General features: G+C 45.4%; 4 protein-coding genes across 33 annotated transcripts; all 4 read left to right on the top strand.

The window, feature by feature from the left end:
• Positions 1-8,565: 8,565 nt before the first annotated feature.
• LOC102960453 (leukocyte immunoglobulin-like receptor subfamily B member 3) lies at positions 8,566-17,980 on the top strand. 26 transcript variants are annotated; one of them, XR_006211711.1, is made up of 14 exons: positions 8,570-9,031; positions 9,188-9,223; positions 9,405-9,689; positions 9,836-10,138; positions 10,363-10,659; positions 10,873-11,175; positions 11,489-11,539; positions 12,452-12,568; positions 12,898-12,940; positions 13,018-13,055; positions 13,237-13,292; positions 13,553-13,666; positions 14,052-14,562; positions 17,821-17,980. XR_006211711.1 is itself a non-coding variant. In XM_042968221.1 (14 exons), the coding sequence occupies exons 1-14, from the start codon at positions 8,998-9,000 to the stop codon at positions 14,439-14,441; spliced, it is 1,869 nt and encodes a 622-aa protein (XP_042824155.1). In that variant the 5' UTR covers positions 8,579-8,997; the 3' UTR covers positions 14,442-14,850. The 26 variants fall into 26 exon arrangements, 24 of the variants coding, with proteins under 24 accessions (XP_042824157.1, XP_042824150.1, XP_042824148.1 ...); XM_042968221.1 differs by lacking the exon at positions 17,821-17,980 and having other exon boundaries at positions 8,579-9,031; positions 14,052-14,096; positions 14,295-14,850; XM_042968222.1 differs by lacking the exon at positions 17,821-17,980 and having other exon boundaries at positions 8,580-9,031; positions 14,055-14,096; positions 14,295-14,850.
• A 7,666-nt stretch (positions 17,981-25,646) lies between these two features.
• Positions 25,647-34,020, top strand: LOC102952455 (leukocyte immunoglobulin-like receptor subfamily A member 6). 5 transcript variants are annotated; one of them, XM_015539806.2, is made up of 9 exons: positions 25,647-26,160; positions 26,352-26,485; positions 26,644-26,679; positions 26,869-27,153; positions 27,304-27,606; positions 27,831-28,127; positions 28,345-28,647; positions 33,310-33,357; positions 33,503-34,020. In XM_015539806.2, exons 1-9 carry the CDS (start codon positions 26,135-26,137, stop codon positions 33,646-33,648), a joined length of 1,578 nt encoding a protein of 525 aa, XP_015395292.2. In that variant the 5' UTR covers positions 25,647-26,134; the 3' UTR covers positions 33,649-34,020. The 5 variants fall into 5 exon arrangements, with proteins under 5 accessions (XP_015395292.2, XP_007087204.3, XP_015395293.2 ...); XM_007087142.3 differs by having other exon boundaries at positions 33,307-33,357; XM_015539807.2 differs by lacking the exon at positions 26,644-26,679 and having other exon boundaries at positions 33,307-33,357.
• A 3,427-nt stretch (positions 34,021-37,447) lies between these two features.
• Positions 37,448-55,790, top strand: KIR3DL3 (killer cell immunoglobulin like receptor, three Ig domains and long cytoplasmic tail 3). Its single transcript, XM_007087167.3, is given in 12 exon segments — positions 37,448-37,623; positions 37,821-37,853; positions 38,635-38,925; positions 40,173-40,436; positions 40,439-40,471; positions 41,879-42,027; positions 42,030-42,186; positions 42,786-42,836; positions 53,955-53,983; positions 53,985-54,060; positions 55,045-55,097; positions 55,195-55,790. Coding segments are annotated over 12 exon segments (1,383 nt in total). The 5' UTR covers positions 37,448-37,532; the 3' UTR covers positions 55,351-55,790.
• Positions 55,791-55,871: 81 nt separating this feature from the next.
• On the top strand, positions 55,872-69,839 carry FCAR (Fc fragment of IgA receptor). The gene is given in 8 exon segments (XM_007087143.2): positions 55,872-55,885; positions 56,590-56,663; positions 59,944-59,991; positions 60,406-60,441; positions 63,348-63,632; positions 65,749-66,036; positions 68,425-68,632; positions 69,525-69,839. Coding segments are annotated over 8 exon segments (1,011 nt in total). The 3' UTR covers positions 69,583-69,839.
• The last annotated feature ends 860 nt before the right edge of the window (positions 69,840-70,699 follow it).

The following is a 70,699-nucleotide window of genomic DNA, read 5'->3' as shown; positions in this document are numbered from 1 at the left end:
CAATGATAAACAGAAAAAAGCAACGTGATATAAAGTTCAGATGTAGACTCCAGGGCATATGGAAATTTAGTATGTGATAGATACTAACGAGATGGTGTATCAACTCACTGGGGCAAAGATGGGATTGGGCAGAAAGGAATGAAATTAGACCCATAGGTCACACGGTACACAGATTAAACTCCAGATAAAACAGATCTAAATGCAAACTAGGCGGCACCTGGGGGTCTCAGTCGATGAAGCATCAGACTCTTGATTTCTGTTCCGGTCATGATTCCAGGGTCGTGTGGGCTGCACACTGACAGCCCAGAGCCTGCTTGGGATTCTCTCTCTCCCTCTCTGCCTCTCCCGTGCTCACGTACTTTCTCTCTCTCTCTCTCTCTCTCTCTCTCTCTCTCTCTCTCTCTCTCTCTCTCCCTCTTTCAAAATAAATAACAAACATAAAAAAAACCCCTAAACATAAAATAGGTGAACAAATGACCCACAAAGGCATGTGAAGTAAACATGACTTTCAAGATGTAATTCAGTTATAGGCCAATTCTCAATAAAGCTGAGAAAAATAAAAAAGAAATATTAAAAAAAAATAAAATATAACTCAAAATGCAGATGTAGTGCCAAAAAAATAATGGAAATAGAACTACATAAAAATAAACATATCTTAGGGCACCTGGGTGGCTCAGTAGGTTAAGTGTCTGACTTCGGCTCAGGTCATGATCTCACGGCTTGTGGGTTCAAGCCCCACATCGGGCTCTGTGCTGACGGCTCAGAGGCTGGAGCCTGCTTCAGATTCTGTGTCTCCCTCTCTCTCTTCCCTTCCCCTGCTTGTGCTCTGTCTCTGTCTCTCTCAAAAATAAGTAAACATTAAAAAAACTTTTTTAATTAAAATAAACTTCTTTTCATGATACAAAAAATAAGAAAAAAATCAAAACATAGGTGGAAAATCAAATATGTATAACATATATCAAAGATTCTGCATATATTTATATGTATATGCATACACATGTATATGAACATTATATATGTAGATGTCAATTATTGAAGAAAAATAGACACATGGCAAACTATGTGAATAGGAAATTAATAAAAAAGATTAAAATGGCACTTACTATGATGAGCACTGGGTAATGTATAGTAGTGTTGAATCACTATATTGTATACCTGAGACTAGTATAACACTGTATGTTAACTATTATGGAATTTTTACAAATACCAAAATAAAAATAAAAATAACTTAAAAAAAAAAATAATAAAAATAAATATTCAGAATATTTCACAACAACAAAAGGAATAATCCAATGCCTGTGCTCTATTCTTTTCCAAATTAATTTTAATATTTTCCATGAAAATGAACACTCTTTTACAGCACAAAAATTAAAAAAAAAAGAAAATGGCACTTTAACACAAAAGTCTGTTCAGATTTACTTCTATAAAAAATGCAAATTTAAACTAAGCCGAAATGTTATTTTTTTCTATTTGGCAAAAAATAGAAACTTGCCAACTTGGTTTTACAAATCTGAGAAGGAACAGAAATGCTTTCATATTGTTGGTAGGAATGCAAAATTGAACCCAGACCCTCAAAGTTCTATATCTTTGGGAAATACCAATTTCCTTAAAATAAAGGGATTGTTGGGGCGCCTGGGTGGCTCAGTCGGTTAAGCGTCCGACTTCAGCTCAGGTCACGATCTCGCGGTCCGTGAGTTTGAGCCCCGCGTCGGGCTCTGGGCTGACGGCTCAGAGCCTGGAGCCTGTTTTGGATTCTGTGTCTCCCTCTCTCTCTGACCCTCCCCCATTCATGCTCTGTCTCTCTCTGTCTCAAAAATAAATAAATGTTAAATTTTTTTTTTTTTTTAAATAAAGGGATTGCTTTTTTGTGGAAAAAGAAATTGGACAGTTCACATTTAGGGGAAATTGTCATTATTTACCAAAACACCATATGCAAATTACGCTTTTGCCCAGGAAATGCCCTCCAAAATATGAGAAGATATATCCCAAGGTTACTAATTGAAGCATTATTTGTACTGGTGAGCTAGTGGGAAATCGAGCTAGATAAACTGTAAAGGTAAAAGACAATAGAAAATTATCTTCTTTTTTTTTTTTAGAGTATAGTTGACCCAGAACGTTATATTAGTGTCAGGTGCACAAGAGAGTGATTCAACTCCTCTGTATGATAGGCTGTGTTCATCACAAGTGTAGCTGCCCTCTGTCACCACATGATGCCATCACAGCATCATTGACCAGATTCCCTACGTTGTACCTTTTATTCTATGACTTACTCGTTCCGCAGCTGGAAGCCTGTGCCTCCCTCTCCCCTTCACCCCTTTTGCCCACCCCCCACCCCCATTCCCTTCCCCTCTGGCAACCACCAGTTTGTTTTCTGTATTTATAGATCTGATTCTGCTTTTTGTCTGTTTGCTTATTCATTTCTTTTGGGTTGTTTTTGTTTTTGTTTTTGTTTTGATTCTGCATATAGGTGAAAGCATATGGCATTTGGCTTTCTCTATCTGACTTATTTTACTTTGCACAATACACTCTAGGTCCAACCATGTTGTGGCAAATGGTAAGATTTCATCCTTTTCATGGCTGAGTAACATCCCATTGTGTGTATCTGTCTATGTACACATCACAGCTTCCTTATCCATGATTGGGTTGCTTCCGTATCTTGGCCTTTGTAGATAATGCTGCAGTAAACATAGGGATAAATATGTCTTTTTAAATTAGTGTTTTTATTTTCTTTGGGCAGATACCCAGGAGCAGAATCACTGGATCATATGGTAATTCTATTTTAACTTTTTGAGGAACCTCCATACTGTTTTTCACGTGACTGCACGAGTTTGCCTTCCCACCAATAGTGCGTGAGGATTCCTTTTTCTCTGCATCGTCGCCAACGTTTGTTGTTTCTTGTGTTGTTGATTTTAGCCATTCTGACAGGTGTGAGGTGGTATCTCATTGTGGTTTGGATCCGTGTTTCCCTGATGATGAGTGACGTGGAGCATTTTTTCATGTGTCAGTTGGCCATCTGGATGTCGTCTTTGGAAAAGTGTCTACCCATGTCTTCTGATCATTTTAATCAGATTATTTGTGTTTTGGTGTTGATTTGTGTAAATTCTTTTTTTCCCCCCAATATATGAAATTTATTGTCAAATTGGTTTCCATACAACACCCAGTGCTCATCCCAAAAGGTGCCCTCCTCAATACCCATCACCCACCCTCCTCTCCCTCCCACCCCCCATCAGCCCTCAGTTTGTTTATATATCTTGGATATTAACCCTTTATCAGAGACATTATTTGCAAATATCTTTTCCCATTCAGTAGGTTGCCTTTTTATTTTGTTGATGGTTTCTTTTGCTATGAGAGCTTGTTACTGTGATGTGGTCCCAACGATTTAATTTTCCTCTTGCCTGAGGAGACATAGCTAGAAAAATGTTGTTATGGCCAATTTTAGAGAAATTACTGCTTGCGTTCTCTTCTAGGATTTTTATGGTTTCAGGTCTCACAATGAGGTCTTTAATCCATTCTGAGTGTATTTTTGTGCATGGTGTTAAGAAAGTGGTCCAACTTCACCCTTTTGCAAGAAAGTTATCTTTACGTAAACTGAATTTTAGGGTGAACTGTTAAATGAAAAGAACATACTAGTAAAGAGAAGAAAAAATGGTGCTGTAAGAACATCAGATATCAATATGAAGATATGGGGGAATCAGAAAGCCCAGATGCCGCTGCTTATTGTGGAATATTAGGAGCGGCCCCTGGGTGGCTCAGTCCATTAAGTGGCCGACTCTTGATTTTGACTCAGGTCATGATCTCATGCATGGTTCATGAGTTCAAGCCCCACATCAGGCTCTGTGCTGACAGTGTGGAGCCTGCTTGGGTTCCTCTCTCTCTCTCTCTCTCTCTTCTCTCTCTCTCTGTCTCTGTCTCTCACTGCCCCTACCCTGCTTGGGCTCTCTCTCAAAAATAAATAAATACACATTTTTAAAAAGAAAGAAATACCAGTAGCTCTAGCTATGTTTCATAGGCATTTAAAAACAGTGAAATCCACAATATTATTTATATAAAAATGAATACCTCTGGGAGAAGAGAAGGCATTTGCTTCAGCATGATGGTCAGTGGCTGACAGAATCAGCTGGTGGAAATTTCATGGGGGAACGTGATACGTACCTAGTCTCAAACTAGCTCCCCACAAATCAGTGACTGATTACAAAGGGCTAATGGCAACTTCACTGTGGACAAACCTGGGGGGTGCCAAAGTTAAGCAAGTTCTGAAAGCAAAAATCCCAAGAAAAAATGAGGACAACGTCGCTGGAGTGGTACTCCACCCCAAAATGTACATCCCGAATCTAAACGTGAGGTGCCGTCGGACAAACTTCTTCTTTCGTGTGCACCATGGTTTCTTCCTCTGCAGAGCCTACCCCTTCTCATCAGCCCTCAGTCTTCTCCATTAACCACGCCAGCCGTGACCAGCAGCTGCGAGGAAAGGTGCTCAACGTCTACCACCAAAGTGCAGGGGGAGCCGGTCACCTGGGCAGGAACCACAAACCTTCTGACTGTCCAGCTCTGAACCTGGCTCCGGGCACTCTTCACTTGATGGCACATTTGGACAGCGCCTGCAATGCACAACTGTGTGCTTATGACAGGTAGAAATGGTTACCTGAGAAAGGAGAAGTCCACATCACATTTGGGACCACTGTAGGGACTGACAAATGGGGAAATAGCTGTTCTGCTTCCTGTAAAATTTCAGTGTCAAAATGTGGACAGAGGCGGAGGGTAATGATGCCTACTCATGCACCCTCTTGCTCAGTGTGGCCTTCCAGGCTCTGTCCCCTGGCCCCTCCACACAGCCCGGGGCCGGCAGGAAAGTCACTGAGGTTGTGAAACTCACTGCTGTACTCTGTGGGGAAGGAAAGTGAGTCATATTTATGATATCACTTTGTACTTTTAGAATGAGCCTTGAATTCCACTTTATTTTTTTTTAACATTTTTATTTATTTTTAAGAGACCCAGAGAGACAGAGCATGAACAGGGGGAGTGCAGACAGAGAGGAAGACATAGAATCCAAAGCAGGCTCCAGGCTCCGAGCTGTCAGCACAGAGCCTGACGTGGGGCTCGAACCCACAAACCGTGAGATCATGACCTGAGCCGAAGTCAGATGCTTAACTGACTGAGCCACCCAGGTGCCGCCTTGAATTCTACTTTAAAATTCCCCTCAAATTTATCTTCTTGGTGGTGTGTTACCAATTTACTATTCATTCACAAATAGTCTAAGCATTGGCGATCACCTAAGCAAATATTATCCAAGCATTAATAATGTGTTTGTTTGCTATATAAACGTTCACGTATTATCTTTCACATGCTGGAGCACAGTGTGAGGTCTGCTGATGATTCAGCACTGAGAAGATGTGGCTTAGAATTCCGTGGCGGGGGTGGGGTGGGGCGCCTGCGTGGCTCAGTCGGTTAAGCATCCGACTTCGGCTCAGGTCACAATCTCACAGTCCACAGTCTGTGGGTTCGAGCCTTGCGTCAGGCTCTGTGCTGACAGCTCGGAGCCTGGACCCTGCTTCGGGTTCTGTGACTCCCTCTCCCTGACTCTCCTCTACTCGTGCTCTGTCTCTCTCTCTCTCAAAAATAAATAAAGATTACCAAAAATTTAAAAACCAAGATTTCCACGGGGCAATTTGTTGCTGAATTCCTTTTGTTTGTCTACAGAGTCATTATAACAAATTCTGAAATGCACCCGCTATGCTGTCAGGGACAATTATTTACGAGGCAGGGATAGACAATCTATGTGTTAATAGCATAAAACACATAAAAAAAATCTATGTGTTAATAGCATGTTAATAGCATGAAGTGCAAAATTAGTCACTTCCACGAAAGTCCTAGACACCAGGTGAGATTATATTGGATCTGTAGGTGAAGGGGAGCCTAGCGGGGAGGGATTCAGGAGACCGTTAGGCCGAGATAGGAGTGGAGAGTCACCAAGAGAGGCAGATTCAGATCTGGTATCTACCCTGAAATGGGAAGTAACAGTAAGAATTTCTGCGTAGGAGAAATGGGGATGAAGAGCTCTTCCCAGGAGAATCTGTTTCTCCAGAGAGGAGGAAGTTAGGACCCGCGCCTCATGCACATTCACGTTTTGGAACGTGTGTTGGAAGTTGAGAGCGGATGGTATCGCCATGCCCTGCGTGCAGGCTTTTCAGTTTCTGAGCATTTTGTCTCCCCTCACTTGAGAACAATGCCATTGCCTTCTTTACTGGTAAAATAGTAACCTCTAGTCTCCTGCGGATTTTTTTTTTTTTTCCTAAAAATGCATTGTTGACCTTACCATTTGGTTATAAATATTCAATTACTTCTGGAGACCCCCAAACTACTGATGTCTGAGTGGGCCAGTGAGAGTAAAGGCATAAAGAGGAGGTGTGATTAGTGGGTCCCTGAACCCACCCTTGTAGTTAGTTTTCTAGTTCTGGAATCTTTTTTTTTTTTTTTTTAATTTTTTTTTTAAACGTTTATTTATTTTTGAGACAGAGAGAGACAGAGCATGAACGGGGGAGGGTCAGAGAGAGAGGGAGACACAGAATCTGAAGCAGGCTCCAGGCTCTGAGCGGTCAGCACAGAGCCCAACGCGGGGCTTGAACTCACATACTGTGAGATCGTGACCTGAGCCGAAGTCGGACGCTTAACCGACTGAGCCACCCAGGCGCCCCTAGTTCTGGAATCTTTAGGCGGCACAGATATCCTCAACAACGGGCAGTGGTTTTCTGACACGTGGAGTAAGAGATTTGGCAAAGGAAAGGCCATGTGGAAGGCTCTGGAAACACGTCTCCCTACCGAAATAGTGGAACGAAGGTAATTCTGCACTCTTTTTTAAAAAATATTTATTTATTTTTGGGGGGAAAGCACAAGCGGGGGGAGGGGCAGAGGATCTGAAGCGGGCTCTGTGCTGACAGGCTGACAGCAGTGAGCCCAACGTGGGGCTCGAACTCATGAACTGCGTGATCATGACCTGAGCTGAAATCAGACGCTCAACCACCTGAGCCACCCAGGGACCCTGGTAATTCTGCACTCTTGAAGAGATTGCACAGAGTTGCACCGCTATCGAGGACTCAAAAAGATACAGAGGTAGGTGTCTCAGACATCCCCACTCAACTTGCCTACTTGGTTTTCACGGAAGGCATAGACGGGCCTTGGAGAAGCAGGCTCTTGTGTGTCAGGTCATTCCAGTTTCCACTTCTACTCCATCTGAAGACCCATAGAAAAAACCCACCAATCCCCTTGGCACCTGCTGTGCAGCTCCTGACTGGTGGGTTTATTTTCTTGGCTCTTTCTGTAAAAGCCATCAGGTTCAGTGTGTGGTTAGCCGTCAGGGCCAGTTGTATGCTGTCACTGTCCACATTCGGGGCCACGTTATGTCTCCAGCCCTGTGTTATCAAGGCTGTGGGGACCGTGACTGCCCCTCCATTACACAAGACATCACACAGGAACGCACCATGCTGATTGGATCTGTGAAACAGGGAGTAGCAACTCTTCTAGGTGCTTTGTAAGAGTTTGGGAAAGAAATCTCCCCAAATCTCAGGTTCCTGCTGCCTCGGTGAAATCTCTAGGAGGACAGCTGCCTGAGGCATGTTGAGAGATACCCCATCCAAGGTGAAGACTCATTGCTCTGTCTCATCCTCCTGCTAATGAGACAAAAATTCACTCCCTAGTGGGCCAACTTGGGAACGTGGAGACCACATACAGCTCCCTGGGCTTGCGACCTCCACCCACTTACTGAGTGTCTTGAGAGGCTGTTGGCTTTGAGTGGTGAGAAACAAGAGAAACCCTTGCAGTGGGCCCTGGCCTGAGTTGCATGACTGAAGACATGCAGTGGGGTTTGGAGCACCTGTGGCAGATGAGGTCAACATCCTTCAGCAGAGAACTATATGGAAGAAGGAGGGCATAGATATTAGAGATTTTGGAACCACACTATGCCATTTCCGTAGAGAACTAGTCTCCTTTGTGAAAGACCTTCTGGGGTGCTCCTGGACTCCAGTAGACACAGAATGTCTGGACATGAGTCATCATAAAGGTCCTAATGAGTGAAAGAAGGAGGCAGGGGGTCAGAGCCAAAGAAGTGACCCCAGAGCAGGTGGAGTGATGTGATGTCCTGAAGATGGCAGGGAAGATGTGAATGGATTCACTCCTGGGGCCTCTAGAAGGAACACGGTCTGGGGCGCCTGGGTGGCACAGTCGGTTGGGCGTCCGACTTTGGCTCAGGTCATGACTCATAGCTCGTGAGTTCAGGCCCCGCGTCGGGTTCTGTGCTGACAGCTCAGAGCCTGGAGCCTGCTTCCGATTCTGTGTCTCCCTCTTTCTCTGCCCCTCCTCTGCGCTCTCTCTCTCTCTCTCTCTCTCTCTCTCTCAAAAATATACATTAAAAAAATAAGGAGCACAGCCTGAGGACCCCCAGATTTTAGCTCAGGGGTGTCCATTTCGGACTTCAACCCTCCAAAACTGTACCATTGTAAATCTTCACAGTTTTACCCACTAGCTTGTAGTGACTGGTTATGGTAACAACACAACAGGAAAATAATACACCAGATACTCCGTTTTAAATTATGTTTCTTTTTTAGTCTGGGGGTTTTGTTTTGGTAGTCTGAGCTCTGCAAACTAGTTTGAATCAGTCCTGTCCAGTGATGTATTTCTGGGCCAGATACATTGCAAATACTTAATAAATACGTGTTGAAGCTTGGGTAACAAGGGGGTGACCAGGAAGACAGGCCAGGAAGACAACAGTTTATGGATCAGGTGAGGCCTCGGATGTGGTCAAAATATCTGCAAAGCCTGCTGCCTTCTCCAGCCTCAGCCCTGGGGAAATGACAGCCAGGCTGTTCCCCTTCCTGCCTGGCTGCTGATGTGACAACCCCATGACCAGGCAGACCAGCCTCCGAGTGGCCACACCCTGTGCTCTGTCTGTCCTCCAAGCACCAAGGTCCCTCCATCTGCACAACAGGGACAGAGGCAGGAGACGCCATGACCCCCAACCTCACGACCCTGCTTCTCCTCGGTGAGATCTCAGGAGGGGAGAGGACGCCCTAGTCTGGGAGGAACCTGCGTCATAGCCAGGCCCTGGGCTGTTAGAGACCCCAAGCACAGGAAGCTCTGGGAAGGAGGGGTTCTGCTCAGGATTTGGGGCAACCCTCTCACAGGAACTCTTTTCCAGGGCTGAGTGTGGGACCCAGGACCCGAGCTCAGGCAGGTGAGTGTGTCCCCAGGTGTTCCATCCCACCTCCTCACTGAGGACAGGGGTCACCCACCAGGCAGCTGGGAATGGAGAACAGCAGTTCTGGGCGGATGGAGAGGGGACGTCTGGGGTTTGGGGCTGAGCTGGGAACTGGGGATGGGGAAGGTCTTGTGACCCAGCCTCTGTTTCCTTCCAGGGACCCTCCCCAAACCCTCCCTCTGGGCTGAGCCAGGCTCTGTGGTCCCTTGGGGTAGCGCTGTGACCATCTGGTGTCAGGGAATCCTGGAGGCCCACGAGTTCCATCTGGATAAAGACGGACACTCAATGCCCTGGGACAGACAGAGGCCACTGGAGCCTGGGAACAAAGCCAAGTTCTCCATCACATACGTGAGAGAGCAGTATGCAGGCCGATATCACTGTTCCTATCAAAGCTCCACTGGCTCCTCAGAGAGCAGTGACCCCCTGGAGCTGGTGGTGACAGGTGCGAGCCCCCTCAGGGTCCCCGCCCCAGGCTCTGCCCTCAGGGAGGGGGTCTGCTCCCAGAGCGTCTCCCTTTCAGAGTCCAGCGCTGGGCATACTATGGGGGGATCTGGGTCCTATTTAACGTGTCCCTTCCTCCTCTCCTAGGTTTCCATGCCGAACCCACTCTCTCAGCCCTGCCCAACCCCATGGTGACTTCAGGAGGGAAGGTGACCCTCCAGTGCACCTCATGGATGGGATTCCATAGGTTCGTCCTGATGAAGGAAGGAGAACCCAGGCCCGTCTGGACCCTGGACTCCCAGCAACCCACCAGTAGACAGTTCCAGGCCCTGTTTCTTGTGGGCCCTGTGACCCCCCGCGCCAGGTGGACATTCAGATGCCATGGCTATTTCAACAACACTCCCCAGTTGTGGTCACAGCCCAGTGACCCCGTAGAACTGCTGGTCTCAGGTGAGGGAGTCTGATTTTTGTTGCATCCATGTTTTGACCACCAGACAGGTTATGGAGGCTCTGCTTCCAGGGGAGCCCCAGATCAGAGGGTGGGGGGAGGAGACACGGGGATCTCACAGGTCAGAGAGACAGAATGTGAGAGACACTGAGACCTGGGGGTCAGGACAGGAGAAGAGAGGTTTGGGGAGAATCTGCTCCTCAATCCACGACTGGTTGTCTCCCAGGTGTGTCCAGGAAGCCCTCCCTCCTGACCCAGCAGAGCCCTGTCGTGACCCCTGGACAGAGGCTGACCCTCCAGTGTCGCTCTGACATCGGCTATGACAGATTCGCTCTATACAAGGAGGCGGCACGTGACCTTCCCCAGCACCTTAGCCTGCAGCCCCAGGCTGGGCTCTCGGGGGCCGACTTCCCCCTGGGCCCAGTGAACAGCTCCCACGGGGGCCGGTACACATGCTATGGTGGACACAACCTCTCCTCCGAGTGGTCGGCCCCCAGTGACCCCCTGGACATCCTGGTCACAGGTGAGGGGACACGGGTTCAGTCAGGGCCCCAGACTCTGCACAGGCCCTGCTGGGGGCGTCCCAGGTGGTGGTGGCTGGGATCGGGGGTGTGGGGTCCCCAGGGAGGGAGAGAGACAGAGAGACAGGGGATGGGGAAGGGGAGAGACTCAGAGGACAGGCAGACTCAGTTCAGAGCAAGGATGGACAGCCCTTCACCCGCCTTCCTCTCTCCAGGACAGCTCCTCTCCACACCCTCCCTCTCGGTGCAGCCAGGACCCATGGTGGCCTCAGGAGAGAATGTGACCCTGCTGTGTCAGTCCTGGAGCTTTGTGGACACTTTCCTTCTGTCCAAGGAGGGGGCAGCTGACCCTCCCCTGCGTCTTAGATCAAAGTACCGAGTTGGACATTACCAGGCCAAATTCTCCATGAGTCCTGTGACCTCAGCCCAGGGGGGGACCTACAGGTGCTACGGCTCATATAGCACCTCCCCCCACCTGTTGTCACACCCCAGTGACCCCCTGGAGCTCCAGGTCTCAGGTGAGGGGCCCCAGCCCTGTCCCCTCTGTGTCCCAATGTTGTCTTCAGGGCCCTGTGCCCAAGAGAGCCCTGGGCTGAGACATAATGGAAGGGGCTCAGGGGAAGTGTCACCCGAGGGGTCCGCCCCTCAGAGCACAGGAGGGAAACACGCCCCTCCCTCCCTGCCCCTTCCCTTGTCCCCGTCACCACAATTCTCCAGGTGGAGGAGGAGGGCCCTGGGGGCCGCAGGGCACATGAGGGAGAAGACTGTAAGCAGAGACAGGGTCTTGAAGGGAAACTCCAGCCCCCTCCTCTACTACTGCCTTTCCCCCAGGATCCTCTGGAGAGCCCGGCCCCCCAGCCACAGATCCCAGCTCAACAGCTGGTGAGTCACGGTGACTTCTGTCCAGGGCTTTCCTTCCTGTGTTTCAGAGATGCCAGGGCGGCCACCAGGCTCCAGGGGCTCTGAGGCCAGGGGGAGGAGGGCTGGGGTGGTCATGGCAGAGGGAGAGGGTGGGGGCCCAGCTGGGGAAGAGGCAGCCCCCTCTGCCCCCCCGCCCCCGACCCCAGGAGCCTCTGCGGGCAAGTGAAGGTCTCTGTCAGGAGGAGGCGGGTGGGTCCATGGGAGCAGGGATTGGTTACACCGTCAGTTCAGGCACCTCTGGAGACGCTGGCTTGGACACGCCCCTCCCCTGCCTGGGCCTCAGTTTCCCCAGGTGTAAAGGAGAGAGTCGTGGCCCAGATTAGATTTCCCCTCAGTTCTGGCCGTGGCTCTGGCCCCCTCCGGGGGGAGAGGAGGGCTCACGGGGAAGCCCCTCCGGGTCGGGATTCTATGGGGACCTGGCCCTCTGCAGCGGTGGGATGACCCTGGAGGGGGAGGGACGGGAGGACAATGGCTGGGGGCCTTCAGGTAGTGAGGGGAATCTGGAAGGACCCTCGGCCCCAGACGAAGATGCTGGGACAGACCCGCCTGCAGATAAGGAGCCCAGAGCCCCAAGCTGGTGTCGGCCTGGGGGGGGGGGGCAGCATGAGGAGAGCGCAGGGAACCCACAGCCCGGGTTCCAGTCCCACCCCTGCCACCTCCACGCTGGGCCACCTGGGACACGTGGTCAGCCTCCCTGTGCCTCACTTTCCTGTCTGTGGAGTGGGGGGGCGGGGGCGGGGCGGCAGTCCCCTGCTGCGTGACCCTTGACAGGGTCAGAGGTGAATGCCCAGAGCCCAGCACGTGCCTGGCACACAGCAGGCGCGCCCAGTTAAATGGCATCACTGGCTCCTTCACGGTGTGGCTCTGTCCAAGGTCCCAACCGGTACCTGTACGTCCTCATCGGGGCCGCGGGGGCCTTCGTCCTGCTGCTCTGCCTCCTCGTCGTCCTCCTCGTCCGTCGCCGGCGTCAGGGCAAAGGCAGGAAGCCGGGTGAGAAGGGACGGGGGTGACCAGCCCCAGGGGGTGGTGGCTCTCCCGTGGGTGGATGGAGAGTGGCTCAGGGCACCAGCCAGAGGGAAACCAGATGTCGGAAAGGCCAGCGTAGAAAGACACTTCTGCGGAGTCTCACGTCGGAGAGGCTAGAAAGAAAACACGTAAGGTCGGCACCCATGTGCCAGTTGAAGGTGTTTTCCTCTTTTCCGTCTCGGGAGATGTTGAAACACGGGCAATATGTGTGAAGGGTTCCTTTCCTCTGGGATTATGTGGCGGGGGTCGTAACCTCCCAGCCCGGGGGGAGGCTGACTTCCAACTTCCTGCAGGGGCCGCAGACCCAGAGCCCCAGGACAGAGGCCTGCAGGACAGGTAACTCGTGCCCGCAGACCCCCGGGCCCCCACCCGCCTGCCCGTCTATGCCCCCTAACACCCCATCTCCTCCCCAGCTCCGGGCCAGCTGCCGCCACCCAGGAGGAGACCCTCTGTGAGAGGAGTGGGGGCGCCCCGGGGGGTGGGGGCTGGGAGGGGCTGGTGGCTGGGAGTGAGGACCGCGTTCCTGCACGTGTGGCCTCGGCCCCTCACCCGCCACTGGGGCCCCTGGACCGCGGGGTGGGGTGTGAGCCCAGGGGACCTTGCCAAGAGACACGCCCCCCTTTCTGCCCCAGCAGATGCCGCCGTGCAAGACGCACAGCCCGAGGAGGGGGTGGAGCTGGACCAGCGGGTGAGACCCCTGCTCCCGTGCAGACCCCGAGGGCCCTCCTGGTGCCAAACGTAAACCAACGGACACTCCTGTGTCCTCACATCACCCGGTCGTGGCGGTGTCCCACGGGTGCCCTCTCCCTCCTTGGGCACCCCGGGGCCTCTTGCCGTGACCTCGTGGGACCTCCCGCATGCCCCCCGTGACTGGTCCTCACCCGCCGTCGGACTTCCGGTTGTTGGGGTGCTCGCTCAGGTCTCAAGAGGGTGCGTGAACACCCGCAGGTCTCTAGGCCCCGTTCGTTCATTTGCCCGGCAAATGTGCACGGAGAGCCCACCGTTTACCAGGCCCCACCTAGTGCTGCAGGCACGACAGTGAGCAAACCTGACCCACGCTCGGTGAGCTCACCTTGTGGGCGACAGACCATATGCGAGGAAGTGGGCAGTGTCCTGGAGTGCAAAGCGTGGCTGGGGAAAATAAGGCAGGAGGTGGGGGTAGCAGGCGCAAAGGTCCTTAGGCAGCAACGTGCGTTTTCAGGAAGGTGGGGGTGACGGCCATGTGGTTGGAGCCAAATGAGCAAGAAACAGTGTCAGGAACAGATTCAGAGCCGTAGGAAGCACCCAGATGCCCCAAGGCTCAGGAAGTCCCTGAGGAGTCCACCAGGAGATTGACCTAAGCTGCCTAAAAGTTCGAAAGCATCACTCTGGCAATAGTGTGGAAAACTCACCGAGGCTGTCGAGTGGGATCAAGGAGACGAATCTCCCCCTCACTGTCTGTCTCCAGCAGGACGCGGAGGATGGAGACCCCCAAGGAACGACGTATGCCCAGGTGAGCCACTCAAGATCAAGACTCAGTCGGGGACCGGCCACTTCTCCTTCCCCCCTGTGGGGGGGATTGCCAGACACAGAAGACAAACAAGCAGAGGAAGACAGGCAGATGGACAGTCAGGTGGGTCCTCTCTTCTCCAGGCTCCCAGGCTCCCCCCACGCTAACCACACACCCCCCCTCTCCCTCCGCCCACTGCAGGCTGCCGCATCTGACGCCCCCCCAGATGTGACCTACGCCCAGCTGAACCGCTTGACGCTCAGACGGGAGACGAGTGCACCCCATTCCTCCCAAGCCGGGGAGCCTCCAGCAGAGCCCAGCGTGTATGCTGCTCTGGCCATCCGCTAGCCCAGGAAGGACCCACACCCCACACTCCAGGGAGGGGACCGCGGGGACCCCAGGAGGCGCGGGAGCTGCCCACAGAGGCCGCCTAATGGCCCCGGCCAGCCTGGACTCCTAACATAGACCAGTAAGAACTCCTGGGACCTTCTGGGAGTGACCGGATTCTGCCATCAAAGATAGCTAGAGCCCCTACATTTTGGAAATAAAGCAACAGACTTCTCGATAATCCGTGAGCGAAATGAGAAACCCAAAATGGAAATGGGAGAATGCTTACGCTGAATGATAATGCAAATGTTACACATCAGACCTATGGCGCAGGAAAATTAACAACCAGGAACGAATATATTAGAAAAGAAAAAGCCTAAAATTAACAACTCAGGCAACAAGAGATGTTGGCAAGGATGCGGAGAAAGAGGATCTCTTTTGCGCTGCTGGTGGGAATGCAAACTGGTGCAGCCACTCTGGAAAACAGTATGGAGGTTCCTTAAAAAACTAAAAATAGAACTAACCTATGACCCAGCGATTGTGCTAGTTAGGTATTTAGCCAAGGGACAGAGGTATGCTGTTTCAAAGGGACACATGCGCCCCAATGTTTACAGCAGCACTATCAACAATAGCCAAAGTATGTAAAGAGCCCAAACGTCCATTGATAGATGAATGGATAAAGAAGATGTGGGGTGTGTGTTTGTGTGTGTGTGTGTATATGTGTGTGTGTGTGTGTGTGTGTGTGTGTGTGTATGTATGTATATGTATATGTATATATATATATATATATATATAATGGAGTATTACTGGGAATTCAAGAAGAATGAAATCTTGCCATTTGCAACTATGTGGATGGAACTGGAGGGTATTATGCTAAGCGACCTAAGTCAGTCAGAAAGACAAATATATTATTTCACTCATGTGGAATTTTAAGATACAAAACAGATGAACATAAAGGAAGGGAAGCAAAAATAATAATAAACAGGGAGGGAGACAAACCATAAGAGACTCTTAAATACAGGGAACAAACTGAGGGTTGCTGGAGGGGAGGAGGTGGGGGGCTAAATGGGCAAGGGACATTAAGGAGGACACTTGTTGGGATGAGCACTGGGTGTTATATGTAAGTGATGAATCACTAAATTCTATTCCTGAAATCATTTTTACACTATATGTTAACTAACTTGGATGTAATTTTTAAAAAAGAAGAAGAAAGGAAAAGAAAAAAGCCTAAAAAGTCAATGATCCAAGTTATCATACCAAGAATTTAGAGGAGGAAAGAAGCAAATTATTCCAAATGAAGATAGAAGGAAGGAAATTATAGTGATAAGAGTAGCTACTAATGAGGACGAACAAAAAATAAAGAAGAATCAATAAAGCCCAAAATGTTCATTTTTTAAAACATTAATCACATTTATAAATCCTAGTCAAAATGGCCAAGAGTGGGGGGCACCCATTATCATTTTCAGGAGGGCATCACATCCTACAGACTTTAAATCAATAATAGAACATGATGATCGATTGTATGCCAATATATTAGAAAATGTAGATGAAATGAACACAATCCCCAAAAATACAAGTTTCCAAAATGATGAAGGATAAGTAGAAAATATGTATCACCTTATGTATACATTAAATGCATTGACTCTGTGATCAAAAATCACCCCCCAACTGAAGTGTGAGGAAACTGACAGAAATGGAGAGCAGAATGGTGGCTGTCAGGTCTGGGGGTGCAGAAATGGTGAAGTGTTGGTCAAGATTATAGGTATAAGATTAAGAGATATATAGTTAGTTCTAAGATTATACATTCTGGGGATCTAATGTACAGCATGGTGACCATAGCTATACTGTATCATCTTGAATGTGGCAAAGAGGGTAGATCTAAGATGTTCTCATCATATAAAAAAGGCAGCTATGTTATGGGATGGAAGTGTTAGCTAATCCCATAGTGATAATCATCTTGTAATATATACATGTGTCTGTTGAGGAGGCTTCATTGGCAATTTCCTCCAAACACTTACAAAACACACACACACACACCAGAATTACACAAGCCTTTCTTGAGAATAATAATAAAAAAAGGAAGTAATATTTTATCAGGCTAGGAAAATATTGACACCAAAGCCTGGAAAGGAATTTATAGAATGGGAAAGGCACGGAACGATGTCTCACATAAACTTAGATGTAAATCTCTAAACAAAACATTCACAAATAAGATTCAGCAGTATATAAAAAGGACAATACATCATGACCATACTGGATTTTGCAGGGGAGAAGAAGAACAGAGTAGCTTAAAGTATTAAAAATCAATCAATATAATCCAATACATTAACAGAATAAGTTAAAAAAAATGACCATCTCACAAACTAGTGGTTGCCAGAGGGGAAGAGGGTGGGGATGGGTGAAGCAAATGAAAGAGCTTAAAAGGCATAAACTTCGAGCTATAAAATAAATGAGCCACAGGGATGAAAAATACAGCATAGGGAATATAGTCAATAATACTGTAATAATTTTGTTCTGACGCTAAATAACTACGCTTCATATAGTGAGCATTTCATAATGCATGTAATTGTTGAATCACTATACTGTTCGCCTGAAACTAATATGTCAACTGTACTTTAGTTAAAAATTAAAAAAATGAAGAAATCTCAACAGGTGCAGACAAAGCTTTTGATAAAATACACCAACAATTCATCATGAAAATAAAAACTCATCAGATATATAAAAGGTTGTTTCTTAGAACTTACAGAGGCATATTTAGCAATCACCACTTAGCCAATCATTTTTAAAGGTGAGAACTTGAAGTCCTCTCTCTGATTGGAAATGATGCAAGTATGTTTCCTATGACCATTTGTATTCAGCATGGCATTGAATTTATTTAATTGGAGGTACTAACCAATTAAATGAAGCAAAACAAAGTGATAAGCACTGAAATGGATAAGAATAATAATTGTATTGCTTCAAGATTATACAGGTGTGTGCACAGAAGATAAAAAATAATATAAAGATGTATTATCCAAATTAAAAAGTTTCCTTGCCATTTGCAGTGACGTGGATGGAGTTAGAATGCATTATGCTAAGTGAAATAAGGCAATCAGAGAAGACAAATATATGATTTCCCTCATATGTGAAATTTAAGAAAGAAAACAGATGAACATATAGGAAGTAGAGGGGGGAGAGAGAAGAGAGGGAAACAAACCATAAAGACTCTTTAGAGAACAAACAGGGTTGATGGAGGGAGGTGGGTGGGGGATGGGCTAGATGGGTGATGGGTATTAAGGAGGACACTTGTTGGGATGACCACTGGGTGTCGTATGTAGGTGATGAATCACTAAATTCTACTCCTGAAAACAAGATTGCACTGTATGTTAACTAAAAAAATTTTTTTTTTTTTAAATTCCAGATTTACTGGATACATGGTCAATATTTAGGCATCAGTTGCATTCAGAGTTCCAGTTCTGGATGAAGATAGAGTAGGTGGATGCCCCCCTATTTCTTTATACCGGTGAGACTGATTATTTACTTCTGACCTCCAGAATTATAATAAATCTATGTTATCTTAAGACACCAAGTTTGTGGTCATTTATGACAACAGCAATTAGAAACTAATACAACCCCTTAAGTTTTCTTTTGATTAATGTTTGCATAGTACATTTTTCATTCTTCTACTTTTTTATGTTTTTATTTATTTTTTGAGAGAGAGAAATAGAGTGTGAGTGGGGGAGGGACAGAGAGAGAGAGAAGGAAACACAGAATCTGAAGCAGGCTCCAGGCTCTGCACTGTCAGCACAGACCGCGATGTGGGACTTGAACTCACAAACTGTGAAATCATGACCTGAGCTGAAGTCAGATGCTCAACTAATTGAGCCACCCAGGCACCCCTCTTCTACCTTTTCATGTGGTTACATTACATAAAATTCACCATTTTAACCATCACTAAAGCATATAATTCAGTGGCATGAAGTATATTTACTATCTTAGATAATCATCACCACTATCCATTTCCAGAACACTGTTATTATACCAAATGGAAACTCCCTACACATTAAATAATTACTCCCATGTCCCTTTGCCACCAGCCCTTGTCAATCTCTGTTCCAATTCCTATGTCTGTGAATTTGTCTACTTAGTACATCTAAGTGGAATCATACAATATGCGACTTTTTGTGTCTGGATTTTTTACTTAGCACAATGTTTTCAAGATTCATCCACATTGTTCATTCTTTTGCTTTTCACCCATTTACACCATTATATTTGAAGTGAATTTCTTATAGACTGCAAATAGAGTTTTGCTTATAGTTGTTTTTCTTTTTTTCATCTTTAATTAATTTTTTTAAAATTTACATCCAAGTTAGTTAGCATATAGTGCAACAATGATTTCAGGAGTAGATTCCTTAATGCCTCTTACTCATTTAGCCCATCCCCCCATCCCACAACCCCTCCAGTAACCCTCTGTTTGTTCTCCATATCTAAGAGTCTCTTATGTTTTGTCCCTCTCCCAGTGTTTATATTGGGAAGCAAAACTAATATAGTTGTTTTTCTTAAACCCATCTTAAAATCTTTGTCTTTTAAGTGTTGTATTTAGATCATTTACATATAGTGTAATTCCTGATAAGATTGTTATTAGATTTCCCATTTTAGTTTGTCCCCTCTTTTGTTTGTTCTTCTATTTTTCCTCTTCTGCCTTTAAAAATATTTTATTGACATTTTAACAATATTTATTCTTCTAATCCATGATCATGGAGTGTTTTTCCATTTCTTTGTATTTTCTTCAATTTCCTTCATAAGCTTTCTATAGTTTTCAGCATACAGATCTTTTACATCTTTGTTTAGGTTTATTCCTAGGTATTTTATGGTTTTAGTGCAATTGTGAATAGGATCGGTTTCTTTATTTCTCTTTCCGTTGCTTTATTATTGGTGTATAAAAATGCAACTGATTTCTTTACATTAATTTTCTACCCTGCGACTTTGCTGAATTCATGTATCAGTTCTAGCAGACTTTTGGTGGAGTCTGTCAGGTTTTCCATGTGCAGTATCATGTCATCTGCAAAAAGTGAAAGTTTGACTTCATCTTTGCCAATTTTGATGCCTTTGATTTCCTTTTGTTGTCTGATTGCTGATGCTAGAACTTCCAGCACTATGTTAAACAACAGCAGTGAGAGTGGGCATCCCTGTCGTGTTCCTGATCTCAGGGGGAAAGCTCTCAGTTTTTCCCCATTGAGGATGATATTAGCTGTGGGCTTTTCATAAATGGCTTTTATGATGTTCCTTCTATGTTCCTTCTATCTCAACTTTCTCGAGGGTTTTTATTAAGAAAGGATGCTGTATTTTGTCAAATGCTTTTTCTTTATCGATTGACAGGATCATATGGTTCTTTTCTTTTATTAATGTGATGTATCACATTGGTTGATGTGAGGATATTGAAGCAACCCTGCAGCCCAGAAATGAATCCCGCTTGATCATGGTGAATAATTCCTTTTATATGGTGTTGAATTTGATTTGCTAGTATATTGTTGAGAATTTTTGCATCCGTATTCATCAGGGACATTGGCCTGTAGTTCTCTTTCTTTGCTGGATCTCTGTCTGGTTTGGGAATCAAAGTAATGCTGGCCTCATAGTATGAGTCTGGAAGCTTTCCTTCCCTTTCTATTTTTTGGAACAGCCTGAGAAGGATAGGTATTATCTCTGCTTTAAATGTCTGGTAGAATTCCCCAGGGAAGCCATCTGGTCCAGGACTTATTTGTTGGGAGATTTTTGATAACTGATTCCATTTCTTCACTGGTTATGCATCTGTTCAAATTTTCTATTTCTTCCCTTTGAGTTTTGGAAGTGTGTGGCATTCAATGCAATAGCAATCAAAATTGCACCAGCATTCTTCTCAAAGCTAGAACAAGCGATCCTAAAATTTGTATGGAATTACAAAAGACCCCGAATAGCTAAAGTATTATTAAATTTAAAAAGTTTTTAATGTTTATTTATTTTTGCAGAGAGAGAGACAGTCAGAGCATGAGTGGGGGAGGGGCAGAGAGAGAGGGAGACACAGAATCTGAAACAGGCCCCAGGCTCTGAGCTGTCAGCACAGAGCCTGATGCTCGAACTCACAGACAACGAGATCATGACCTGAGCCGAAGTCAGACCCTCAACCAACTGAGCCACACAGGTGCCCCACCAAAGTAATATTGAAGAAGAAAACCAAAGTGGGAGGCATCACAATCCCAGACTTTAGCCTGTAATCATCAAGAAAGTATGGTGTTGGCACAAAAACAGACACATAGACCAATGGAATAGAATAGAGACCCCAGAATTGTACCCACAAATATATGGCCAACTAATCTTTGACAAAGCAGGAAAGAGTATCCAATGGAAAAAAGACAGTCTTCTAACAAATGGTGCTGGGAGAACTGGACAGCAACATGCAGAAGAATGAAACTAGACCACTTTCTTACACCATTCACAAAAATAAACTCAAAATGGATGAAGGACCTGAATGTGAAACAGGAAACCATTAAAACCCTAGAGGAGAAAGCAGGAAAAGACCTCTTTGACCTCAGCCGCAGCAATTTCTTACTCGACACATCTCCAAAGGCAAGGGAATTAAAAGCAAAAATGAACTATTGGGACCTCATCAAGATAAAAAGTTTCTGCACTGCAAAGGAAACAATCAACAAAACTAAAAGGCAACTGACAGAATGGGAAAAGATATTTGCCAATGACATATCGGATAAAGGGCTAGTGTCCAAAATCTATAAGGAACTCACCAAACTCCACACCTTAAAAACAAAAAAATCCAGTGAAGAAATGAGCAGAAGACATGAATAGACACTTTTCTAATGAAGACATCCAGATGGCCAACAGACACATGAAAAGAAGCTCAACGTCACTCCTCATCAGGGAAATACAAATCAAAATCACACTGAGATAACACCTTACGCTGGTCAGAGTGGCTAAAATGAACAAATCAGGAGACTATAGATGTTGGCGAGGATGTGGAGAAACAGGAACCCTCTTCCACAGTTGGTGGGAATGCAAACTGGTGCAGCTGCTCTGGAAAACAGTGTGGAGGTTCCTCAAAAAATTAAAAATAGATCTACCCTATGACCCAGCAATAGCACTGCTAGGAATTTACCCAGGGGATATAGGAGTGCTGATGCATAGGGGCACTTCTACCCCAATGTTTATAGCAGCACTTTCAACAATAGCCAAATTATGGGAAGAGCCCAAATGCCCATCAACTGACAAATGGATAAAGAAGATGTGGTTTATATATACAATGGAATACTACTTGGCAATGAGAAAGAATGAAATCCGGCCATTTGCGGCAACGTGGATGGAACTGGGGGGTATTATGCTAAGTGAAATAAGTCAGGCAGAGAAAGATAGATAACGTATGTTTTCACTCATATGTGGATCCTGAGAAACTTAACAGAAGACCATGGGGGGAGGGGTGGGGGGAAATGTTACAGAGAGGGAAGGAGGCAAACCATAAGAGACTCTTTTTCAACGTTTTTTTTGGGTTTTTTTTTGTTTTTTTTTAATTTATTTTTGGGACAGAGAGAGACAGAGTATGAATGGGGGAGGGGCAGAGAGAGAGGGAGACACAGAATCGGAAACAGGCTCCAGGCTCCGAGCCGTCAGCCCAGAGCCTGACGCGGGGCTCGAACTCACGGACCGCGAGATCGTGACCTGGCTGAAGTCGGACGCTTAACCGACTGCGCCACCCAGGCGCCCCAAGAGACTCTTAAATACTGAGAACAAAGCTAGAGTTGATGGAGGGTGGGGGAGAGGGGAAAATGGGTGATGAGCATTGAGGAGGGCACCTGTTGGGATGGGGACTGGGTGTTGTATGGAAACCAATTTGACAATAAATTACATTTAATATATAAAAAAGAAAGTAGGGGTAGAAGGAACATACCTCAAGATCATAAAGGCCATATGCAAAAGACACGCAACTAATATCATCCTCAATGAGGAAAAACTGAGAAATTTCCCACTATGAACTCCACCACGAAATATCAAGACACAGATGTCATGGATATACTGTGCACACCAGCAGTCTCCTGTCTCCATCTCTGCAAAATTCCCAGCCAGTGACCCCTTGATGGCTCCCCAATATCCTCCTCACTGCTCTCCTTCCAGAACTCACCATATCCACCAGACTCCCTGTTCCCTAAGTACTTCAGTCTGTGCATTGCACCTGACAAAGTGTCCTCAACATTGTTTTCCAATTTTATATTCTGTGTCTTTATATTCATCTGTGTCTTCTCAATGATGGTAAAAATAGTTTGAGACTGTTCCATCTAGTCTTTTTTTTTAAAGTTAAATTCAAGTTAATTAACATACAGTGCCGTTTTGGTTTCAGGAGAGGAACCCAGTGATTCATCTCTTACATATGACACCCAGTGCTCATCCGAAAAGTGCCCTTCTTAATACCCATCACCCACTCAGCCCATTACCCCACCCACCTCCCCTCCAGCAACCTTCAGTTTGTTCTTGGTTTTTAACAGTCTCATGGTTTGCCTCCCTCTGTTTTTATCTTGTTTTTCCTTCCCTTTTGCCATGTTCATCTGTTGTCTTTTTAAAATTTCACATATGAGTGAAATTATTTGATATCTGTCTTTCTCGGACTGACATAATTCACTTCGCGTAATGCTCTCTAGTTCCATCCACATTGTGGCAAATGGCAAGATTTAATCTTTTTTGTTCCCTGAGTAGTATTCCATTGAGTACATCTTTATCCATTCTTCTGTCAGTGGATATTTGGACTCTTTCCATACTTTGGCTATTGTTGATAGTACTGCTAGAAACATTGGGGTACATGTGCCCCTTTGAATCAGCATTTTTGTATCCTTTGATTAAATACATATTAATGCAATTGCTGGGTTGTAGGGTAGTTCTATTTTTAATTTTTTGAGGAACCTCTACACTGTTCTCCAGAGTGCCCACACTGGTTTGCATTCCCCCCAGCAGTGCACCAGGGTTCCCTTTTCTCCACATCCTCTACAACATTTGTTATTTCCTGAGTTGTTAATTTTAGGCATTCAGACAGGTGTGAGATGGTATCTCATTGTGGTTTTGATTTGTATTTTCTTGATGATGAGTGATGTTGAGCATCTTTTCATGTGTCTGTTGGCCATCTGGATGTCTTCTTTGGAGAAGTGTCTATTCATGTCTTCTGCCCATTTCTTCACTGGAGTATTTGTTTTTTGGGTGTTGAGTTTGAGAAGTTCTTTACAGATTTTGGATATGAGCCATTTATCCAATATGTCATTTGAGAATTTCTTCTTCCATTCTGTCGGTTGCCTTTTAGTTTTGTTGATTGTTTGCTTTGCTGTGCAGAAGCTTTCTATATTGATGAGGTCCCAATAGTTCATTTTTGCTTTTATTTCCCTTGCCTCTGGAGAAATGTTCAATAAGAAGTGGCTGCATCCTAGGTCAAAGAAGTTGCTGTCTATTTTCTCCTGTAGAATTTTGATGGTTTCCTGTCTCACATTTAGGTGTTTCATCCATTTTCAATCTATTTTTGTGTATGGGGTAAGAAAGGGTCCAGGTTCATTCTTCTGTACGTCGCTGTCCAGTTGTCCTAACACCATTTGCTGAAGAAACTGTCTTTTTCCATTGGATATTCTTTCCTGCTTTGTCAAAATTAGTTGGCCATAGACTTGTGGGTCCATTTCTGAGCTCTCCATTACATTCCATTGATCTATGTGTCCGTTTTTTTGTGCCAGTACCATACCGTCTTGATGATTACAGCTTTGTAATGCATCTTGAAGTCCAGAATTGTGATGCCTCCAGGTTTGGTTTTCTTTTTCAACATTCCTTTGGCCATTCAGAGTCTTTTCTGTTTCCACACAAATTTTAGAACTCTTTATTCTAGCTCTGTGAAGAATGCTGGTATTATTTTGATAGGGTTGCATTAAATGAGTAGATTGCTTTGGGCAGTATGAACATTTGAACAATATTTGTTCTTCCAATCCATGAACATGGAATAATTTTCTATTTCTTTGTTTCCTCTTCAATTTTTTCATAAGCTTTCTATAGTTAAGCAAACAGATCTTTTTATCTCTTTGCTTAGGTTCATTTCTAGATATCTTAAGGGTTTTGGTGCAGTTTCTAAATGGGATCAATTCCTTGATATCTCTTTTTGCTGCTTCATTATTGGTGTAAAGAAATGCAGCTGATTTCTGTAGATTGATTTTATATCCTGCACTTTGCAGATGACATGATAGTCTTCATGGAAAACCTGAAAGTCTCCACCAAAAACAGCTAGAGCTGATCTATAGGTTTTTACCTCCAGCGTATTCACTAATGCATTTCTAAATTTATGTATCTTCTATAATATAATCTCTGTTATGGCTTCAAAACTTCAGTTTTCTTCTCTACTCTTTCAGATGTGTAACATGGATAACATAATGAGTTTCCTATATTCTTACTGTTCTATAATCTCAGCTATGATAAATGACTTATAGAGAGTCTGACGTCCATTCATATTGTACACTCACCTCCACACACCTATTTCCAGAGACAGTTGCTCCCAGGGCTGTCTTGAAGCTGTAAGGGGTGGATAGTCATGGCAACCTTGTCCTGTGGCCTCCACTCTCCCAACATAGCATCTGATGAGGGAAATTTGGGCACTGATGGCTCCCATGGGAGCCACACATTCACACATGCACTGACACCCATGTGGGGCTCCAACAGAAGGAAGCACTTTACACACAGACAGAGGGAACATGGCTCAGTGCTGACCTTGGGCTGGATCAGTGGGCAGAGACATGTCAGGTCCCACCCCACACATGGTGGAGGGTCATGAAGTTTCCACAGTCACCCAGAAAGCACATGCCCTTCCTGCCTGTGAACACCTGGCTGCCCCTCCTGGCCACACAGAGGCTGAAGTCAAATTGGATGACCCCCAGCTGGATCCCAGGGACTGGTGGTCACTTGGCTTTGGCCTCTTTTTCTCTTGTGGTCCTGTCAATTCTAGAAACGTTTGTTTCCCCTTTCTTGTAGTTGATGGATGCCAGCTACTTCAGAAACATCATAAATAGCATTTCTCCACGTTAGAAGCAGATGGGTCCTCTAGAGAGGGTGTATCCCTGGTCCAACCTGACTGTGGGGCCCAACACCTGGTCCTCTCCTGTCCCAACCACACCCCTCTTATTCAGGCTGGGAAACTAACAATGATTGATTCTGCCATGTTCTGGGTACCCCTGACCCCACACCCATTGTGAGGAGTGGGGTTAAGGACAAAGTGCTACAGACCAGGTCCCTCTGCTAAGGTCACATGGGCAGCAGATGATGGAGTAATATTTACATTAGAATTAGCTTTGTCCCCCAGATCAGGGCACTCACCCATGCATTGTCCCCTACATCTTGCATGCAGGGTCCCAGAATGGAAAGGAGGACTCTGCCCCAGACACAAGGGGCACTGAGAGACAGGAGGGACTCATGGGCGTGTTCCCAGGAAGTGGAGGTGGATGATGACACAGGAAAATAGAGAAGTCCATGAAGGCTGTGACAGAAAGAAAGCCCACCCACACTCTAAGGCCAGGAGAGGGTTGTGTTTCCTTCCCTATTTCCCTGTATTTCTCCTCTGTGTGCATTGCCATGGTGACCTTGACCTGAATCATGCAGAAATGCCACAGGTATGTCTGCACTGACATGAGGCCACAGAAGATCTAGAACCCTCGTCACCTACAGCATCTCCGGAGCCTGGGAACCCCATGTGTGGTGGCACCCCCAGGATGTGGTGAGAATGACGGAGAACCCATAGGGGAGTCTCTGGGAGGGAAGGACGTGCCCTGGTCTCCTCACCTAGACAGGGCATCTCAGGAAAACTCGGGGTCCACTTACTGCACCTTCATGGACACCAGAGCCACCCCCTGGGGACAGGCTGTTCTCCTTCCTGTGGGGCTGCTGACGTGACAACCCCATGACCAGGCGGACCAGCCCCCAAGTGGCCACACCCTGTGCTTCTCTCTGTCCTGCGGGCACTGAGATCCCTCCATCTGCACAACCAGGGACAGAGGCAGGAGACGCCATGACCCCCACCCTCACAGCCCTGCTTCTCCTCGGTGAGATCTCAGGAGGGGAGGGGACGCCCTAGTCTGGGAGGGGCCCGCAGTCACAGCCAGGCCCTGGGGTTTCAGAGACCCCAGGCACAGGAGGCTCATGGGGAGGAGGCGTTCTGCTCAGGATTTGGGGCCATCCTCTCACAGGAACTCTCTTCCAGGACTGAGTGTGGGCCCCAGGACCCGAGGGCAGGCAGGTAAGTGTGTCCCTAGGGGTCCCTAGGAGCATGTCCCCTCCTCACTGGAGACAGGGGTCACCCACCAGGCAGCTGCAAATGGAGAACAGCAGTTCTGGGCAGATGGAGAGGGGACGTCTGGGGGATTGGGTCTGAGCTGAGAACTGGGGGTGGGGAAGGTCTTGTGATTTTGCCTCTGTTTCCTTCCAGGGGCCCTCCCCAAACCCACCATCTGGGCTGAGCCAGGCCTTGTGGTCCCCTGGGGGACACCTGTGACCATCTGCTGTCAGGGGACTCTGGAGTCCCAAGTGTTCCTTCTGGATGAAGAGGGAAGATTAGGGCTTCAGGATGTTCATATCCCAAAGAAGCCTGGGAACACGGCCAAGTTCTCCATCGCACACATGACAGATAGACATGCAGGACGGTATCACTGTTCCTATCGAAGCCCCGCTGGCTTGTCAGAGCGCAGTGACCCCCTGGAGCTGGTGGTGACAGGTGCGAGCCCCCTCAGAGTCCCCGCCCCAGGCTCTGCCTTCAGGGAGGGGGTCTGCTCCCAGAGCGTCTCCCTCTCACAGTCCAGCCCTGGGGGTATTGTGGGGGGTGGAATCTGAGCCCCATTTAACACGCCCCCTCCTCCTCTCCTAGGATTCCATGGCAAACCCCGTCTCTCAGCCCTGCCCAGCCCCGTCGTGACCTCAGGAGGGAAGGTGACCCTCCAGTGCACCTCATGGATGGGATTCCATAGGTTCGTCCTGATGAAGGAAGGAGAACCCAAACCCTCCTGGACCCTGGACTCCCAGCAACCGACCAGTGGACAGTTCCAGGCCCTGTTTCCTGTGGGCCCTGTGACCCCCAGCGCCAGGTGGACTTTCAGATGCCATGGCTATTTCAACAACACTCCCCAGTTGTGGTCACAGCCCAGTGACCCCCTAGAACTGCTGGTCTCAGGTGAGGGAGTTTGATTTTTGTTGCATCCATGTTTTGACCACCAGACAGGTTATGGAGGCTCTGCTTCCAGGGGAGCCCCAGATCAGAGGGTGGGGGGAGGAGACACGGGGATCTCACAGGTCAGAGAGACAGAATGTGAGAGACACTGAGACCTGGGGGTCAGGACAGGAGAAGAGAGGTTTGGGGAGAATCTGCTCCTCAATCCATGACTGGTTGTCTCCCAGGTATGTCCAGGAAGCCCTCCCTCCTGACCCAGCAGAGCCCTGTCGTGACCCCTGGACAGAGGCTGACCCTCCAGTGTCGCTCTGACATCGGCTATGACAGATTCGCTCTGTACAAGGAGGCGGCACATGACCTTCCCCAGCACCTTAGCCTGCAGCCCCAGGCTGGGCTCTCGGGGGCCGACTTCCCCCTGGGCCCAGTGAGCAGCTCCCACGGGGGCCGGTACACATGCTATGGTGGACACAACCTCTCCTCCGAGTGGTCGGCCCCCAGTGACCCCCTGGACATCCTGGTCACAGGTGAGGGGACACGGGTTCAGTCAGGGCCCCAGACTCTGCACAGGCCCTGCTGGGGGTGTCCCAGGTGGTGGTGGCTGGGATCAGGGGTGTGGGGTCCCCAGGGAGGGAGGGAGACAGAGAGACAGGGGATGGGGAAGGGGAGAGACTCAGAGGACAGACAGACAGACTCAGTTCAGGGCAAGGATGGACAGCCCCTCACCTGCCTTCCTCTCTCTAGGGCAGCTCTCCTACACACCCTCCCTCTCAGTGCAGCCAGGACCCACGGTGGCCTCAGGAGAGAACGTGACCCTGCTGTGTCAGTCCTGGAGCTCTGTGAACACTTTCTTTCTGTCCAAGGAGGGGGCAGCCGACCCTCCCCTGCGTCTTAGATCAAAGTACCGAGCTGGACATTACCAGGCCAAATTCTCCATGAGTCCTGTGACCTCAGCCCAGGGGGGGACCTACAGGTGCTACGGCTCATATAGCAACTTCCCCTACCTGTTGTCACACCCCAGTGACGCCCTGGAGCTCCTGGTCTCAGGTGAGGGAAGCTGATTTTTGTTCCATCCGTGTTTTGATCACCAGACAGGTTATGGAGGCTCTGCTCCCAGGGGAGCCCCAGATCAGAGGGTGGGGGGAGGAGACATGGGGATCTCACAGGTCAGAGAGACAGAATGTGAGAGACACTGAGACCTGGGGGCCAGGATAGGAGAAGAGAGGTTTGGGGAGAATCTGCTCCTCAATCCACGACTGGTTGTCTCCCAAGTGTGTCCAGGAAGCCTTCCCTCCTGACCCAGCAGAGCCCTTTCTTGACCCCTGGACAGAGGTTGACCCTCCAGTGTCGCTCTGATGTTGGCTATGACAGATTCACTCTGTACAAGGAGGGGGCACGTGACCTTCCCCAGCACCTTAGCCTGCAGCCCCAGGCTGGGCTCTCGGGGGCTGACTTCCCCCTGGGCCCAGTGAACAGCTCCCACGGGGGCCGGTACACATGCTATGGTGGACACAACCTCTCCTCCGAGTGGTCGGCCCCCAGTGACCCCCTGGACATCCTGGTCACAGGTGAGGGGACACGGGTTCAGTCAGGGCCCCAGACTCTGCACAGGCCCTGCTGGGGGCATCCCAGGTGGTGGTGGCTGGGATCGGGGGTGTGGGTTCCCCAGGGAGGGAGACAGACAGGGGATGGGGAAGGGGAGAGACTCAGAGGACAGACAGACAGACAGTCAGAGCAAGGATGGACAGCCCCTCACCTGCCTTCCTCTCTCCAGGACAGCTCCCCTCCACACCCTCCCTCTCAGTGCAGCCAGGACCCATGGTGGCCTCAGGAGAGAATGTGACCCTGCTGTGTCAGTCCTGGAGCTCTGTGGACACTTTCCTTCTGTCCAAGGAGGGGGAAGCCAATCCCCCCCCTGCGTCTTAGATCAGAGTACCGAGATGGGCATTACCAGGCCAAATTCTCCATGATCCTGTGACCTCAGCCCAGGTTGGGACCTACAGGTGCTATGGCTCATACAGCACCTCCCCCCACCTGTTGTCACACCCCAGTGACCCTGGAGCTCCAGGTCTCAGGTGAGGGGTCCCCAACCCTGTCCTTACTGACTCCATCAGCTCAGGGCCCAATCCTCAGGAAAACCTGAGACAGTGACAAATGAAGGGTTCAGGGGACTCCGTAGAGTAGGGTCCAGCCCAGGAGAGGTTGGAAAGAGCAGGGACCTCCACCCAGGCTCCCCCATCCTTCAGTCTCAGCAGAGATGAGAGGTAGGGTGTGGGTGAGGGGTGGATGAAGGATTCTGAGTAGACAGAGGCCTCCTACTCTCTTCCTGATGCCTCCATATCAGAACCTGAACTGTGGTGTCAGGCCCCATGGACTCTCCCCTAGAGGGAAGTCTCTATACCTGTGGGCTCTGCTCTGCTGCCCCCTATGCTTACCTGGGGGCCCCACTGCCACTGGGTGCACACCTGATACCAGGTTCAAAGCTTTTCAACTTTATTCGTAAAAATGGTGTCAATTCATAGCTTGTTTTAAGAATTGGTTAACTACTTTAATACCACAAAGTAAGTTGTCTGAATAATAGCTAAGTATGCCTAAGGGAGCTATTGGTTTGGGCATATTTTTATGTGCCGTTAACTCACTATGCACTCTCTGACTTCCCATTGCTGTTTTTTTTTTTCTAATTAATTTATTTATTGGGGCACCTGGGTGGCTCAATCAGTTGAGCGTCCAAATTCAGCACAGGTCATGATCTCGTGGTTCGTGGGTGTGATCCCCACATTGGGCTCTGTGCTGATGGCTCAGAGCCTGGAACGTGCTCTGGATTCTGTCTCTCCCCCTCTCTCTGCCCCTCCCCTGCTTGCACTCTGTCTCTCCTTCTCTCTCAAAAATAAGTAAACATTAAAAATATTTTTTAATTCAAGTTAGTTAACACACTATGTAGTATTGGCTTCAGTAGCAGAACCCAGTGATGTATCACTTAAAATCATTCTCTATTTTTATCTTATTTTCCTTCCCTTCCCCTATGTTCATCTGTTGTCTGTCTTAAGTTTCACATGTGAGTGAAATTATATGATATTTGTTTTTCTCTGACTCACTTATTTAGCCTTAGCATAATACACTCTAGCTCCATCCACATTGTTGCAAATGGCAAGATTTTATTCTTTTCCATCGCAGAGTAGTATTTCGTGTGTGTGTGTGTGTGTGTGTGTGTGTGTGTGTGTGTATCCTACACACACACATACACACCACATCTTCTTTATCCATTCATCAGAAAATGGACATTGGGCTTTTTTCATAATTTGGCTATTGTTGATAGTGCTGCTATAAACCTTGGAGTGCATGTTCCCCTTTGAATCAACATTTTTCTATTCTTTGGATAACACCTACAATTACAATTTCTGGGTCTAACATACTTCTATTTTTAGTTTTTTGAGGACCCTCCATACTGTTTTCCAGAGTGGGTACAACAGTTTGCATTCCCACCAGCAGTGTAAAGGGTTCCCCCTTCTCCCCATCCTGGCCAACATCTGTTGTTTCTTGAGGTGTTAACATTAGCAATTCTGACAGGTGTGAGGTGGTTATCATTCTGGTTTTGATTTATATTTCTCTGAAATGAGAGATGTTGAGGATCTTTTCATGTGTCTGTTAGCCATCTGGATGTCTTCTTTGGAAAATTGCCTATTCATGGTTTCTGCCCATTTCTTCACTGGATTATTTGGTTTCGTGGGATTGAGTGTGATGCGTTCTTTATAGGTTTTAGATACTATTCTTTATCTGATATATCATTTGAAAATACTTCTCCCAGTCCATTGGTTGCCTTTTAGTTTTGTTGACTGTTTCCTTCATTGTGCAGAAGCTTTTCATCTTAATGAGGTCCTTACAGTTCATTTTTGTTTTTGTTTCCCTTGCCTCCAGACATGTCTAGTAAGAAGTTGCTGTGGCGAAGGTCAAAGAGGCTACTTCCTGTGTTTTCCTCTGGGATTTTGATGGTTTCCTGTCTTATCTTTAGGTCTTTTATTCATTTTGAATTTATTTATCTGTATGGTGTAAGAAAGTGGTCCAGTTTCATTCTTCTGTATGTAGCTGTCCAGTTTTCCCAGCACCATTTGCTGAAAAGACTGTCTCTTTTGCATTGGATACTCTTTCCTATATTGTTGAAGATTAGTTGGCCATAAATGTGTCAGTCCATAACTGCGTTCAACTGATCTCTGTGTCTGTTTCTGTGCCAGTACCATACTGTCTTGTTGATTATAGCTTTGTAGTACAGCTAGAAGTCCAGAATTGTGATGCCTCCTGCTTTGGTTTCTTTTTCAACATTACTTTCAGTATTTGGGGTCTGTAATTTTTATCTCTCTCTTTTTTTTTTTTTTTTGCTACTTTGATTTTCATATTAAAATGAGGTAATAGCTTTTCATGATTTCCTTGTCTTTGTGTTCACTCGATATTATAATTCCACTGAACTTCTCTGTTCCTTGAAGTTGAAAACCATACATAGGGACTTCCTCAGTTTGACCCTGTGAGATAGTGGGAGCAAAGTTTGTCTTTGACAATGTAAATAAAATGATTAGCTATCCTTACTGGAAACATCACCAGATTTCTAGAGTTTGTCCCAAAACACCAAGATGATGATGGAGCCTCCCACTATGGGCATGCCTCCCTGAATTGTCTCCATTCACCAAGCCTGAGACCAGGTGTTCCTGTCGTCTTCCTGCCCCCAGACCACAGACGTGACTGCAGTTCTGTTGAGGAACAGACAGACCACACCTCTCTGTCTCTCCCTTTCTCTAGACAGGAAGATCTATATATCTATACAAATACATGTGATTATGTATTCATATATCTATAATATTTCTGTTAATATAAATATATATGGTTATATATGTATATACAAATGATCTATGAATATATAACATATATATACAGATATTCATCTTCATGGCCATACTCTTCATTCAATAGCTTTTCACGATAGGATCTCCCTGCCTAGACCCACACACAAGCAAGGAATAATGGTGTTTATGTGACCCAGTAAATGCACATCACCTTTAGGAAATACATACTAATGTGTTTTGTATAGATGTGTGCACCTATCTATGTGTATATCTATCAACCAGTGTGGGCATTTCTAATTATATGAAAAATGAATTAATGGAAGCACACGAGGATGTAAAGTTCCAGGTACAGATTAAAATGCAGTCCCAGAAAGATGGGAGCTGGCTGAGATGGAGGGAAGGAGACCCTGCCCCGGAATATCCGGTCCCTCTGTGCTCCTAACCTTCAGGAGCCCCTGATACCATCCCCTCATCCATGGATGCTGGATCCTTGGCTGTTGAATAAATGGGAACTCTCAGCTGTGGGGACATGAGCACATGGGGTTTTGTATCCCAGACTGAACAGGGGACATATAAGGACACAATTATTTCTGTGATGGGAGGATATTTTTCTCCCCAACCCTGAGCTCCTAGGCCACAGGTAGCATCTACTCCAGAGTGACTCATAAGCAAAGTCTGAATTCAAAGAAGACATGGATATGGAAGAAATCCAGTGAGTATGCCAGAGGAAACCCCATTACTGCAGAGAAGGGGTTGTTCAGGAACTGTATAAAAACTATGTAATGAGGAAATGACGGATATAGAACACAGAGTCAGAAGACAGGTTGGACAGTGGTCTCAGGCTCCTGAGCATCTGCTTCTATTTTCCCCACAGTAGGAGCTGACACCATCAGCCCACCCCAAAACAAGTCAGACCCCAACATTGGTGAGTAGAAGAAAATCTCAGTTTTGGGACTGGCATGGAGGGTAAAGTCCTATCAAGAGGAGGTGGGTGACTTTGGTGGACATCCAGGATCCGGGGTGATTTGGGTCTCCCCTGACCTCTGTAACCTCTTGGTCCTCATTCCTAGCCTCCAACCCCAAAGATTACACGATGGAGAATCTCATCCGCATGGGTGTGGCAGGCTTGATCCTGGTGGTCCTCGGGATTCTGCTATTTCAGCCTCGACACAGCCACAGAAGAACCCCAGATGCAACCAGGAGACAAACACAATGAGAAAATGGAGGCAACCCACCACTCTTTGTGGCAGAGCTCTGGGAATGAACCTAATGGTCCAGGGGGTTCTGGAAGAAAATCTGCAGCTTTGCCAGCAGAACTGTCTGCTGAAAAACTGTCTGGGCTGTTGCCTGGCCAGGACTCTTCGTCCATGAACTGTGGTACTTTCCCTCCTGCCATTGATGGATTCCCTTCACTGCCACCCTGTCTTTTTTCATCCCTGTGACAGGAGGGTACATCTCACACTGGTTTAGGTTCATACCTTCCTACAGTGTCATGTTCTGGTCCACTTTATTGGGATACATTTTCCTTTATTTTCAATTTTCACATTCCCTAATGTGTGCTGTCTACTTCCATTCCTTCAGCACCAAACAAAATATCTGTTTTAATAAGTGAGTAAGTGGATGAAAATCAGATCCACTTTGTGACAGAGAAATCCAAAACTAATGCCTTAACTCCCTCCGGACTCATAAAGCTCTTTGCTCCTCATCCAATGATTCCTGGGGTATTTTCCAGAAATACCTGTAGTTGGACTGAGCACAGGGTTGTCTGAAGTGACAGCCTGGTGCTGTGCTGTTACACTGGTTCACGAAATAACCATTTTTTAGAAAGCTGCTTCCCACGGCATTTGCCCATTTCTTCGGTGTAAACACGCCCTTCATGGCCAACATCAAGATGTCATGTGAATGCACTGTGTGCCCAGCATGGACACAGTCGTCTTTCACAGGTGAGTGTGATCCAGCTGTGGGACACCTCACTGGTAACCCCAGCATGTACGTATGCTTCCTTCTATTTGTAAGATCCTTGGATTTACCACCTCAGTGTAATGCCACAGTTTCAGTGAATTGTAATCTCCATTCCTAGTACATTCACATGAGAGGCAAGAGAGCACAATTGCAAAATCGATTGTTGGAGAAAATACCGTGTACTTAGAATTCCAATACATTACTGGTAGGAGTATAAATTGTTCCATTCAATTTGGGGAGTAGGTCAGATTCACCTGGTCAAAGGAAGAGACACAGCTCTGTCCCACAACTCTATGCCCTAGAGGAAACCGTGTGCATATGCATGCTGATATATGCATGAGAATATTGACAAGGGTGTCATTTAGTGTAGATAAAACCATACAAACAAATCAACAGTTTCAAACACCACATTAAATAAAATGAAAGAAAACATCAAGAAGCCTGTATGTAGGATTATTCCATCACATACTTAATGTCAAGAAGAGACCACAGTTATTATTTAAGCAGGCATGACTAACTTCAGCCCTATAAAGAATGGAAGGAAAAGCTTCCTATGCAATCCATTATGGTGGTAACCATATAAATGCCTGAGCTTCATATAGGTCTGTCCTTAAGAGTCTGCCTGTTCCACCTCACTACCTCCCCCTCTGCCCTATCCAAGCACTTTCCTGAGCAGCTGGCTCAGCTGGACCATCACTCCCAGCTCATTTGTGGACTGTCTTTCCCTCAGTCTCAGTAATTTTAGGGCAGGCAGCTGTGTTCAGGGATGCTGGCATATGGGGACAGGGTCTCTGCACTCCATTCCCAGCAGAAACTTACTGGAGGCTTGACCTTGAAAACAGAGGCAGATTCCCTCAGCCTTAGTGTTGTCATGAAAAGTGGAAATGATATTTTGGTGGTGGAGAGTTTCTGACATAAGGAAATCTCCAATGACAGGCTTTTGAAATAATTTATGCTCCACAGACAGTAGTCCTTCCTTTATTGACCTTCCTTGTGGAGAAGAGAAAAAAATTAGGGCCCCTTGAAGAGAAGCTCCCATTCCTTCCTGGGCTTTCCTTGCAGCAGGGTCCCAGATGTGCTGGTCCCTTTCTATGGCAGTGATCATGTGACCCTCCACACCTATGGAAAGAGCGATGCTCTGAGCTCCAGAATAACCAGGTTCTCTGAGGTCCCAGAACAAGACAGTAGACCCCAATCAATAACTGTGGGCATTGAAAATGCCGTGAACAAAACAGCTCTGGGAGACTGTAGAGTCCACTTAGGAAGTTTTAGCGACACAGCAGAACAGAAAGACTGAGAACAGTCTTACAAGAAAGGAAGGACAATATCGTCATCAAATTTAGTTGCTTTGATTCAGTGAGCCACAATAGTTGGAAACAAGGATTATCAGAAAATTTTTGGATGATATCTATGTTTCTGAAAAAGGAACAGTGCAGCAGGCTGATGAACAATATCTAAGTTGTCCAGCTACAGAAACAGCAAGATACCAGATTATTTTTCAGACTTTTTTTGTGATATTTTAAAGATTCAATAAAAGCTGTACTGATGAGAGGAAAAAAAGAAAATAATTTCATTTACAATGACATAAAAATAATAAAATAGTTGGGAACAAATTTAACCCAAAAGGTGAAAGAGCTGTACTCTGGAAACTGTGAGACTTTGATGAAAAAAAATGAAGATGAAAACACATGGAAAGATATCCCATGTTCATGGACTGGAAGAATATTATTGTTCAGATACCTATATCACCCATATTACCCAGATGTCCATGTTAGCCAGATGTCTATAATAATGAGAATGGATAAATACATGTTGATATATTTATGCAAGAAATCTTATATTGCAATCCAATGAAATAGAGCTAAAAAAATCATTATGTGTATATCATAGCAATATAAACTGAAGTACAAAAAAGATAGATGCGAAGCCGGTAATTTAAAAAATTTGAAAGAATTATGTATTTGGGTGCATATATGTATGTATGTGTGTGAAAATATATATGTTTACATTTATTACAATTACATATTTTACAAAGAGAGATAAGTGCCTTAAAACCATATTCACAATTACATATTTTACAAGGAGAGGTGAGTGCCTTAAAACTGTATTTCCAACAAATATCAAGATATGAAGTTAAAGGAGGAGATGGGATAAGAGAAAATATGTAGATGGATTAGGTTATGTGGTCATTGCAACCTTCTTGTTTTAAGTTGGAGAGTATTGCTGTTTTGGGTTTTTGATCATAAAATGTTTTAGGGTGAGTTTTTTGACATTCTTAATTGGCTATTAGAAAGTGAATTTCCTATAGCATCATGTTAATGGATATTTATATATTTATATAAAATTTACAGAGAGATACAGATAGATGAATCTCTGAGTTTGGATTTCTGGGTCATAAGATGATTTTCAGATAAAACCATAAGATCCAGAATTTACATGCATTATTCTTTGCTAATAAAGTGAAACTCTATGACTCTAAATAACTGCATATTCCTTCTATAGGGAAATTAAATAATTTTTGACAAGTATTAGCTCAATACTAAAAATATCAGCTTAGAACATCATTTTGATTTATACAGTGTAATTCTTTTTTTTAATTTTTTAAATTGTAATGTTTATTTATTTTTGGGACAGAGAGACAGACAGAGTGCAAGCAGGGGAGGGACAGACAGAGGGAGACACAGAATCTGAAGCAGGTTCCAGGCTCTGAGCTGTCAGCACAGAGCCTAACGTGGGGCTCGAACTCACGGACCGTGAGATCATGACCTGAGCCAAAGTCGGACACTTAACCGACTGAGCCACCCAGGGGCCCTAATTCTTTTTATGATAGTATCTACTACAAATGTTGCACATTACATATGAAAGTTTTGTAGCTTAGATTAAAAAAAAAAACTATCATTTCATCATTCTGAGTATGAGGGATTGTGTCTGTGTTTCAAGTCTGACCACAGTAAATGATGCGACACAACAGCTCTGAACAATTTCCAGGAAGCCTGGCTTTACCCTAAGCTGAACCACCCCACCCCATCCCACCCCCCCCCCCCGCCCTGCACCACCCATAGGCAAAGCAAAAAGAGCCTGTATGCATCACCTTCCCTTATTGCAGTCAACTTATAAACATGAGCTGGGCCCCATTTCATGGCATCCTGTGTACTTCTCAACTTTGCTGGGTCACCGCTCAGCAGAAGCAGCGCCATACCACCCATAGTCATCAGCCTGGCATGTCTTGGTGAGTCCTGGAAGGGGATGAAGGGAGGGGACACTATGGTGGAAATATTGGCCTGGAAGGCTGGGCATCCCCACAGCAGACTGCTCCCTTGGAGGCAAGGTGGACCTTGATGGTAAGGCTCAGGCCAGGCAGGGGAAAGAGAGGGAGGCCAAGTCTTCTATGGAGATGGACCACCTATCATGAGTCTTTCTTTCCAGAGTTCTTCATCCAAAGGATCTGGACACAAGTGGGTGAGTCTTTCCCTCCAAAACTTGGGTTGCCATGCACTCAGGATAAGAGTATCCCTATAACAGGAGGGCAGATGGCACAGGAGGCTGGGTGATGGGTTGACTGCAGGAGGCCTTATGGGAGAATCTCTTGTGAAATAGAAAGTGGGGGCCCAGGGAAACCTTAGTCTTAGTTCTGGTCCAGAGACCCTTCCTAGACTCTCTTCTCCTTGGCTGAGCCATGCTCTAAAGCCATCTGGAAGACACTGCTGCTCAGAGCTGAGATGTCTGGGAGAAGCCATCTGTAGAGCAGGGGATGCAAAAGGTGCCAGGAACAACAGAATGTCTGAGGACAAGACAGCCACTAAAGCTCCTCAGCACGCCCATGAGAGTAGGAGCCCCATGCTGCTGCTGACATTGTTCCATGGCAGAGGCACAAAATCCACATGCCAGAACCCCTGGAATTCCAGCATGTTCTGACATGGCTCTGTCGTGTAACATGCCTCATGTGTTCGCTGACGTGGCATTCACATAGGTCATTACTCTCCTCTTCAGTGTCTACTTTGTCTTCTTTTATGTAACAAACTTCACACTATCAACACCTACTAAGAGCCCACTATTCAGTGCTCACTCAGAATTCTCGGTCAACAGGTTACTTGTAAGAGATGCCGTGTCTCTGTGGTGTGGGGAGTCTTTGTGTGGCATGGGCACCCTTGGATTGGAAAGGAGACTTAGAGACATGGAAGGAGGGGGAGCCTCTGAGCTTAGGGAGAGGAGACCAATGCTGTGCTTCCTTCTCCCCCAGGTGGTCCTCCTGTGCTGTGCTCCTCCCTGTCTGCCTGGCCAAGCCCAGTGGTTCCTCAAGGACAATGTGTGACTCTTCAGTGCCACTCTCATTGCAGGCTTGGCATGTTCAGACTGTACAAGGTCACTGGTGCCCTCATTCCTGAACTCCACAGCATAATGTTGCAGGACAGCTTCCTCGCTGGCCCTGTAACTCCAGCACATGCAGGAACTTACAGATGTTGTGGATCCTACCTTGGCTCCTCCTCTGTGTGGTCACCACCCAGTGACCCCCTGTTGATTGTGGTCACAGGTCAGAGAGTGCTTCTCTAGAGGAACTATTTCCTGACCTGATCTTCCTAATCTCAGAGTTTCCTGGTGGGAGTGTCAGTCAGGTCCAATTATAACAATAGGAGCTGCTCCAAGGGCATTTAATGTATGTGGGCAGAATAATGGCCCCCAATGATGTCTACACCATAATACTTCAAATCTATGAATAGTCCAAGGCCAATTAAGGTTGAATATGGAATGAAGGTCATTAAGCAGATGACCTGGAGATGGAGAGATTATCCTGGATTATCCAGGCAGATTTACTGTAATTATAAGGGTAGAAGGAAGCAGAAGAATGAGCTTCAGAGTCATGCAGCATGAAAAAGACTCCACCAGCCATTGCTAGCTCTGACGTTGGAGGAAGGGGTCATAAGACAAGGAATACAGGCAGCTCCTAGGAGCTGGAAAAGACACAGGAGCAGATTCTCCCCTTGAGCCTTCAGAAGGAAACAGTCCTGTCCACGCTGTCCTTGATCCCAGCCCATAAGACCCATGTTGGACTTCTGACATCCAGAACTATAAGACAACAGATTGGTGCTCTTTTGAGCCATTATGTTTGTAGCAATTTATTACAGCAACAACAGGTAACCAATAAAGATACCTAGGTGAGGAACAAATTAGGAAGCCAAACAGGGAAAGTGAAGCTACTCCCAGCGATAGGTAAGGGCAGAATGTTGATGCCACCACTAGACTGCAGTGACATAATGGGGGGAGTGTTCCCAAAGCCAGGCTCAGGGGTGCCCTGTGGAAGCTGGGGCCTTGGAGAAGTCACAGACATGGCAGAAGATGTGCCCATCCCCACTAGGCACAGGCTTGGTAGGCACTGGGAGTTACTGTGGTACCTGCTTTACTGCTTAATTCCTGTCTCCTACCAGGGATTCCAACTCATCAAACAGAGCAGGAACTGGTCTGATAAAAGAGCCTGGAAATGCACCCTGCAGTGTCATTCTCCCACCCCCACCATACAAAGCAGAAAAGGGGTCTGTGGGAAACAGGTGCAACAGTTAATGTGTCAAGGATGAGAACGGTGGTAATGGAATCTGGTGCTGTTTCTTCTGATGGAGAAGCAGAGCAAAGGAGGGGCAGAGACAGAGGGGGACATGCAGACGGAAAAAGACAGAGACACAAAGAAGGAGGCGAAAGACACGGGCACCCTCACTCATTTAGGGTCCCAGGGAATGGGGTGAGGCAGGGTCGCTCTTTGTAAACTTACGATGTCCATGTTCTTAGGAGTCTACAGAAAACCTTCCCTCTCAGCTCAGCCAGGTCCCCTGGTGAAATCAGAAGGGAACATGACCTTGCATTGTCGCTCAGAGATCTAGTTTGAAAGCTTCGTTCTTCACAGTGAGGAGCTATCCAAGGCCCCTTGGCACCTTCCCGGGCAGCACCATCGTGAGGGTTCCCATGCTAACTTCATCATGGGTCCTGTGACAGCTGCCCATGCAGGGACCTACAGGTGCTTCGGTTTTCTGAATCACTCCTTCTATGAGTGGTCTACCCCAGCGACCTCCTGGACATCATGATCACAGGTGAGAATGTCCTGCTCCCATCCTCTTTGGGATACAGACAGGGTGTTCTAAGACTTGGAAGCCCCGGGTGGTGATGAGGGACACGCACACAGGTTTTTATGCAGAGAGATAGCCTTGGCAAGAGCTACACCAAGAGAGACAATGACAGAAGGGTGACAGTACAAACCATTAGTTATAACATAAAGGACAGATAAGGGGCAGAAATAGGGGGTCAGTAGTGGAGACAAAGAGTGAAGGAAGGGACACAGATGGGTACATTCACATCAGAGACAGGTGCCCTTCCACTCTGACTTTGTTCAGAAACCTGGGACAGTTTAGAACGTGGTTTCCAGTTAATCTCCACACCCTCTTCTCTACCAGGAGAACCTAAAGACACACCACGTATATGACCAAGTTTTGAGGCCAGGTTGGCCTTTCTCAGGCTGATTCCCCATGGGCCCTGGGTCCTCTCCTCATGTGGCACCCACAGGTGTGGTATTCCCTCCTACATGACTTCATCCCATGTAGTTGAACCACAATGTGACCCTGGATACTATGGTCCCAGGTGGAGGAGACAGTCACTAGCTCCTATATGTGGTATGTTTTATGGGTTCCCAAAGCTGTTTCTTGGGCCAATGTTCAAGGTTGCTCGAGATGCTACAGGATTACTGAGGTCAAAGCCCACAGAAAGATGCAATCAGAGAGAAAGCAGAGTCAATGTACATCAATGGCCATATAAAGTCTTTCATGTAAAGAGACACAGAAATGCAATGTGTACACATGCACACACACACAGACACACAATGGAGGGGAGACAGAGAGAGACAGACAGATTGATAGACAGACACTGGTGCAGTGACACATAAAACAGAAGAAAGAAAAAGGGATAGAGAAGTAGACCTAAAGATGGAGGGGACAGATAAAAGCCCTAAAAGACAGAGACCTGAGCGGGAGCACAAAGATAGAGAAAGACGATAATGTGGGGTAGATAACAGAGATCTCAAAAGAGAACTAGGGATATAGAAGCGGAGAAAGTCACCAAGACGGTGGTAATAGAGACAGACAGGTAGCTAGATGATAGATAGATAGATAGATAGATAGATAGATGATAGATAGATAATAGATAATAAACAGATGGTAGATAGAAGATAGATAGATAGATAATGCAGAAAGAGACAAGATGAAATAAGAGACTCATGAAAGAAAAAGACAGATCAAACCGACAGATCCCACAGAGGCAGAGAGAGTAAGCCAACACAAAAAGGGAAAAGATGGAGGAAGGCAAGAACAGGAAATAGAGAGGTGGACACGAGGGGACAAAGTGGACATTAGGCTCTGGGAACAGGAAAGAGAATTCTCAGTCCAGGTGTGAAGTACACTGTGAGCAAGGAAAAGCCTCTCTAACTGAACTGCCTCCGTTTCCTCCACGTCTACATAAGAAACTTTCTCTCTGGGCCCAGCTGGGTGCCGTGCTGTGTTCAGGAGAGAACATGACCCTGTCCTGCTGCTCAGAGAGCAACTTTGATGTGTACCATCTACCCAGGGACGGGCAGCTCCGTGGGCACCAGCTGGCTGAGGGGCTGAGGGGCAGAGGCGCGATGGTGCATCCTGGGCCCACTTCCTTCTGGGTCCCGCAAAACCAGCCCTGGGCGGGACCTACATATGCCATGGCTCTTTCAACTCCTCTTCCTGTGAATGGTCAGGCCCAAGTGACCCACTGTACCTTTCTGTCACAGGTGAGGAAGCACACAACCTGCTCTGTGCCCAGTGATTCAGGATATATCTGAAGGCTATATGTGAAGGGTGTTCTACTGATAATGGGAGGATGCTTAGGAGTTCTGGAGAGAGAGAAACATAGATAAAGAAACAGGAAAGGAGAGACTGAGGACTCACCTCCAGCCTCCTCCTGTGCATCTTGCACAGAGACCCACACTGGGGGGTCTGTGTACAGAGGAAGATGGAAAGGGGTCAAGGCGGGCCCAGGAGGGGGAGAAAAGGGGCTCAGTTTGGGGATATCATAGCTTACATTGGCCCCTCACCACTACTCATTTCCCAGGAGCCCCTCCTGACCTCCCACCCACAGAGAGATCTCCAAGGTGGTACAGGTGACTTTGGGGAAAGATCAAGAAACCTCCTCTTAAGTAGAGAGGCCCCTTTCATCCCCAACCTCTCCTGTTTTCTCTCTGCATCTTGAAGTCTCAGGGATTCAGTCCCCAGGGATTATGGGGAGGGGTCCCAGGAGCTCCCAGGAACTCAGCGTTAGATGACAATGAGCTTCAGTGGGTAGAATATGGGCAACTCCACATCCCCACCTCTCTCCTGACTTGTCTTCTAGGAAACCTGTCAAGTAGTTGCCTTCCATACAGAGAACCAAACTCCAAAACTGGTAAGTGAAGGATCTCTTTTATCCTTGTTTGTAGACAAAGAGAAGCCTTGGGTTTGAGTGTTGGCTCAGCCACCTTCCAGCTCTGTGATCTTGGGCTCATTACCATGCCTTTCTGATCCCCAGACTCTATAATGGCAGAAGGGGTTGGGGTCAGCATGAGGCCAGTGAGGACTCTTAAACTCTAATTTTCTGCAGCAGAGACCTCCTCCAAAAGAAGAGTGAAAATAAACCTGATCCGCTTGCCAGGAATAACGCCATACCTGCTCTTTCCCCATTCCTAAGTAGAGATGAGAATCTGATGCGACCGGCGCAACAAACACCGAGGTCAGGGTCCTGAGGGTAGGGGAATGTAAGAAAAAAAGAGAGAAGAGAAAGTTTGGGAACAGGAGGGTCCCCTGGGCTGATGGCCCAAGTGATGGCTTTATTGTTGCTGTACACAATCTTTTCTAATATAAGACTCCTATGGATCAGGTCATTCTAAGAATAATTAGGTTTCACATAATCGCTGCCAACCAAAACATTTAGTTCTGTGTTTCTTGTGAATTTTCTAGACGGGTCACAACAAGACCTTGTTGATAAGATTGCTAGCAAAACACAATTCCCATGTTTGTTTCTATCTGACTCGGGGTAAAAAAAGGGAGGTAGCATTACTGCCAACACCTGCAGACCACAGGCTTCAGGAATTAACTTTCTCAGCCTTGACGAGGCTTTCGTATGCCATTGAAAGTGGGGGAATGGGAGGGGGAACCACCGGGTTGGCTGAGTCAACAGGGAACCGTTGCTCGACCCGGTCTCAGCCTGGCACCGGGGCCCGGCCCCCCACATGTCCCCCTATTGTTTGTAATTGCAACATGTGCATCCTGGCCTGGTATGTGGTAAAGGCAGTAAGACCCCATCTCCAGAAATAACACAGCAAGACAAGTATAACAGATATTACAGAAACAATTCCAATAAAGATCCAAAAGGAATGCTGAAGAATATTGAATGGATTAAACCCATTAAGTTGGTGCAGTATGGTTTCAGCGAGATCTCCAGGGTCAGGGAAACTGAGTGAGCTACTTGCAACAGCATTTATCTCTTCTTGTAGCTGTAAGAGGTCTAAGCTGGTATTAGCATCATGCCAAACCCCTTGTAAATGACGACGCACTTGTCCCCATGTCACATTGGTATACTCTAAAGGGGTAACACAGATATGCTTATATGCATCATGACAAATTAAAGAAAGTCTGGTATGCAAAACAGCAAACTGATCACCAAGATACATTAATGCTTCTTGTAGTGCCTCTAATTGGGCTTCCAATTTACGGTCTATTCGTTCTTGAGTGGCAAACACCTTGGATGCATTATGAGCCAATTCATTTACATGGGATGCTGTTTGGGCACTTTCATGTAAGGATATTATAGATACAGTTGCAGAGGCAATTACAGTCACTGCTGCTATGAGTCCAACAATTAAGAGTCCAAGAAACCGTTTGGTCCTGCGCAGCCGTTTACTGATTTCTAAGGCCAATTGCATCCCATAATTAGGATACCAAGGTCCTGTAACATTTACTGGCAACATCCAATAGGGAGGTTGTAAGACCAGATAAACCTTCATTTCACTTCTAGAGGGTCCATCTACTGGTAGACAATTGGTCAAAGCACAAGCAGGACACATCAGCCGGTATAACTGATGACCATCTTCTTTCACTGGAGTAATGGTCCCATCTCCAACAATCAGATAGTAGGGTGGAGGAACACAGGCACGCAATTGCAGAACTGGAGAAACATAATATTCTGGAAAACTAAAGCTGTTATTAGTATATATTTTATCAAAGGTAGCATATAACTTCCAAAGATCAGAATGAATTCTTCCTTCAGGGAATTGCAAAATGGTTTGTGGGATAATCTTGTGGTGTACCTGTACCTCATTAGGAGGTGGACCCATATCTCTTAAAGGAGTCACTAAAGGTCTCCTTGTTTCCCTTTGCACTTCCAAAATAGCCATAGGTGTTTCTTGAAGGAATGAATGCCAGACCTTTCGGGAATAATCTGTAATGGTATAGTTTATGCCTTTAGGAGTCATCCTCAATGAAGAGGATTGGGCACATTTACCCCAAGGTGAGTCCCCAGTAAGGCCTTGACCAGCTGAGGGACATATAGGAAGATTCTGAGGGGGATCACGCGGTCCAAAAAAACATCCATTCTCCTAATAATTCTCTCTTTTGTCAATAAGCGGCAACGGAGCGGGCCACCCATTCAGAATTATGCTCGCCATTTTGCCACATGGTATAAGTAATAGATCGCCCTACTGGTTTCGTACCCAAACACCCATAAGCAAGTTTGTACGGCGTAGACTCCCTTTGCAGGCAGATGGGTACTCCTGCAGAGAGCGCCGTCCAATTTATAGAGGCCGACACAGTGGGCAAAAACCCTGCATCTTCCCCTCCCATAAAGGTGAGGTTGGTGTATACTTTGGGTGTGGGGTCTCTCCATGTTACAGGTTGTACCGTAGGAGGACCTACCATGTATGCCCAATAGAGGGCAGACTCCCGGCTGTAGTGAGAATGCACAGGCATGCCAAGAAGACATGTGTGGCCGTTACCTCTCTACCTGAGGCCATCACTACATCAGTGGCCTGGGTCACCAGGTTCTTTATCTGTCCCCAGGTGGGTGTACTCGCCTTATGACTCCGCCGTCGTCGCTTTTGGGGGGGTTCCGTCACTGTCAATTTGGCCATTTTTCGGCGCAACCATAATATCTCTGAGGAGCCGAAGCGGGACCCAGCGTGGCGCTTCCTCATCCTGTGGAAAAACACAAGCATACCCTCACCCTTTCCGAAGGACTGGGTCTGGGCCTCGCCAAATGCCTTCTGGCATATCTTTCCATCTTGCCATCAAGAGAGGTTCTTGATTCCTTCCCCAGCGACGCTCTGCGGCAGTCATCCCTGCTTCATTGACATTTAAAAAATTTAAAACATACAACACAAGAGTGAGATGCACATGGGGGGAATACTTTATCTTTCCCTTTAATATCTCCCCTTCTTTAAGTTTTTGCAGATACTGTTTTAGAGTCAGATGATCTTGCTCAACAATAGCCTGTCCTGTGGAATTATAAGCAATGCCAGTTGTACGGTCAATTCGGAGTCGGTGGCAAAATTCTGCAAAAGATTTAGAAGTATAAGCACTACCATTGTCAGTTTTTATTTTATGAGGTTTGCCCATTGCTGCAAAGGCAGAAAATAGGTGATTCTGAACATCAACCAATGCTTCTCCTGAGTGGGCTGAAGCATGTATATAGCCTGAGCAAGTATCTACAGACACATGTATATATTGCAATTTCCCAAAAGGTAAATATTGGGTGACGTCCATTTGCCACAAATCATTGGGTCGAAGACCTCGGGGATTAATGGCATAGACTGGCTGTGGGAAGAATTGCGGACAGATGCCACATTGTTTAACAATTTGGCCGCTTCACGAGATATTTTGAATTCTCGTCGAAGGGCTGCTGCATTCTGATGAAAATTATCATGACTCCTTTCGGCTGTTTCCAAAGGAGTGGTAATGGGCAGAACTTGCAGTAAATGGGTTGCTGCATCGGCTATCCGATTCCCAGCAACTAGGGGACCAGGCAGATAGGTGTGAGCTCGAATGTGGGAAATATAAATTGGACTGTGCGATAAATTAAGAAGTTTTTGTATAGCATGAAATAGATGATAAAGTTCCTCATCTGCTGTCAGTATAAAGGCAGTGGGAAGCTGCAATACGGCTTTGACAACGTATTGACTGTCAGAATAGACATTTATAGATTCCAGGTAAGTTTTTAGGGTTACCTGTACAGCATAAAGCTCGGCCCTTTGGACAGATTTAGTCGTATAATTTAAAGTGATCAAATTTTTATGTTGAGAAGTGACATAATACACTGCAATTTTACCCTCTTTACTAGCATCCACAAAAATGGAAGCAGCATCTTCAATTGGCTGACAAACAATAGGATTATAGGGCAAAATATCTATAAGACTGAAACCTTGTATTAAAGAATCAGAAGGTAAATGAAATTTAATTTGACCTGTAAAATTAGCCAAGGCAAGTTGCCATTCGATGGACTGAGCAAAAGCAGCGTCCACCAGCTTCTGTGTCAGAAAGGCACATGCAATAAATTCTGGATCGTGTCCAAAGAGCTGAACAGCTCGGGATCTTCCTCTAATGATGAGAAGACAAACCATAGATAGCAAAGGATTAATGACATGCAGAGAGTGTAAGGCTAAATGTAGCCATTCAAGTGGGCCATGAGATTGCCACAGAATTGCAAAGGGATGACCTGAGGTTTTAATATTATTAGATACAAAGGCTGAGAAGGGTCAATTCTAGTGACTTGGGCCTGCTGAATGGCCTGTTCTATATGTCTTATAGCTTCTTTAGCTTCTTGAGTGAGACTTCGAGGGGACGCTGGAGAACTATCTCCTTTTAGAATATTAAACAAAGGCAGTAATTGTTCTGTGGTGACCCCTAGTGTATTTCTAATCCAGTTTATATCTCCTAATAATTTCTGAAAATCATTTAGAGTAGTCAAATGTCCGGTTCTAATTGATACTTTCTGAGGTCGGACAGTTGATTTGGAGATGAGATACCCTAGGTATTCAAAAGATGCTTCCCTTTGAATTTTCTCAGGGACAACAATCAAATTATATGCTTTAAGGCATCTTTGAAGAGAAATAAAAGCCTCCTGTAATAATTCCTCAGTTTCAGCAGCCAAAAGTAAGTCATCCATATAATGGATACAATATACATGGGGAAAACTCTGTCTAAAAGGGGTAATTGTTCTGGCCACAAACTCTTGACATAAAGTCGGACTGTTAGTCATGCCTTGCGGTAAGACCTTCCACTGATACCGCTTAGCAGGTTCCTGTAAGTTAGTGGAAGGCAGGGAGAATGCAAAATGTTCTCCGTCGCCAGGGGCCAACGGAATGGTAAAAAAACAATCTTTTAAGTCCAAAACTAGTAATTGATATTGTAAAGGAATGGCCGATGGGGAAGGGAGGCCGGGTTGCAAAGCCCCCATGGGCTTCATGACAGCATTAATTGCTCTCAAATCCTGCAGCAACCTCCATTTATTTGACTTTTTTCTCATCACAAAGATTGGGGTGTTCCAGGGACTGGTGGAGGGAACTAAATGACCTAATTGCAGTTGTTCCTCTATGAGGTGAGCAGCAGCCTCCCTCTTAACAGTAGGTAAGGGCCATTGGTCAACCCACACTGGAGTGGAAGTCATCCACTGGAGACGCATAGCGTGGGGAGTTTCCAATGGCCCTAGGAAAAACCCAATCCGAAATGGTCTCTTTTAGGCTTGGGGACATACGGCTCAGGAGTCCCCTGCAACTCCTTCCCTAAGCCTTTCCCCTCGATATAGCCCATTTCCTTCATAAGGTGCATAGCGAGATTAGCCTGTTTTTGAATCGGGACTGCCTTAGTCTCCAGAGTCAAATTCATTGCAGTTAATATGTCCCTGCCCCAGAGATTAAGATCTATCTTCAACACAAAAGGCTGAAAAGTTCCAGTCGTACCATCAGGCAGTCTCCAATGTAAATAATCAGAGCCTTGCAACGGAGCAGAGGCATAACCAACACCTTTAATTGGAATATTAGTCACTTGAGTAGGCCATGTGACAGGCCAATTTTTTTGAGCGATAACTGAGACATCTGCACCTGTATCCACTAGTCCCTCAAAAGGGACTCCTTGGATATGCAATGTAAGCACGGGCTTTTCTACAGAGATCACTTGAGCCCAATAAAGATCTGTGGAGCCGAACCCCCGATTTCCCCGATAACGTTTAACAGCCTTGTTATTGGAGGATATCCGGGATATCAAGATCAACTGTGCTATGGGAGTCTTGGGCTCAAGCACCAAAGTTCCCACAGTTAAGCTGGCCAAAATTTTTATTTCTCCAGTGTGATCTTCATCAATAACTCCAGGACAGATCATCAGTCCCTTAAGAGTCCAGCTGGATCTTCCCAATAATAACCCCCAAGTATTCCTGGGTAGAGGCCTCCATATCCCTGTGGGAATGGCTTTAGGGGGCTGTCCTCCTTCTAGGTAAACAGACTGAGCTGGGGTAAGATCTAGTCCTGCACTGGCGGGGGTACCGTGGTGTAGTTGGCTAATACCTGGGAGGTCTCCAGTGTTGGACACAATGGGTGAGAAGGTGCCTGTGGGAACATTGCCGCAATTGTTTGAGGGGCCTGCGGCTGGCCCCGCTTCCAGTCTCCCTGAAGAGGTTTGCCATTACAATCAGTTTTAGAACGGCATTCATTGACCCAGTGATACCCCCGTCTACATCTGGGACAAATAGTTGCCGGCTTATTATTAATGTTAGGGCCACTGGGCAAACTGGGGTAGTTGGAATTATTTTTTACTATGACATTGGGCCTTCATATGGCCCTTTTGGCCACAGTTGAAACACACTACTCCACCCAACTTCCTTGGATTAGTTCTTACGTTTTTACCCTGAAGCTGGGCATGCACCTGTAAGGGATCTATTCCCTTTAAGGCGGCTGCCAAAGTAATGCCCTGAATATAAGATGGTCCAATCTCAGCACATAGTCTGACACAATCCTCCAAGTTACCCTGATTTTTCCAAGGACGAATGGCTGCCTGACATGCAGAATTAGCATTTTCATAAGCCAGTTGTTTTACAATAATGGTACCTGCCTCCCCATCAGTAACGATACGACTGACTGCAGTCAAAAGGCGCCCAACGAAATCCTGGTACTTCTCATCTGGCCCTTGCCTAATTTTAGACAATTCCTCAGTTCTGCCACCTGTGGAGGGGAGTTTTTTCCAAGCTGTAATGGCACAGGTATTAATTTGATTATACGCAATTTCAGGATAATTCACATCATAATATTGTCCTGTACCTGTGAGCATGTTAAAATCCACTGGTATGTTAGTTCTTTTATTATGCATAGCCTGTTTTTCAGCATTCTCTGCAAATTCTGCTTTCCACAAGAGGTTATCTCCCACACTCAAACAAGCCTGAGCGATGACCTTCCAATCTCCTGGGCATAATGCCTCCCTGCTCAAATTATCAAGCAAAGACAGGGTAAAGGGAGCTGTTGGACCATACTGGGCTGCAGAGGATTTCAAATCTTTCAGCAATTGAAAACTTAGGGCGGAGTACACTCTCTGTCCCCCCTGCTGAATAACAGGGTCAGCGTGAAAAGCAGAGGTGTCTTCCCCATACTGTGTTGCTTGATACAGAGTCCGCTGCAAAGGAGTAGCTCCCGTAACGGGGTAAGTAAGGTTCAGTGGACTGTTGATTCTGAGTAATAGGGAAAGCCAGCCAAGGTAAGCCTCTATCTTGTGCCTGAAAAGAAGGTCGTTTTAAAGGTACCTTCTGAACCAGAGGGGCCAAGAAGGCAGGCTTCCTCTGGTCTTCCAAATACGGCCCATCATCCCCCTGATCCCCAGAAGGAGAGTCATCATTATTTTCTGGATCTTGCGTAGATAACTGTACTAGAAGGGGGAGAGGAGGTAAAGGTGAAGGCACCCCTGACTGTCCCGAAAGGGCATTGAAAGTAGTTTCTGGAGGGAGAGGAGTATCTGAAGTCACTAAGGGTTGGGCTACTTCCGAGCTAAGAGAAACTATTTCAATAGAATCCTGCGGATCAAGGACCTCCTTAATACAGGTCCAAGTAGACCACAAAGTCTCTGGAACAGCAGCCCCACGAATCTTCATTTGATTCTTAAGTTCCTGACCAACTCGCTGCCAATCCTTTAAATCAACTGTACCCCCGTCTGAAAACCATGGGCAATAATCATGCACTATGTCAAAAAATTCCCTAAGGGCTGACTGAGAAACCTTAATTCCCTTCTCCTTCAAAAGAGCCTGCAAGGCAGTTACAAAATATCTCTGTTCCATAGACTGTTTCTGTCCCATAGTTTTACTCCCGTCGTCTGTGCTGCTGGCACAGTTCCCCTACCTGAATTAGACGCCGCGCGGTCCGCTTTCGCTTTCCTCCTTGTTGTTTCAGGTCCCTGTTTGGGCACCACTTGTTGCGACCGGCGCAACAAACACCGAGATCAGGGTCCTGAGGGTAGGGGAATGTAAGAAAAAAAGAAGAGAAAGTTTGGGAACAGGAGGGTCCCCTGGGCTGATGGCCCAAGTGACGGCTTTATTGTTGCTGTACATAATCTTTTATAATATAAGACTCTTATGGATCAGGTCATTCTAAGAATAATCAGGTTTCACATAATCGCTGCCAACCAAAACATTTAGTTCTGTGTTTCTTGTGAATTTTCTAGACGGGTCACAACAAGACCTTGTTGATAAGATTGCTAGCAAAACACAATTCCCATGTTTATTTCTATCTGACTCGGGGTAGAAAAAGGGAGGTAGCATTACTGCCAACACCTGCAGACCACAGGCTTCAGGAATTAACTTTCTCAGCCTTGACGAGTCTTTCGTATGCCCTTGAGAGTGGGGGAATGGGAGGGGGAACCACCGGGTTGGCTGAGTCGACAGGGAACTGTTGCTCGACCCGGTCTCAGCCTGGCACCGGAGCCCGGCCCCCCACAAGAATCATGGGATCTTGGAGGAGAGGAAGGAAGAGAACAGCTGGTGGGGGTAGGTTGTGCTTACAGAAGTTCCATTTGCCAAGAAATGAGCTCCTGTCTGACAGGATGCAACACGGATATGCTTAGTAGAGTGAGGGAGAACTCAGAACCCAGTCTCTCACCCATATATGTGATTCCTTCATTTATTTGTTCATGCACTGTTCCAGTGCACATGTGTGTCCATGTGCTGGATATGCCATAGGTAGTCATTTCCTATTGGTGCTATAACAAATTTCCACAAGCTCAGTACATTAAAACAACACAGTTTTTTTTTTTTTTAGAAAGAGAGAGAGAGAGAGAGGGAGAGAAAGAGTGAGTGAGCATGAACAGGGGAGGGGCAGAGAGAGGGACACAGAGGGACCAAAGCGGGCTCTGCACTGATAGCAGAGAGACCAATGTGGGGCTTGAACTCACAAACCATGAGATCATGACCTGAGCCCAAATCAAGAGTTGGATGCTTAACCAACTGAGCCACCCAGGTGCCCCAAAACAACACAGTTGATAAAATGATCTCATAGTTCTATAGTTCATAGTTCTGAAATGGGTCTCATGAGGCTGAAACCAAGATGGCAGCAGGCTGCGTGCCTTCTGGAGGCTCTGGGGGACAATCCACTTCCTTGCCTTTCCCGCTTTTAGAGCCTGTGTTCCTCTGCTCATGGTCCCTTTCCTCCATCTTCAAAGCCAACAATGATTGGTCAAGTCTAACTGACATTGAACCACTTAGACCCCCCCCCCTTCCTTCATCACATCTTCTCTATTAAGGACTCTTGTGATTACATTGGGGCCATCCAGATAATGTGGGATAACCTCTCAATTTTAAAGCCAGTGGATTAGCAACCTTAATTACATCTGCAACCATATTCCTCCTTGTCATGTAACATGACATAATTGCAAGTTATGGGAATTAGCACATGGAACTTTTGAGGGATGCATTCTTCTGCCTACTACCAATAGTAAACAGGATACCTTGGGAATGCATCTTGGGAAGCTGGTATTGCAGCTTAAGTGGAAGGGCAGAAAATGAGAGCATGAATGGATGAATGATCAATTATGAGGAAACTATACATGAAAATTTAAATAAAGTGATAGATAGTGCTTTGTGGATGGTTTAGAGTGAGTGGCAGAGACTCACTTTTGGGCAGTATTAGGTCATGACCTTAATGACAAGAAGCGTTTAATTCTTTGAAGATTGTTGGAAAGATATCCCAGAGCTATCACCCAAGAAGACACTAAGGTGAGAATAATCTTATGCTCAAGGAAGAGTCTAAATGCTGCAGGGGAGGTGGAGAGAGTGACAAGATCAATGGAAGGAGACAGAGAGGAACCAGATTGTATAAAGGAGCTGAGTAAGAACAAGGAATGTGTGCTACATGTTCAGTCCCATTGCAAATCGTCTAAGCATCTACTGGGAATCCATATATGATTAATAGTGACTTATATGAAAATGGGTTGTAAGGCATATAACTGGGAGCCGAGAGACCACAGAAAATGCAATTGCCACCCTCCTGGTGAAGTGTGGTGCCAAGTTAGACACCAAATGAATGAAGTAGATAAATACAAGACATGTTCTTGAGGTAGAACCATTTGGAGGAGGTTCTGTTGGATCTGGTTTTTCCTAGTTGCTTGCTCTTGGATTCATTCATTCCTTTGTGCAATTAATTTTCACTGCAACTAAGCCTATACTTGTCAGGAGAGAGGAATCATGTGGGGGGAAGTGTGTGCAAATGAGGATGCTTAGTGTAACAGTATAGTATACCAGAAATACAAAGGCACTTGGCTTCAAATAGTCATTTTTCTACTTCTGTATGATAAGCTCATTTATCTTCTATTTTATCCACAATAAAATGAGGTTAAATCTCCCCATTTTAGGTTCTCTGTGTGGATGAGGTCAGGACAAAAACGTGAAAGCATTTCACATGCTTCTGCAACAGAGAAAGTGCTGTATACATGATGTAAATTGCCCCCATTCCATTCCGCTCACCTCAAACCTCTACCTCACCCCTACTTCCAGTCATCTGTGAACATATGATAGATCCCTTGGAGGTGAATACCAATACCCTTTTGAGTCAGTTCAAATCTTAGAGACAGGAACAAGCACTACTTAATTAAGACTGCTTAATTAAGAGTCAACTTTCCTCTTAATTCCCAAAAGGACTGGTTTTGTTGGGTGAATGGACAACAAAATATGTTCAGTAATAGCTGGTAGAGAGGATCGGATGAGCAGTAACCTAATATATGACTCATGAGACCACACAAAGCAAACACATCGCACTGTGCAGCCCTTGCTCACCCATTTTGTTATCATTTCCTGCCTGTACAACATAAAATAACTCTACTTACTTTTACTTTGGTTTCAACTTTTTCTTTTGTTAAAGAATTTAGTCTTTCTTTTGTTAAAGAACGTTGTTCGATTCAGGGTTGAGGTAGAGATACTGTATGTATTTATCCAACAATCAATAGATGGGAGGCAATCAATAAAGGAGAGCTACTGTGATTTTCTCCTTCTTAGATTCACATCTTCCTGCAGGTAACCCCAGACACTTGCATGTTCTGGCTGGGCCCTTTAGTGGCCATCATCTTCCTCACCATCCTTCTTTTTTTCCTCACTCATCGCTGGTGCCATGCCACAAAGAGTGAGTCTTGGGAAGAAGAGGCCAGTTTCCATCTAAGCAGAGCAGGGAGCTAGGATGAGAGTGCTCAGGTGTGAGTTCTCTGTTTGCAGGCTGATGCCTGGTTCAAGGCAGGAGCCACAGAGGTCAGGTTTTCTAGAGAGAACACCAGTGCCCTCCATCCTTATCAATGGAATGGAAATAGGGAGATATTAATGGGATGGGTCTGTGAACCTTTGGTGAGGTAGAATTTCTTTTTTTTTTTTAACGTTTATTGATCTTTGAGAGACAGAGAGAGAGAGAGAGAGAGAGAGCGAGCATGAGCGGGGGAGGGGCAGAGACAGAGGGAGACATAGAATCTGAAGCAGGCTCCAGGCTCTGAGCTGTCAGCACAGAGCCCGATGCTGGGCTCAAAGTCACGAAATGTGAGACCATGACCTGAGCTGAAGTTGGACGCTCAACTGACTGAGCCACCCAGGCGCCCCTAGAGAGGTAGAATTTCTGACTCTACTTTTTGGTAGTAATTCCAGGCAATACTGAACCTCTCTGGTTCCATCCATGTTGCTGCAAATGGCATGATTTCATTCTTTCTCATTGCCAGGTGGTATTCCATTGTGTATGCTGAGTGAAATAAGTCAGTCAGAGAAGGACAGATATCATATGTTTTCACTCATATGTGGATCTTGAGAAACTTAACAGAAGTCCATGGGGGAAGGGAAGGGGAAAAAATAGTTACAAACAGAGAGAGAGGGAGGCAAACCACAAGAGACTCTTAAATACAGAGAACAAACTGAGGGTGGATGGGGGAGTGGAGGAGAGGAGAAAATGGGTGATGGGCATTGAGGAGGGCACTTGTTGGGATGAACACTGGGTATTTTTTGTAAGCCAATTTGACAATAAATTATATTTAAAAAAATACTGCACCTCTGTGCATGGGTATCTGTATCTATTAAATGAAGACCCAAAAATGCCCTTCCATGTGTTTTTGATGACTTCTATTCCCTACAGATGCTGCTATAATGAACAGAGAGCCTGAGGTGGACATAATGGTGAGTAGGGAGGTAGGTCCTCCTCAGCTCACCCTCTTCAGTGCAGTCTCACTTCCTCCTACTGCCCACAAATGTGTGCACACCGTCCTTCCCATTTACCATTATGCAGGATCCTCCAGCAGAAGACCCACAGGAGGTGACATACACAGAGTTGGGTCATTGCATTTTCACACAGCAAAAAACCACCCCCACTTCCCAGGGGCCCAAGGAACACTCGAGTGATGCCAGTGTATACATGGAATTTGTAAGGCCAATCAAGGCTTGAATCCTATGCCTGAGCACACCCAGAAAGACCCTGAGGAGGCTTTAGACCCATGGACGCCATAAGTCTTTCTGAAACCTCGCTTGACAACTCCGTCCTAACAACAAATTATGTCTTCAGGTTCATCTCACCCTAAGATGAGATAAAAACCTCAGGACCCCCTAGAAAACATTCGTAGGATTGTTGTCCTTGTTATTCTCATCTCTACCATCTATTCCCTAAGTTCTCTGCCCTGCTCTGTGCTATGGTTGTGTTATGGTAAAGGGTAGGAGCTGATCCCTATTGATTTTGACTTTGGCTTCCTTTCTGTCTGGCTCCATTGGACCCTGTCAATAGAGACCTCCCTGTAATTATGCTGAGTCAATTTCTTACTTAGTGCTATCTTTAACTGCTACCATTTATATAACTCCACCTTAAAGTGAATTATCTACATACTGCCAAAATCAAGAATTATGATATTAAGAATTCTCCAAGACCATTTGCCTGTGACAGGACCAAATATCTTACCCATGAATTAAGACACGATGTATAGTGTGAAGTAATGTGTCCCCAGGCTAAGACTGTAAATAATTTTGTTCTTCATTGTTTACAGGGTAAACAACTGTATTGCTCTCACAGGCTAAAATGTGAAACACACTAGGGGGTCAGAGATGTGTTGTTTTTTTTAATGTTGATGGTCTTTTCTCATTACAGAAAAGACATTCATTCTTTGTATAAAAGTTGGAAAATAGATACAGAAAAAAGAAAAATCACCAATAAATTTATCATCAGATAATCATTTTAAACACTTGTTGCTTTAATTTTGGCTTAAAGTACTCATGTGTGTGGTTCGACAGAATTTTACGCATTTGCACCTTTGCAACCACTACCTGTGCCAAAATGTAGAATATTCTTAACACCCCAGAAAACTTTCTTGGCCCTTTTTGTGGGTAAGTTCTGACTTCCGTTACTATGCTACTATAAACAAATAAACAAAGCTATCATCTATCTACTATTAATCATCTTTCTTCCTAGCTATTACTGAATTTCACCTACATGGAACCATATACTATGTATTTTTGTGACTGGCACCTTTCGTTCAACATTATATGTTTGATATTTCATCACATCTTTGCATGTGAAAAATTATTTTCCATCCTGTGTAAGAATCCATTGTGTGACTATGTCACAATTATGTATCTAGTTGTGGTGAGTGTCCCAAACTCTGATGCCTTAATTTCTCACACTCTTATGTCCTTCCAGAACCATCCAGATAGATCTACCCAATCTTACTGGAATCCGGGAAGCCATGCTGGGGCAGGTCCAGGCATCCTCAAGTGAGAGATACTGGAAGCTCTGGTGGCCAGAGAGCACCTGGCTGGTGTCTCCATCATGGAGTCTGGCTCTCGCCCATCACCTTTGCAGCTAACTCCTTCAGGGCACATTAGGGAGTCCCACGCACCCCATGTCTCAATTTAGTATAGACGATTGCCCCCAAGGCTCAATCAAGGAAATCCAGTAGCAGGTTGTGGATCTATCAGGATAATTCTGGAAAAAACAAAACAGTGCAAGAAATTAAGACATCAGAGTTTGGGAGACTCGGCAATATTTTGGATGCAGAACTAGCATCAAAGTTAACCTTGTTAGAGATCAACAGTGAAAATGACAGTTTCTGTGCAGCAATGACAGGAATTCACATTTTTGAGCACCTCTTCAACAAAATCTGTTTCACATATATTTCTTCAATGAATCTTTCTGTAAAATTTATCAGGGCTCCTTGTTATCTGTACTTTGCTAAGTAGGGAAATTCAAAGAGATTAAGTACCTTGTCAAAGGTCACACAACATGGCATGTTTGTTGACCATGATGGGGCCCCAAAAAGAAGACCCCTGAACCCAACCACTGTCTGGTGAAACCACCTCCTGTAAACATATATCATACCTTGGATTTAGGGGATTGGTCCAGGTATGGACTTTAAGACACACTTGGGTTTTGGAACCAGGGGAGACCTTGGGCTTGGCTCAAAAATATTTCCAGGAAGTCAGATATTTTTGTTCAGCACATGTTGCAGGGAAACCAAAGCTATTATTGAGAAAGGAAGTTGTTCAGCTTTCTCTATCAACAGTTTGTAGAGGGACCTAAACAAGGATGAGAGGACCTAACAGACAGACAGCACCCGTGCATGGGTCAGTTCTGTGGGGCTCCTTGTTTCTGCACAACAGAGGTGTACAATAGCCAAGGAAGGAAAGTAAGTGTATTAGGTCCTACTGAGATCTACAAGGGGAGGCATGGGGGAGTTACCTGGAACTCCCCAGAGACTGGGGTATGGACCCATAGCAATCACATGGACAACTGAGGTTTTCCACAACCTCAGTTTGAACACAAGGTTTCAGCTTGGATGCTAGGGTTAAGGCAAGAATTTGGAAAAGAGTTTAAGTCTCCATGTGACTTCTCTTACAGTGTTATGAATGAATATGAGAAGGCGAATCCTTCTCTCAGACCACAATGTCCTCTTTCTCAGTAGAGAAGTAAGAGGCTCCTTCCAGGACACCTGGGAGGCAAAAAAAAAAAAAAAAAAAAAAAAAAAAAAAAAAGGTGTTTAGGGATAAGTTTGATTCTGAGAACAAGTTGGCTGTTGAGATCCCAGGGAAGAGAAGATTAAAGAAAGGTTTTGGGGATTTGTGCCTAGAAAGATGTTCTAGAGACCTTCCCACTGGAATGATCTAGGTTCTGTGAGCCTAAATGGGGTCTACATTCTGTAGAGCCTGAATTCCTCAAGGAAAGGATGCTGTGGAATGCATGAAGTTCAGTAATGTCCCAAAGCAAGTTCTGGTTCCTCAGCCTATACATGCCAGCAGACAACACAGGACACTTGTTCTCAGCTGGGGCAACATGGCTGTGTCCACACATGGACCATTATAATAGTGTCTGGAGACATTTTTAGTTGTCACGACTGTGGAGGGGGTTCTACTGGCATCTAGTGGACAGAAGCCAGGGATGCTTGTCAACATCCTGCAATGCCCAGGATGGTGCTCCCTGCCCCCCACCCCCGCACACACAGCAGAGAATCACTATCTAACCCTGTCAATAATGTTAAAGTTGAAAAAAAAACCCAAAACCTTGTCTAGGATGCAATGCTGGTCACCATTTCCAAAAACTAGCTGAAAAATGTGCCATGAACCCCTGGAAAATGTGTTATACCCTGAGATAAACTCATTTTTTACAGCGATAAAGCCATGTTTTATTAGACAGTGACTCTGTGTGTGTGTGTGTGTGTGTGTGTGTGTGTATAGTAACATTTCCATGTACCCTCTGATATACAATATCAAATATTTCACATATCAGAATATACAAAGAAAAGTAGGTTTTGCCATTTCTCAAAACATATCCCTCATCTCTTTTCAGTTCCGCATTTCCCTCAAGAGTAAGTTCTATTGCAGAGGGCACCTGTTGGGATGAACACTGGGTGTTGCATGGAAACCAATTTGACAATAAATTTCATATTAAAAAATAAAATAATTTTTTAAGAAAGAGTAAGTTCTGACTTCTGTCGCTATGTTACTACAGACAAATAAGCAAATTCACCATCTGTCTATCACTGGAATATAACGTGTTTGTCATGTTCATTTTGTCCCAGGATGAAGTGACCAAGTAACCCTAGCATCTCCCCTGAAGGGTCCAAAACATGCTTCAGAGATGGATATTTTTTGGAGGTTTAGCATTCAGATTTTGCTTTGTGCTTTCTTAGGTGCAGTGTCTTTGGCAAAGTCATTTCTCTTAAAGACTCATTTTCACTATTTTTAAAATCTGTCAGTGGTGTCTTCCAAAAGATGGGAGAAGCCCAGGACACTTGGTGTATTGAAAGGCAAGAGTGATGTATTACAGTTAAAATGAAGTGTACTTGGTAGAGAATTTGATTTGGAATATTTGGCTTCCCATTCTTGAAGAATTAGTGATGCCAGGAGTTTACAGCTAACTACAGCTAGTCTACATCTAACTATCTATATACCCCACTATCTGTATCTACATGTATAGATAGATGGAGATATGGATATACGGATAAGTATAGGCATAGGAGTTTCTTTCTTTACAGATGATGAATAGCTCCTGAAAAGATTCCCCTACATGCTGGCATTGAGAAAATCCCAGTGCAAGAGTATACTCTCTTGCTAGTCAAGCCCAAGTGGATATACTCAGTCCCTGAATTCCAGAGAAGGTACATGGGTCCATAACAGGCAAGGCCACATGGCTGTTGACTAATGGTCCAATGGAGAAGAACCTCTGTCCCTATGGCACCATCTTACATTCTGCCCCAGAGCCTTCCACTTGGTTGTGGGATCTGGTTTGAATAAGGATTTGAACCCATTAGACATTGGTCAAGGAAAACACTCACTTCTTGTCGGAAACTTAAACAGGACGTTTGGTCTCCTTCAGACCCCACCCAAGAGCTATCCAGAGCTAAGTTCTTTAGGAAGGAACCATTACTTGTGAGGCAATAGATGTAGGAATTCTCTGACAAGGAACTCTTACCTCATACTTCCTGCTGATTTATCTTACTGTTTTATGAGGATCTGTCATTCTGCTAATGTGCCCCAACAAGAGACTAACTGGGCTGAGGTTCTGACAGAATAAGGGCCCCCAGAGACACCATCCATCTCTGTCTCGGTGAGTCCTGTAATGCAAGTGGGTCAGGGGGGGAAGATGTCCCAAAACTGTCCATGTCCTCTTACTATGAGGACTCAGTGACTTTAGTGGCTGCCAAGGAGATTCTGGCCTCCTTAGTAGAGAGTTGGGCCTTGTTCAGATGTCTGTAACTGTGTCTGCTCAAGTCCAAGTGGCTTGTGGGGCCTGTTCAACCCACATCATGCTGTCTAGAGATCCATGGTGGGTCCAGAGTTCCTATAGATGAGAGCCTTGTGACCTGGAATCTAGGAGGTAAAACTAAAAGATGAACCTGAAAACTATCCTTTCTGTGGGGGGAAAAAATTGACACCCTGCATGTCATTAGTCAGCATGAATTGGAACAAGGACTACTGTTGAAACTGGAAAACTGATCTTTTGTGAATCTCTCTCTTCCAGTGCTCTGTCTGAGCCAGAAGCTTTGGGCACAGGAAGGTAAGTGTTCCCCTAAATCTTTCCCAGACACCTTCTACTTTGGAACAGAAGGGTTGAAAAGACAGTCAAAAGCCCAAATGAATTCCAATTTTATTCCCCATTTAAGCCATCTCTGCTGTGCCCCCCTCTCCAGACCCCTCAAAAGCATCATACTCAGCCCTGGGTTTAGTGTTTGCTTCCATGAGGCTGTCTGTTCCATATCTAAGACATGTATTTCACTGAATGTTCACAACTCCAAGGGTGAGGAAGTTGGGAGCCATCAGTGATTGCCCAATATCTGTCCCTATGTCAGACCTACTTGTTTTCACAACCTGATTCTCTCCACTCTCTCCACTTTGCTTCACTCAGCAAGATGTTGCCTTAGTCCTGCCCTCCTGTGCAGTCTGTGTACTAGTATGAAGTAGCTCTCAATTACAACTGTATAGTCAGTCACCTCTGTTACTGCCTTGGATGGAATCCCATGTCTATCCATGTCTTTTCTCTTCCAGTTCCTTCTAAAGACTGTAGTCTGAATTACTTGTGTGTTTAAAACACAAGTATGTTTATCACCTTCATAGAACCCATCAGGGGTCTAACTTCAGATAAACCTACTGACATGGCCATGGCCGTGGCTCCCTAGCTGTGCTGGGCTGCTTCTGCTCCCCCAAGCCCATTTTCCATTCTCCCACCGAGTCTCTGCTTCTCAATCACTCTGACCTTATTTTCATGTGTCCCATACTTATTTGTACTTTATTATCCAGGACCTTCTCCTGTTGTTCCTGTGATCCACAATGCTCCTAACCTGTCTGTCCACATCGCCTAGGCTACTCATCTTCATGTATCAGCTGAACCCTCACATCTGTTATCAGATTTCCAAGATCTGTGTCTCTGTACTGCAGACTGTGTGTCATGACCTGTGATTATATACTTGCCTATTTTTTTAATGTTTATTTTTGAGAGAGAAACAGAGCACAATGGGAGAGGAGCAGAGAGACAGGGAGACACAGAATCCGAAGCCTCCAGGCTCTGGGCTGTCAGCACAGAGCCCGACGCAGGGCTTGAACTCACAGACTGCGAGATCGTGACCTGAGCTGAAGTCGGACGCTCAACCAACTGAACCACAAGTGCCCCTACACTTGTCTATTTTTAAGAGTAGTACCTGACATTTCCCATATTATCATTCCCCTAAAGGTCTTAACCAGGTTGTTTAGGTCAGGGTTTCCCAACCTCAGTCCTATTGACATTTGGGAGCAGGTGTTGTTTGGAGGGAAGTCCTGTGCATTGTAAGATCCCTGGCCTTTACCCAGAAGATGCCAACAGTGCCTTCTGCCCCCATGTGACAACCAAAAATGTCCCTAGGCATTACCGAATTGTCCCCTGGGAGGCAAAATTGCCTCCTGTTGAGAACCACTGGTTTAGGTCATTATATTAAATAAACATTGTATCTGCATTAATGGAGATATCCATGATCTCTTCATCTGTTTTGGAAGAACAAAAGCATGGAGGTATTGGTGAGTGAATACTATTAAATAAAAGGAAGTCCTGCAATTTTTGGTAAATACAGTCAACACCTTCCACAGCCACCTATAGCAAGTTGGTCTTCCTTCACAGCAATCCTCATGAGAATGGCAAATTCCCTTTCTACCCCCCCAACCCCTCCTCACAGAGCTGCAGTTGAGCACACCACTATCAGGTCTAAAAGAGATGATACACCTTGATAAAGGAACCAGCAGGCTTGGAGTTGTTCATGAGGGTTGCCATGGCAACGGAACACCAAACAGACTTTGTGGCAGACTAGTGGTTGCTAAGGGCTGTGGGAAGGTAGAGTGGGGAGTGACCTCTTGGTGTATACAGGGTCTCCTTCGGGGTGATAAAAATGCAAGAAGATAGAGGTGATGATTGGACAACATTGTGAATGCGCCAAATGCCACCGAATCATACACTTTAAAAATGGTTAATTGTATGTTATGTGAACTTAATCTCAAAAAGAAAATGAACATGTGAAAAGGAAGGGGTTCAGTTCCTCAAAAGGCTAAACATAGAATTATCATGTGATCTAACAATTCCACTCCTACATATACAACCAAAGGAATTGAAAACAGGAACTTGAACAGAGATTTGTACACCAATGGTCACAGCAGCATTATTCACAATAGCGAAAGATAGAAACAATCCAAATATTCATTGGCATGAGTGGATAATCAAAATGTGGTCTACACATACAAGGGAAGGTGACTTGGCCATCAAAAAGAAGGGTATTCTGACACGTGGTACACATGCATGAACCTCGAAGATATTATGCTAAGTGCAGTACACCAGACATGGAAAAACAAATACTGTATTTGATACGGAGTACCTTGAATGGGCAAATTCATAGACAGGAAGTAGATCAGATGTGGAAAGAGGGAGTTATTGCCTAATAATTACAGAGTTTCTGTTTGGAGTCATGAAAAAATTCTGAAAATAGAGGTCATGGTTGTGCAATATGATGAATGTAATTAATTCCACTGAACTGTACATTTAAAAAATGGTCGAGAGGCACCTGGGTGGCCCCGTGCATTGAGCAGCTGACTCGATTTCAGCTCAGGTCATGATCCCAGGGCCATGGGATTGAGCCCCGGGTTGGGCTCCATGATGAGCATGAAGCCTCCTTGGGATTCTCTTTCTCTCTCCTTCTGCCCCTCTGTCCCACTCGTGCTCTCACTTTCTCTAAAATTAAAAAAAAAAAATTAATGGTTGAAATGGTGAATTTTATGTTATATATATTTTACTACAATTGAAATATACCAAAAAAAGGAAAAGATTTTAAAAAGGAAGGAATCCTGGGTCTTTCAGACCTTAACTTATTTGCATTTCCCCCACAGATAAGAAAAGCACTATAGTTTCTCCATGGCCGGCACCTGACTCTGGGCTCTATTTTCTTCCAGGGTGTTTTCCCATTCCTATTATATCTGCCACACCTGGTTCTGTGATTCCCTGGAATGAGTCTGTGAAGATCCTGTGTTGGGGGACTCCTGAGTCTTACTTGTACCAACTGGAAATCCTGAGAAACTCCACATTTGAGGTGGTAGAGAAGAAATTGGGATTTCAGGAGAAGGCTGAATTCCTCATTAGCCACATGAATACCAACACTGCAGGGCATTATCAGTGCCAATATAGGAAAGAGTACAAATTATCGGAGCACAGCAAAACCCTGGAGCTGGTGGTGACAGGTGAGGACACATCCAGCGTCTCCAGCCCTTGGGTGTTGTTTCTTTCTTATTCTTTCAAAGGCTTTACTTTTAGAACAGTTTGGGTTTACAGAAAAGTTGAGAAGATAAGACAGAGGCATTCCCATAGACCTGTCACCCACTCTCCCCTGCTGTTAACATCTTCCATTAGTACGGACTTTTCTTCCTATTAATGAACCAATATGGATAACTTAGCATGCACTGAAGTCCACAGTTTATTTAGATTTCCTTAGCTTTTATCCAGTGTCTTTCATCTGTCCCAGGATCCTATCCCACGCTGCATAGAGTTGTCATGTCTGCTTAGGTTCCCCTAGGATGTGGAAGTTTTAAGGAGTGCTGGTCAGGTATTTTGTACAATGCCCCAATATTGGAAGTTGTCTGGTGTTTGTTTGTTTTTTTTTTTTAATCTTAGTTTTTTTTAAACCTAAGTTTACTTACTTTTTTTTTTAATGTTTTATTTATTTTTGAGACAGAGACAGAGCATGAGCAGGGGAGGGGCAGAGAGAGAGACACACACAGTATCCAAAGCAGGCCCCAGGCTCTGAGCTGTCAGCACAGAGCCCGACGTGGGGCTTGAACTCAAGAACTGTGAGATCATGACCTGAGCCGAAGTCGGACGCTTAACCGACTGAGCCACCCAGGTGCCCCGTTGTCTGGTGTTTTAAGACAAGGGTCATTAGATCACTGTGAGGGAGACCACAGAAGCACAGTAACATTTTCACCACATCACACTGAGGGTACATACCATGCAAATGAATATGGCTGTTGATGCTGAGATTGAGCACCTGGCTGAGGTGGCATAGGCAGGTTTCTCTCCCAACCCTTTCCATATGGAAGGAAATCATTATATGCAGCCTGTACCTGAGGCGGGTGAGGTAGTTATGCTCCCTATGCTCCCTGCATGAATCCAGCCCTTGGTTTTAAGCCCTCTCTATTCAAGGTGGCTTGACCCCGTGCTTCTAGAAGCATCTTTTTTCTAGAAGAGTCCACCCTGAATTTCTACCTGCTGACATTCTTTTTACATAATGTCGACTCTCTCTGTCCCTGACATAGCTCCTCTAATTCTTTGGATACTATCCGCCCTTTTCCTTAACATGTGGCTTGTGATATTGTGATTTATAGTAAGAACTATATATATGGTCTTCATTCCTGTTCCTGGCACAGAGCTCCTAAATTCCTTGGAATTTCCTGAGTTATATGAATGACAAAGATGTTTTGATATTCCTAACAACCCCCTTTTGACCACTCCTGAGGTTATGTCAAAGAGATAACTTTTGGACTACCTCCAAGGAGAGGAGAGGGGGTGGAGATTGAATCAATCACCAATGGCCAAAGGTTCAATCAATCATGCCTATGTAATGAAGCCTCCATAAGAACCCAAAAGGAAAGAATCCAGGTTGGTAAGCACAAGGAGGTACTGGTAGAGCAGGGAACAAGGATATGGCACCTGGGCCTTATTTACCTCTACCATTTGGCTGTCCCTGATTTCATCCTTTAGAATAAACCAGTGGTCTAGCGGGTAAACTGATTTCTTGAGTCCTATAAGCCATTCTAGCAAATTAAGCGAACCCAAGGAAGGAGTTCTGGGAACTTCTGATTTATAGCCATTCCGTCAGAAGCACAGGTGACAGCAAGGGCTTGTGATTGGCATCTGAAGTGGGGGTGGTCTCATAGGACTGAGCTCCTAACCTATGGGATCTGAGGTTATCTCCAGGGAGATAATGTCAGAATTAAGTTGAATTATGGGATGCCCATTGGGTGTCTCAGAATTTCCTGGTGGTGTGGGGGAAAGCCCCACAGGTTGTAATTGGGAACAGAATCATGTGGGTCTTGTGGCTTTAGAAACAAGATCTCTATCTCTTGAAAATGGTATCTCACCCAAGTCTCACAGGCTGCTTGTTTGCTCAGCCCTGTCTGCAATAATTTGGGACAGAGTATATGTCCTGGGGTAGGAAAATGGGAAGTTCCCAGCTCCCATTCCTTTGAATCAAGGAATATCAGCATCTTGCCTTCCCTTAGGATGGACCCAACATGAGTGTTGAGGATAAAGGGAAAAGGATGAAAAATCTTGCTAATAGCTCACTCTCTTTTCTTTAAGGCTTGTACGACAAACCCTCCCTCTCAGCGGTGCAGGGCATGGTGGTGATGCTGGGAGAGAATATTTCCCTGCAGTGCAGCTCAACAGACATCCCATTTGATAGATTTTTACTGACCAAAGAAGGAGGAGCCACCCTGTCACAGCACCAAAATGGGGTACACCAAGGCAACTTTATTCTAGGCCCTGTGAACCACAACTTCTCAGGGAACTAAAGGTATTATGGTTGGTACAGTGGCAGCCCTTATGTGTGGTCAGCCCCCAGTGATGCCCTGGGGCTTATGGTCACAGGTAGGTGCACCCCAGCCCAGCCCTGAATCCTCCTCTTGGGGCCTTGGCATTAGGCAGGAATATGGAAAAGTACACTGAGAAAAAACAGTGGGGTAGTAGAGGGCCATTAAGCAGAGGACTGTGAAGAGAAAAAGACTTTCATCCACATCCCATTCAACATTCACATCCTCTCCTAGAGTTCTGTAGACAGCGCCCTTTAAAAATGTGGTCTGGGGGCACTTGGGTGGCTCAGTCAGTTGAGTGTCTGACTTCGGCTCAGGTCATGATTTCACAGCTCATGAGTTTGAGCTCCGAGTCTGGCTCTGTGCTGACATCTCAGAGCCTGCAGCCTGCTAAGGATTCTGTGTTTCCCTCTCTCTCTTTCTGCCCCTCTCCCACTCATGCTCTCTCTCTCTCTCTCTCTCTCTCAAAAATAAATAAACATTAAAGAACAATTTAAAAAAAAACATGTGGTCTGTTGAGAATGGAGAGTCCAACGTTTAGAATCATGTTAAGGGGTGTGGTTGAGACATAGATCCCAGACACCACCTTAGACTAACCCACTTCTCTTTTTTCATATGCTTAGCTGCATCTGGGAACCCTTAAACTGACCTTCAGTACTAGACTCCACTCTGAGTGATTGGCTAGAAACTCTAGCATAAGCCAAATTATTATACTGTTTGCATTACTCAGCTCAGCGAGAGAAGACAAGTTCGAGCAAAAGAAAGTAACTGCGGACCGCTGAGTGGGGCGACCGCATTCATCTCCTGTGGCCACTTTGTCCAATCACTCCACAAGCTGAGCAGATACAGTAGTCATGGCTCTGTAAGATCATGCAGGCTAGAGTGCTCTTTTCATTTAACAGTGCATGGATAGTTGGGCATCAATGGAGGAGGAGTGAATCAATTAGCCTTTTTCTTTAGATAGTCACCTTGTCTTGTTTTAAAAATCATCTGTCCCAGGGTTGGGATGATACTATCTTGTATTATCTTCTAATCTGAAGATCCAAATCCGTTTGAAATTAATTTCTGTATTTATTAATGTCTATTTATTTTTGAGAGAGGGAGAGGGAGAGCACGAGTGGGGGAGGGGCAGAGAGAGAAGGGGACAGAGGGTTTGAAGCAGACCCTGCTCTGACAGTGGGGCTTGAACTCACGAACCATGAAATCATGACCTGAGCTAAAGTCGGACTTAACCGACTGAGCCACCCAGGTGCCCCTAATTTCTGTATTTTAACCGGAGAGAGTTACTACAATTTATGAGCACTGTAATCTCACAGTACTTTATTAATTCCTGGCACATAGGCCTATGAAGCCCATATAACAAATGAAGAAAATTTTCTTAAAGTTTCGGTGAACAGCAATGTCTAGTGAACAGTCACACAGAGTGGAGATAAATTTTACCAAAGATTATATGAAGACTTTCTCCTAGCTACTTCCCAGATCCTTTGTCACGTATGGAAGAGGAACACCAATTGTTATGTGGGGTGAGGAAAGTATAGAGAAAATGTACTATTCTGAATACATGAAGGTGTTGCAAGGCTGTGGGTTTTTAAATTTAATTTATTTATTTAAATTCAAGGTAGTTAACATACATTGTAGTCTTGGCTTCAGGAGTAGAACCCAATGATTCATCACTTACATGTGATACCCAATACTCATCCCAACAAGCGTTCTCCTTAATGTCTATCAGCCATTTGGCTCACCACCCCACCCCACAACCTCCTCTCCAGCAACACTCAGGTTGTTCTCTGTATCTAAGAGTCTCTTATAGTTTGCCTCCTCTCTGTTTTTCTTATTTTTCCTTTCCTTCCTATATGTTCATCTTTTGTGTTTCTTAAATTCCATATATGAATGAAATCATACGATATTTGTCTTTCTCTGACGGACTCATTTCGCTTAGCATAATACACTTTGGTTGGATCTATGTTGTTGCAAATGGCAAGATTTCATTCTTTTTTATCACTGAGTAATATTCTATTGTATATACATACCACATCTTTGTATCCATTCACCAGTCAATGGGCATTTGGGCTCTTTCCATACTTTGGCTATTATTGATTGTGCTTCTATAAACATTGGAGTGCATGTAGGGGATATAGCTCAGGAGCAGAACATTTGACTGCAAGGCTTTGACTAAACTTTGAGGGAAATTACTACATGAAGAGGGATTCAAGAGCCAACACAACATCCCCATAATCACCTCCTTTCCTGTTCACAAGATGCCCCTTGGATCCAGGCTCACAGACTAAGTATGGCACTCGTGAATGCATGAGCTTATTGGGCGGGGGGGGGGGGGGAGGGTTAGTGGAAGCACAAATAGGGAAATGAGCTCCTTTTCAGGGCTCTGTGTTGGGATGAAATGGAACATGACCAATGATTGCTCATCTCCTTTGAATTATGTCCACAGATATAATGAACCAAGATTACACAATGGAGAATTTGATCCGTATGGGCATGGCAGGACTGGTCCTTGTGGTTCTCTTGGCCATAGTCATTGGAAATTGGCACAGCCATAAGGTTCCAAACAAGGAAGACTGGCCAGATTTTCCTGAACTGAGCCGGAGTAAACACAAATGTCAGACTGGACCTTTGGACAAAGCCTTAAGAGACACCAGGTAGCCACCTGTCACTGAAAGAGAAATGAGTCAGCACTTGTGGAGCCCTGCAGAACTACTGGGAGAACATAAGGGGGAAAGAGGCACTGACAATTTTGGATCCATTTTCAAACCAATCCAATTGTATTTTCTTATATGTATCTAATACAGTTGTACACCACTTTTCTAGATTTGGTGATAAAATCCTTGGTACGGTCTTGTCTGTGATAAAAATTATTCAACGTATTCCTAGTTCTCAATCCTGACTTTTTTTCCAGCCTCTACAGAAGGTCTGGCTCAAGACTTTAATCTGTCTTAAATTTATCAGCCAAACCAGGTACCCTTACATCCTCCTAGGTAAGACCTTAACATTCAGAATGCCATTAATTATTAATACCACCAATTAATTATTAATACTGTCCATTCAACATACCATATTTCCCATGACATGAGTGCTTCTAGTTTTCCGTACGATGACATCTGCGTATTAACACATGCTTTCCCTGTTGTTAAAAAGACTTTCCTGTTCTTATGAAACTAACATTTCAAGATGTCTCATGCCTCCAATGCAAAGTTGATAGACTTGTGAAAACAGCCCCAACAAGCATCTCCTCTGGGTTATCTCAGTCCTTTGAGCTGCTTAGTCTATCGAATCATCTCTTTGTAGTATCTATCGTGAAGTATGCAAAACATAAAATACTGGAACTATTTATTGAGATTATGAACAAATAAGTTGATGAAGGACATGTTAGATATTGGGCCAGATAAAACCATGAGGAAGTGCCACAGTTTCAGAGGAAGGCTAATCAGAGACTTTACATCAGAGCCAGGATTTGGACCTGAGAGATGCAATGAGATTTGATCCCACAGAGAGATAGGATCAACCTCACACACTTGGTTGTGTCCACACCAGGGCCTTGTGTGGAAAAGCATACTGTAAACCTGGGAATAAAAAGACCCTCCCCTCCTAGAAAAAGGCTACGTTGTCTGGTAGCCATGATGACAAAAAGCCGCCGGAGCCAGTTTTTCACCCATCAGCAATGACCACTCCCCTCAATGAAAAACGCCCTGGTGATTCAACCAATCAGCTCCTTGCTTCTAAATGTCAGCCAATCAGAAACGGATTTACTTCAGTAACTGCACCTGTGAGTGACAGCCAACCCTTCAGAAGGGAAACAAAAGTAATATAAAAACAGGGAGGGGGACAAAACATAAGAGACTCTTAAATACAGAGAACAAAGAGTTACTGGAGGGATTGTGGGAGCAGGGATGGGCTAAATAAGTAAGGGGCATTAAGGAATCTACTCCTGAAATCATTGTTTCACTACATGCTAACTAATTTGGATGTAAATTTTACAAAATAAAAAATAAAAAATAAAAAAAATAAAGTCCCCCTTCAATAAACATCTTTTACAGATGATGCCAATCCACAAGAGGCCCTGAGAATCCATATTTCCCAAAAACCCTGTAGGCTCTGCTCAGAGACTCAGAGGCATCATGTCTAGCCAGCATAACTCCCTTAACAGTAAAAATAAATTCTGCTTTGCCTTTTTTATTCCAGGCACTGAATGGTGAGTGCATTTACCTTTGATAGTTCATATATTGGGCTGATTTAGGTTAAATGGAAGGCGTGGCTTGGGGAAAAGAGTATGAGGACTTATATTCCATGACCTTCACCTCTATGTTGGGCTTTATGTTAGTCATTTCATTTACAAAAGCTTACTACAGCCCTGTGAATTTTATTTTAATCAATCCATGTGTCACATGAACAAACAGAGGCTTAGAAATGATATGATTTGAAGGGCGCCAGGCCGGCTCAGCAGTGGAGTGTGCAACACTTGATCTCAGGGTTGTGAGTTTGAGCCCCATATTGGGTGTAGAGATTACTTAAAAATGAAACGTACTGCACACTACTGAACTGTACACTTAGACTTGGCGAAGATGGTGAATTTCATGTTATGTATTTTTTTGCTACAATAAAAAAGTAGTTAAAATGGTAAAATTTGGTTATGTATATTTTACCACAATTTGCAAAAAGTTGACCCATAAATGACCAGCAATAAAATATTGCAAACTTCGTGAAGAAAC

Source organism: Panthera tigris, chromosome E2 (assembly GCF_018350195.1).
Source record: "Panthera tigris isolate Pti1 chromosome E2, P.tigris_Pti1_mat1.1, whole genome shotgun sequence".
Classification (NCBI taxonomy): Eukaryota; Metazoa; Chordata; class Mammalia; order Carnivora; family Felidae; genus Panthera; species Panthera tigris.
This window is presented reverse-complemented; position numbering and strand designations above follow the sequence as displayed.

Excerpts from the sequence above, each read along its gene's own strand:
- LOC102960453 (XM_042968214.1), top strand. The coding sequence starts at position 8,998 with ATGACCCCCAACCTCACGACCCTGCTTCTCCTCG. Across the intron at positions 9,690-9,835 it reads CCTGGAGCTGGTGGTGACAG|GTTTCCATGCCGAACCCACT; the intron begins GTGCGAGCCCCC and ends CTCCTCTCCTAG. Across the intron at positions 12,941-13,017 it reads GACAGAGGCCTGCAGGACAG|CTCCGGGCCAGCTGCCGCCA; the intron begins GTAACTCGTGCC and ends TCTCCTCCCCAG.
- LOC102952455 (XM_007087142.3), top strand. The coding sequence starts at position 26,135 with ATGTGTGGTGGCACCCCCAGGATGTG. Across the intron at positions 26,161-26,351 it reads GGTGGCACCCCCAGGATGTG|GCGGACCAGCCCCCAAGTGG; the intron begins GTGAGAATGACG and ends CCCCATGACCAG. Across the intron at positions 26,680-26,868 it reads CAGGACCCGAGGGCAGGCAG|GGGCCCTCCCCAAACCCACC; the intron begins GTAAGTGTGTCC and ends GTTTCCTTCCAG.